Raw genomic sequence first — 69,818 nt, forward strand, 5'->3', positions numbered from 1 at the left:
TGGTATGCAGGCTTTTTATAGTGACTTAAGTTACATTTCTCCAAATTGTGGTGAAATTTTGAAAGTTGCATTTTTTGGGCGATTTTCCCGGTTTTTTTTTGTCCAAAAATCTTCTTTTCTGAAAGCGCTCATCCTCTTGCCTTGAAAACTTGTATGTATGATCCTGGAGTTGGCCTTTGTTCAAATTTGTGGTGAAATTTTCATATTTGTATTTTTGCGGCAATTTTTCCCATTTTTTGTCAAAAAATCATTTTTTCTTAAAGTATTTGTTGGATTGCTGTAAAACATGATAGTCTTGATCCTAGGGTTGTTTTCTGTCAGATATGTCAAAGTGATTATGAGATGGAGCATTTCATATTGCTAGGGTATAAGATTAATTTGAACTTGCAATGGAATTTTCTTAGGAATCAACCTGTAAGAATGCAATGTGTCATGTGTGTACCAGTACTTAGTATCTCTGTAAAATGGGAGGACAGTGTCATCGACACTATTTTTATGGGTTGAGTCAGTAAAAATGATGTGCAGTATCTCTTTTTCAAAGGGTCTTCAAATATTCAAGCCTTTGTTACAATGCAACATGGCACATCTAATGCCTCACTGGTTTTAGCAAACTTTTCAAAATGATGACTTATTAAAAGTGACTAGTTCATATAGGCGAGCGGCAGACTCACCTATTTTTCACACTTAATGTACCCACCTTACATACGGCCACATCATACGTCATTTGAAAGCTTATTATCTCTACTTCAAGAAAATTGACGATGTGGAGCTGCCAGGTAGGGCCATGACCCTCTAATTTGCATAATTCACACGGGTATCCAATTTGCATAAATGTGATATAAAATTAGAAATGTCATTGTTCACTACTCTAAACATACTTTTAAACTATCGAGTGATATATCAAATGAAAGGTATTTGCATGTAGAATACAACATGGATATCCAAAGAGATATTTATATTGATTTCACTGAAATATTTCCATATTTATTGTGAAAAAATTATTTTCACCTTTTGAATAACAATATTTTAAAGATTTTAACACATGCTGCCACATCATACAGCCACATCATACGTCATTTGAAAGCTTATTATCTCTACTTTATGAAAATGGACAATGTTGAGCTGCCAAGTAGGGCCATACCCCTCTAATTTACATAATTTACACTGGTACCCAATTTGCATAAATTCGATGTAAAAGCAGAAATTTACTGTTAACTACTCTAAACATACCTTTAAACTATCGAGTGATATATCAAATGAAAGGTATTTGCATGTAGAATACAACTTTGATATCCAAAGAGATATTTAATTGATTTCACTGAAATATTTTCATATTTATATTGAAAAAATATTTTCCCCTTTTGAATAACAATATTTAAAAAAATTAATACATACAGCCACATCATACAGCCACATCATACGTCATTTGAAAGCTTATTATCTGTACTTCAAGAAAATTGACAATGTTGAGCTGTCAAGTACGGCCGTAGCTCCTAATTTGCATAATTCACATTGGTACGCAAATTACAGAAATGTGATATAAAATTAGGAATTTATTAACTACTCTAAGCATACTTTAAACTATCGAGTGATATATCAAATGAAAGGTATTTGCATGTAGAATACAAAATAGATACCTAAAGAGATATTAAAATGATTTTATTAATTTTTTTCATAATTATATCGAAAAATATATTTTCCCCTTTTGAATAACGATATTTAATAATTTAATTTAACACATGCAACTACATCGTACAGCCGCATTATACGTCACTTGAAAGCCTATTACCTCTGCTTCACGAAAATCGACGATGCAGCTGCAAAATAGAGCCGTTATTCTTTAATTTGCATAATGCACACGGGTACCTAATTTGCATGGTCCGATATAAAATTATAAAATCCATTGTTATGTACTCTTTACTCGCTTTTAAACTATCGAGTGATATATCGAATGAAAGGTATTTGCATATAGAATAGAACTATGAATTCCAAACACGTTTCTAAAATATTCTTATTGAATATTTTTATTTAAATCGCGAATATCTTGACTTATTTTTAATATTAATAAAATTGTTCAGTAAATACGAATAATGCCCACATTATGCAAAATAAGAATAAAATATATACAAAATAAGAATAATTCAGTAACACACAGAACAAATATCGCTCTGACTGAGATTCAGAGACAATGTATGATTTTCATTGGAACCCAACACGAGCTTAATAAATTCATATCAAACATAAAAAATGCATCCTACTCTGAAATTTTCGAAAGCTCTTCTCAAAAAATCACATCTTTATACCTCATTATCTGTGAAGGTCATCGATGCAACAAATTAACATTCTCGACTTACGAACACACACACAAAACCAACAGATACCAGATTCCAGTTCATGTTATCAAACGACAACATTACGATACATTAGAACAATTATGCCACAACAATACGGTACAAAATACAAGATTTTTTCGAGATAAAAGTAATGAAGTAAAAATAAAAATTAAAAGGAATTTTAGATCTTGTTTGATTATTACTAACTTTAGAACAATTGTATGACATTTAATTGTTATTCGATTTTCATTGAATTGCCTTCGAAACCTTGGAATCGCAAAAAGTAAAAGGGAACCAAAATATTTTCAGGTCCCCTTTAGGCAGATCAAAACTTTCAAGTGCTCCTCTACTATCCCTCAAAATTTCGATTCCACCCCGAATTCCTCCGCCCCTCACCACCATTATTTGTGAACGTAGTCTAATCACATACATATGAAACAGAAATATAAGCATTACACATATGCCAAACAAACCTTCAAAAGCTCGATCTCTGACCGATTCACATGAGCATACACAAACACAACCAGACCGAAACGGTAGACATTCTAGCTTCCTTACTTGAACAAACTTAACTTCAGTAGAACAACGTGACCAAGTAGTGCACACTTTTCACCAACCGAAAATGACTTTTAAGCGACTGATGAAGACAACTCTATTCTCGAAAGGTAGCATCAAAGGATCGCAGTGTAGTGTCACAGTAGTCTCTCCACTCCAGTGCGGATTCAGGGCAGGATACGTAGATTAGGGGTACGTCTCGCAAAGGCAAATCAACACTTTACACAAAACACACACAAATTCAAACAACTATAAGATATGAACGATGTGTAGAGTTGCTTTCTTTTATTACATGTCACCAGTTGTGTCTGCTGTCAAATTAATCTTCCATGCACAAGGCAGCTATAACTGTGGCAACCCTTTTACTCATGACAAAACTGTTTAAGAAGAGGATGATGAATTTGTAGAATTACTAGATGTACTGGAAATGCATGACACTGTATCGCCATGAATGACTTGGATCATGAATCATGCCATAACTTTGACTACAGCTGACTCTCACACATTGTTTCGGCTACATAGTTACTTTTCAACAACTACAATATTGTCGTTCATGGGGATCTTTCTTTATGTTTGGACTTAATAGTAATATTATATTATATTATATATATATATATATATATATATATATATATATATATATATATATATTAGTGCTGTTGCCTTGGTTACAACAGTACAAGAAAATGTTGGTATAATACTTGAGTGACATTAAAAGGTTTTCATATGCTGTGAATAGGTATATTATACTCCATACAAAGGGCATGTTTGGAGAAACACTCTCTGACCTATAAAAACAAGACATCGGTATCGGATAATAATGCAGACAAGAAGAGCTATTCATATGTTTTGAAATATACATTAAACAAACAAAATATTCATTTCCAGACCTCATTTCAGCTGCACTTTTTGTTCTCCGTGTTCTAGGCACTTTTTGCACATCATAATGCATGTGGTTGCATTGATACTGCTGTTAAAATTTTTAAAGTACCGTTATTCAAAAGGGGAAAATTACTTTTTTCACTACAAATATGAAAATATTTCAGTAAAACCACTTTGTATATCTCTTTGGATGTCAATTTTATTTTTGACATGCAAATACTTTTCATTTGATACATCACTCGATAGTTTAGAAGTATGTTTAGAATAGTTAATGAATTTTCTAATTTTACATTGCATTTATGCATATTGCTTACCTGTGTAAATTATGCAAATTTAGGGATACGGCCTTACTTGATAGTTCAACATTGTCAATTTTCTTGAATTAGAGATAATAAGCTTTAAAATGACGTATGATATGGCTGTATGATGTGGCTGTATATGATGAAATATTTATAATATTGTTATTCAAAAGGGGCATATATTTTTTCAATATAAATATGAAAATATTTCAGTGACATCAATTTAAATATCTCTTTCGATATCCATTTCGTATTCTACATGCAAATACCTTTCATTTGATATATCATTCGATAGTTTAAAAGTATGTTTAGAGTAGTGAACAATGAATTTGTAATTTTACATTGCATTTATGCAAATTGGTTACCCTTGTAAATTATGCAAATTAGGGGCTATGGCCGTACTTGACAGTTCAACATTGTCAATTTTCTTGTAGTAGAGATAATAAGCTTTCAAATGATGTATGATGTAGCTGTATGTTGTAGCTGTATGTGTTAAAATTTTTTAAATATTGTTATTCAAGAGAGGAAAATATTATTTTCAATATAAATATGAAAATATTTAGTGAAATCAATTTAAATATGTCTTTGGATATCAAAGTTGTATTCTACATGCAAATACCTTTTATTTTATATATCACTCGATAGTTTAAAAGTATGTTTACAAGAGTTAGCAGTGAATTTTATAATTTTATATCGCACTTATCGAAATTGGATACCCGTGTGAATTATGTAAATTAGGGGGTATGGCCCTACTTGGCAGCTCCACATCGTCAATATTCTTAAAGTATAGAGAATAAGCTTTCAAATGACGTATGATGTGGCGTATGTAAGGTGGGTACATTAAACTCCTAAAATAAGGCCCTTTTTGTGGATTCGCCACTCGCCTAATAATACCTGGCTGATTACACTTTGAAATACATGAATAAATGGGATTAATGAGATGACTTACAGATATTCCTTATGATTATGATCTACTACCAGACCCTGATGGTTAAAGCAGGACCGACCTGTGTGTCTTGGTGCAAGTATTCTCAGTTAGCATTGTGCAAGAGCGGCAACTGTGGTTGAAAACCCATTGCAAATGGGATTCTTTTATTTTTTCGTTTGGATCGAACTCTCAAGGCGCATAGTAGCCTACCAAAACATAAGTCAAAACTACCCAGCGAAATTCCAAAACCTACTGTCCTGATATCTTGCAAACACTGCAATTTCTGTTCATGTGATTTCTTGTATATGTAAAGGACTAAAGTGAATTTTGTCTTTCTATTTTTTTACATATCCATATCTGCTATGGTGCATGCCCCTTCCTGGATTGCTGTGAGTGCCTGTGCCTGGCCTGTATTGTGTAGAAGATCTGGAAAGAAGAGCAACAGAAGAACTGGAAACTTCATACAAGTTCAAGTAGCTTACGGTAAAGGTAGGTTAATGCTATTGTCTTGCAAACACTGCAATTTCTGTTTATGTGATTTCTAATATATGTTGCATATATAGTGGGAGGACTGAAGTAAATTTTGTCTTTCTATTTTTTTCATATCCATATCTGTTATGGTGCATGTTCCTTTCTGAATTGCTGTGAGTGCCTGTGATGCCCTGTATTGTGTAGAAGATCTGGAAAGAAGAAAACAGCAGAGGAACTGCAAACATCAAGTAAGTTCAAGTAGCTGCTCAATGAAACAAAGAAATGCACACAAAGCTGTTCTTGTATTGTTGAGCATATTAGAAGGTTGTATCTACTTGGTAGAGTGCCATTATTGTTAGCAGCGTAAGGAATCTGTGCCTAGAATTTTCTCAACCCAATTGTTATTTGGAAATAATTCAATAAGAACAACTGGTTTCAGCCAACCAATTGACAAAAAGCTTCTAAGATGCTGCACATTACCCCAAGCTAGGGTCCATATGATAATGGAAAGTCCTTGCATTTAACACCTTGAATAACCTTAAAAATGTCGAAGAAAGTGCTTAAAAATGAGGTAAAGTCTTGGAAAGTCCTGGAAAATTGAAAAATTACCTATGTTTTCAAATATATAATTGTCATGGATAATACCATGAAAATGACATGTAAAATAACGTAAAAACATGAAAAAATCGTAAAACTGCTACTGCAGACACTTTAATTTAGACCGTAAAGAGTTCTTGATTTCTTAATGACTTTGAGTAGATGTCATTGCTTCTGAAATATGTAAATGAGATCAATAAATGAAGAATTTATCAAAACTGAGTTTAATCTCCAAAATTCCCTCCCCTGTACTTCAAAATTTGTAAAAATAATCTGAGTTGCAATTCTCAATTATTCAAGCCATACCAATTAGATTTCCTCTATGTAAATAAATACAAGTGCTCAAAATCTTAAACTACTTGCTTTAGGTCTCTTAAAATTTGTACAAACCTTTCCTATTTTGTGATGCAGATTTAGGCTGTTCAAAATAAGCTGGTTGTATAACTAATATGCAAATGAGTAAAATACGGCTAGTTCTCAATCGGGTTCGAACCCTCAACATACGGCATCAGTCGCCTAGCGGAGAGGCCACAGAGAGAACCGCTCGGCTAAATCTCCACTCCCAAAAATTATGGTACAAATAGTAAAAATTCCCACCTCAGAAATTACTCTTCATTACTTAAACATTTTCTTAAAATAGTTCTCACAGCATTTGGACATGCATTTATTCAAGTGTAAGTTAAAATAATCCAAAACAAATTAATTCAGTAAGTAATAATGCAAAATAAATAATCAGAACTTAACAATAGATTACATTCTAAACTCAGCAATATTCCTTGTGTGACATCATTAATGGCGTCAGATGTTCCCAATGGATAATTTGTGTGAAGGTAGTTGATGAACTAATATGTAAATAAGTAAACCAGAATTTGGAATATTACAACCTGAAGCCCAACTCACATTTCTGTTTGAATGTTGTAATTGTTAAACTCTCTAAATCATGTAGAGACCAAAGGAAAAGTTTTCCAACTTGATATTTGTTGTATTTTTACAAGTTGCTATAACTGGAATATACATCCATACTGTAGTTGTGTGTTTGTAACCCTGGTACAGCTAAAGAACAGTTTGCTTGACAAAATACCAGTGTTTTTGCTAAGGCGCTGGAATGTTGATAAATGATTTGGGAAACCCAGTACATTCCTGCTATCCCTAAATCCAATTGCATTGATATACCAACGGGAATCCCTGTAAAATGACTTGGGAACCCTGGTAACATTTACTTGGATACCAGCCTTAACAAAAATACTGACTCATTACAGTATAAATATACACCGAGTGTGAGAAAAACAGTATTGGAGCTGTTACTTGTTACTCTATAGCATGTTTGTTACTCACAGTTGAACAGAAAGTCACATAGGACAGTGCAAAATTTAAACCATTAGAAGGAGCAATGAGACACTTCAAAGTGAACTAGTATTTTGGTTTACCTCCCTATGGAAAACACTGCTGCAATAACCATGTAGAAGACTGATTTCTTCAACCAACCTAGACATTTCCGTGTATTGATGACCTGTGACCAAATTCTAATTTTGCCCCCTTTTCTTTGTTAGGGTGTGTGGTTTCATGGAAACGCCGGACTTAGGACAAGACTAATTGGTGTTATCAGAAGATGCGTTGCACAACTTATGGTTAAGTGCTTGTATGAATTGTATGAAAGGCTTGTATAAGAGGCTTGTATGAGTGACTTGTTACAATGGAGAAATGTGGAAAAATAAAATGTTACTTCTCAAAAAAGGGGGTTGTATGTGTCATTCTTCCATGGTATAACCACCATCCGTCTTGTTTATTTGCACGGATAGGGTACATGTGTTGGAGGTTTCCTGACCCCAAAGGTAAGTGGTGTTCATGGTGAGCAATGGCCATATCATTTATACAGTAATTGGTGAGTACTTTCTAGTTATTTGTTAAACCACTAATCAGCAGGTGTGTAGTACTGATAGGGCCAAACCATTCTTAGTTAAAAGGAGTATGTGTTACTAATTTTGGCTTAACCACTTAAGTAGCTATAAACAATTCTTAGTTATAAGGCGGATATGGCATAAAATAATTTTACTTAACCACTCACAATATGTGTGTACTGATAGGGCTAAGCTGTTTTAAAATGTTAGGACTAGTACTTCCCAGATATATACTAATAGGGCTGAACCATTCATAGATGTAAGGGGTGTTCAGTGTAATACTACATAAAGTATAGGTGTGTCAAGTATATTTTGCTAAACCGTTAATCAGCAGGTGTGTAGTACTGATGGGGCCAAACCATTCTCAGTTAAAGGGGGAACAATTTCATTAGGCTTAATTACTGAAAATAGGAGTGTACCAATAGGGTTGAACCATTCTTATAGTTTTAAGGGGAATATGGTATAAAATCTTTTGGCTTTAAATGCAGTGGTTGTCGAGCTGCACAGGCGCGACTTTTTTGTTGACAAACAAATTTATAAACCTATCTTCTCAACTTCATGAGATGGAAGCCATCCCTCACTATGTAAACCCCCTGGTATGACTTGAGATCATGCTACAGTAAAACATTAAGATTCTGGTAGGCTATGAACATTGAGACAATACACTCGGCACATGATGTTGCCGAGTTTACGGCACGCAGTCACGGTGAACAAAAGGGCTTTGTTCATGCGCATGTGCGGTCACGTTGGTTGTACACAAGGCTATCTACAGTACAGCAATATAACATCAGTTAAATGATTAAATTTGAATATATTTAGGCCAGCAATAAGCGCAATGCCTCACACTAAAGTTACACACAAGACCATGATGGACCAGCCAGAGCAGGACACGGGAGATGCTGTTGCATTGATGTTAGGACGGTCACCGCGTTGACGAACACGGATACAAGAAAATCCGGGCCCACAACGTACTGGCCGTGATCCACTGTTGATCACCATTGCAAACTTCTAGTAATACGTGTCAAGGAATGTAGTCACATGACAGAATAAAATAGACAAAACGAGCAGGTTTTTACGCGGCATTTGACAGAAAATCACATGGCTATGCATTATCGAGAGATCCGGTGACAACAACGGTCATCACAATGACGTAGTGTAGACCTACCAGTGCTACGCAAACTTTGTTATTGTACCTCATGATTGCTGGGCAGGTCTGAATCCTCATTGAAATGAGATAATGCCACAAAAAGACCTACGAAAGGTCCTTTGCTTGACTGGATACCTGTACTCTGAATTTTCGTTTGCACCATACCAGGGGGGCAAACTTCGTAGTTGAGTCAAATTTCCGATAGCTGAGACGCGCACACTATATACCCGGTTCTCTTGACATTAAACAGGAACATGCGCTGCACGACAACCACTGCTTATTAACCACTTACAATATGACTTGTGTGTACTGATAGGTCCAATTTCCCATTTTAACATGTTAGGGGTACGCTCAGAGTGTATACTAAAAGGGCTTAACCATTCGTAGATGTGTGTTCAGTGTAATACATAAAGTGTAGGTGTACAAGTATATTTTGCTTATCAACAGGTACGGTATAGGGCTAAACTATTCTTAGTAACAAGGGGTGTACAGTGCCATTTGGTTATATAAAGTGTAGGTGTAGCAGCAACATATTTTGCTAAACAGTAAATCAGCAGGTATGATATAGGGCTAAACCATCTTTAGTTTAAAAAGGGTGTAAATGCCATTTGGCTAAACCACTTAAAATAGGTGTGTACTAATAGGGTGAACCATTCTTATATGTAAGGGGCGTTCCCTGTAATATATAAAGTGTAGGTATACTAGTATATTTTGCTAATCAGCAGTTATGGCATAGGGCTAAACCATTCTTAGTTAAAAGGGGTGTGAAATGCCATTTGGCTAAACCACTTAAAAAAGGCGTGTACTGATAGGGCTGAACCATTCTTGTATGTAAGGGGTGATAGGTATAATACATAGTGTAGGTGTACAAGTGTATTTTGCTAATCCGCAGTTACGGTATAGGGCTAAACTATTCTGAGTTCCAAGGGGTGTACAATGCCATTTGGCTAAACCACTTAAAATAGGTGTGTACTGATAGGGCTAAACTATGCTATATATATAGGGCTAAACAATTCTAGTTAAAAGGGGTTTACAGTGCCATTTGGCTGAACCACTTAAAATAGGTGTGTACTGATAGGGCTAAACTATTGAATGTAAGGGGTGTTCAGTGTAATTCATAAAGTGTAGGTATACCAGTAGTTTTTGCTGAACAGCTAATCGGCAGGTATGGTATAGGGCTAAACTATACATAGTTAAAAGGGGTGTATAATGCCTTTGGCTAAACCACTTAACTGATAGGGCTAAACTATTCTTAGATGTAAGGGGTGTTCAGTTTAATACATAAAGTGTAGATGTACTGGTATATATTGCTAAAGAGATAATCAGCAGTTATGGCATGGGGCTAAACCATTCTTATTAAAAGGGGTGTACAATGTCATTTGGCTAAACCACTTAAAGTAGGTGTGTACTGATAGGGCTGAACCATTCTTGTATGTAAGGGATGATAGGTATAATACATAGTGTAGGTGTACAAGTATATTTTGTTAATCAGTAGTTACGGTAAAGGGCTAAACTATTCTTAGTTACAAGGGGGTTTGAAATGCCATGTGGCTAAACCACTTAAAATAGGTGTGTACTGATAGGGCTAAACTATTAAATGTAAGGGGTGTTGAGTGTAATATATAAAGTGTAGGTATACTAGTAGTTTTTGCTAATCAGCAGGTAGGGTATAGGGCTAAACCATTCATGGTCAAAATGGGTGTACAATGGCTTTTTTATAAACTACTTAAAATAGTGTATACTGATAGGGTTAAACCATTCTTAGATGCAAGGGTGTTCAGTATAATACATAAAAGTGTAGGTGTACAAGTATAATTTGCTAATCAGCAGGTATGGCATAGAGCCAAACCATTCTTAGTTAAAAGGGGTGCACAATGCCATTTGGCTAAACCACTTAAAGTAGGTGTGTACTGATAGGGCTGGACCATTCTTATTTAAAAGGGGTGTACAATGTCATTTGGCTAAACCACTTAAAGTAGGTGTGTACTGATAGGGCTGAACCATTCTTGTATGTAAGGGATGATAGGTATAAAACATAGTGTGGGTATGGTACAAGTATATTTTGTTAATCAGTAGTTACGGTAAAGGGCTAAACTATTAGTTACAAGGGGGTTTGAAATGCCATGTGGCTAAACCACTTAAAATAGGTGTGTACTGATAGGGCTAAACTATTAAATGTAAGGGGTGTTGAGTGTAATATATAAAGTGTAGGTATACTAGTAGTTTTTGCTAATCAGCAGGTAGGGTATAGGGCTAAACCATTCATGGTCAAAATGGGTGTACAATGGCTTTTTTATAAACTACTTAAAATAGTGTATACTGATAGGGTTAAACCATTCTTAGATGCAAGGGTGTTCAGTATAATACATAAAAGTGTAGGTGTACTAGTATATTTTGCTAATCAGCAGGTAGGTGGTATAGGGCTAAACCATTCTAGTTTAAAGGGGTTTATAATACTATTTGGCTAAACCACTTAAAATAGATGTGCAGAAATAGGGCTAAACTATTCCTAGATGTAAGGGGTGTTCAGTGTGGTACATAAAGTGTAGTTGTACTAGTTTATTTTGAAAAAGACATAATCAGCAGGTATGGTATAGGGCTAAACCATTGTTAGTTAAAAGGGGCTACAATACCATTTGGCTAAACCACCAAAAATAGCTGTACAATGCTATTTGGCTATACCATTTAAAATAGGTGTGTACTGATAGGGCTAAACTATTAGATGTAAGGGGTATTCAGTGTAATATATGATGTGTTGGTGTCTAGTAGTTTTTGCTGAACAGCTAAAATCAGGTATGGTATAGGGCTAGACCATTCTAAGTTAAAAGGAATGTACAATGCCGTTTGGCTAAACCACTTAAAAAAGGTGTGTACTGATAGGGCTAAAGCATTCTTGTATGTAAGGGGTGATAGGTATAATACATAGTGTAGGTGTATAAGTATATTTTGCTAATTAGCAGGTACGGTATAGGGCTAAACTATTCTTATTTCCAAGGGGTGCACAATGTCATTTGGTTATATAAAGTTATTTTGCTAAACAGCAAATCAATAGGTATCATACAGGGCTAAGCCATTCTTAATTAAAAGGGTTGTAAAATGCTATTTGGCTCAACCATTAAACATAGGTGTGTACTAATAGGGCTAAACCATTCTTAGATGTAAGGGGTGATCAGTGTAATACATTAAGTGTAGGTGGACTAGTAGTTTTTGCTAAACTGCTAATCAGCAAGTATGGTATAGGGCTAAACCATGATTAGTTAAAAGGGGTGTACAATGCCATTTGGCTGAACCACTTAAAATAGGTGTGTACTGATAGGATGAACCTTCTTATATTTGAGGGGCATTCCTTGTAATACATAAAGTATAGGTATACTAGTATATTTTGCTAATCAGCAGTTATGGTATAGGGCTAACCATTCTGAATTAAAAGGCATCTACCATGCCATTTGGCTAAACCATTTAAAATAGGTGTGCACTGATAGGGCTTAACTATTAGATGTAAGGGGTATTCAGTGTAATACATAAAGTGTAGGTGTACTAGTAGCTTTTGCTGAACAGCTAAACTTATATTAGATATAAGAGGTGTTCAGTTTCATACATAAGATATAGGTGTACTGGTCGTTTTTGCTCATGACTTATCAGCAGGTATTGTATAGGGCTAAACCATGATTAGTTAAAAGGGGTGTACAATGCCATTTGGCTGAACCACTTAAAATAGGTGTGTACTAATAGGATGAACCATTCTTATATTTGAGGGGCATACCTTGTAATACATAAAGTATAGGTATACTAGTATATTTTGCTAATCAGCAGTTATGGTATAGGGCTAAACCATTCTTAATTAAAAGGCATATACAAACGGCGGAACCATTCTTATATGTAAGAGGTGTTCAATGTACTACATAAAGTGTAGGTGAACTAGTATACTTTGCTAATCAGCAGCTATGGTATAGGGCTAAACTATTCTCAGTTAAACGGGATATAATATGCGATTTGGCTTAACCATTTAAATTAGGTGTGTACTGATAGGGCTGAACCAATTTTATATGTAAGGGGCGTTCTTTTAATACATAAAGTGTAGGTGTACAAATATATTTTGCCAATCAGCAGACATGGTATAAGGGCCAAACCATTCTTAGTTAAAAGGGTGACCAATGCAATTTAGTTAAACCACTTTAAATAGGTGTATACTGATAGAGTGAATCATATGTAAGAGGTGTTCAGTGTAATATATAGTGTAGGTGTACCAGTATACTTTGCTCATCATCAGGTATGGTATTAGGCTAAACCATTCTCCGTTGAATGGAATATACAATGCGATTTGCTAAACCACTTAAATTAGGTGTGAACTGATAGGGTTCAACCGTTCTTATATGTAAGGGGTGTCCTTTGTAATACATTAAGTGTAGGTGCACTAATATATTTTGCAAGTCAGCATGTATGGTATAGGGCTAATCCTTTTTAACGTAAGGGGTGTCAATTGCATTTTTTGTAACAACTTAAAATAGGTGTATTCTTATAGGGATGAACCAATCTCAGATGTAAGTGGTGTTCAGCATAATATATAAAGTGTAGGTGTACTAATATAACGTGCTAGTCAGCGGGTATGATATAGGGCAAAACCATTCTTAGTTAAAAGGGGTGACCAATGCTATTTGGTTAAACCACTTAAATAGGTGTGTACTGATAGGGCTGAACTATTCTTAGATGTTAGGGGTGTTCAGTTCAATAATTCAAGTGTAGGTGTACTAGTATATTTTGCCAATCATCAGGTATTGTATAGGGCTAAACCATTCTTAGTAAAAGGGTTTTACAATGGCTTTTTTAAACAACTTAAAATAGGCATATTCAGATAGAGCTGAACCATTCTTACATGTAAAGGATGTTCAGTGTAATACATAAAGTTTAGGTGTACCAGTATAATTTGCTAGTCAGCAGGTATGGTATAGGCCAAACCATTATTAGTTAAAAGGGGTGTACAATGTCATTAAGCTAAACCACTTAAAATAGGTGTGTACTGATAGGGTGAACCATATGTAAGCAGTGATCAGTGTAAGTCAGTCAAGGTGAACTGGTGTATTTTGCAAATCGGTAGGTTTGGTATAGAGCCAAACCATTCTTAGTTAAAAGGGTAAACAATAAACTAGTTAAATTAGGTGTGTACTGATAGGGCTGAACCATTCTTATATATAAGCGGCGTTCTTTGTAATGCTTAAAGTGTAGGTGTACAAGTATATTTTGCTAATCAGCAGGTATAGTAAATGGCTAAACCATTCTTAGATAAAAGCGATATACAATGAGATTTTGCTAAACCACTTAAAATAGGCGTATACTGATAGGGCTGAACCATTCTTAGATGTTAAGGATGTTCAGTGTAATACATAAAGTGTAGGTGTACCAGTAGAATATGCATGTCGGAAGGTATGGTATAGGGCCAAACCATTCTTAGTTAAAAGGGGTGTACAATGTCATTAAGCTAAACCACTTAAATAGGTGTGTACTGATAGGCCTTAACTACACTCAGATGCAACGGGTAGACACCAGATGTATGTTCATGGGGCCGATCCATTCTTAGATGTAAGGGATGTTAAGTGTACTACATTAACTGTAGGTGTACTTGCATCTTTTGCTAATCAGCAGGTTTGGTATAGGGCTAAACCATTCTTTAAAGGGGTGTACAATGCCATTTGGCTAAACCACTCAAAATGGGTGTGTACTGATAGGGTGAACCATATGTAAATTGTGTTCAGTGTAATACATATTTAGGTGTACTAGTATATTTTGCTAATCAGCAGATAAGGTATAGGGCTAAACCATTCTTAGTTAAAAGGGGTGCACAATGCAATTTGGCTAAACTACTTAAAATTGATGTGTAATGATAGGGCTGAACCATTCTTAGATGTAAGGGTTGTTCAGTTTAATTCATAAAGTGTTTGTATACTAGTATACTTTGCTAATCAGCAGGCATGGTATAGGGCTAAACCATTCTTAGTTAAAGGGGCGTACAATGCCATTTTTGCCAAACCACTTTAAATAGGTGTGTAATGATAGGTTTGGTTAGTGTAATACTACATAAAGTGCATGTGTCTCAAGTAGTTTGTTAATCAGGAGTTTAGTACTGATAGGGCCAAACATTTCTTTGTTAAAAGTGGTGTATGATACCATTTGGCTTAACGAATAATAGGGTGTTATAGTTGATAGGGCTGAAAAATCCTTAGCTATAGAGGGGACATGGTGTGAAATCCCTGGCTTAGCCACTTATAATATGAGTGTACTGATAGGTTAAACCATTTTGAGATACAACGGGTACACAAGATGTATATTAACCCTTTGAACCCGGCTCGGACAGAAATGTCCGATGACGTCATAGAGTACCACGGGGCCAGGGTGCAAAGGGTTAATAGGGCTGAACCATTTTTAGATGCAAGGGGTGTTCAGTGTAACACATAAAGTTTAGATATACAGGTAGTTTTTGCTTAACAAATAATCAGCACTTATGATATAGGGCTAAACGATTCTTACTTAAAAGGGGTGTACAATGACCTTTGGCTAAACCACTTAAACTATGTGTGTACTTATAGGGTTGACCAATTCTTATTTTAAGCGTTTTTAGTATAGTACATAGTAAAGGTGTACTAGTATATTTGCTAATCAGTAGGTATGATACAGGGCTAAGCCATTCTTAGTTAAAAGGGGTGTAGAATGCATTAGGCTAAACCACTTAAAAAAGGTGTGTACTGATAAGGCTGAAGCATTCTTATATGTAAGGGGTTGCTAGTGTAATACTACATAAAGTGTAGGTTTGTTTAGTAATTTGCTAAATGGCTAATTATCATGTGTTTAGTACTGATAGGGCCAAACCATTCTTAGTTAAAAGGGGTGTATGATAGCGTTTGGCTTAACCACTTAATAGGAGTGTAGTATTTGATAGGGCTGAACAAATTTTAGATGTGAAGTATTCATATGATCAAACTATTCTTAGATAGCGATGTACAATATCATATTGCTTAAATCACTTGGAATGTGCTTATACTTATAAGGTTTAAGCATTCTTAGATGTAAGAGGTGTCCAGTGTACTACATAAATTGTAGCTGTGTCTAGTATATTTTGCTAAACCGCTAATCAGCAGGTGTGTAGTACTGCTAGGGCCAAACCATTCTCAGTTAAAAGGGGGTGAACGATTCCATTAGGCTTAACCACTTAAAATAGGAGGATACTGATAAGGCTGAACCATTTTTAGTTAAAAGGGGGAGGGTACGCACACGATGAATACTAAAAGGGCTGAACTATTTGTAGATGTAAGGGTTGTTCAGTGTAATACATAAAGTGTTGGTGTATCTCGTAAATATTGCTAAACATCTCATCAGCAGGTATGGTATAGGGCTAAACCATTCTTATTTAAAAGGGTGTACAATGCCGTTTGGCTAAACCACTTAAAATGGGTGTGTACTGATAGGGCTGAACCATTTTAGTTGTTAGGGGTACATACCAGATGTATGCTAATAGGACTGAACCATTCTTAGATGTGAGGGGTGTTCAGTGTAATACAACATAAAAAAATTGGTAGCATTAGACGCTAGCTGTAACAGTAATATTCGATATAAACGTTTGGGTATTGGGTAAGTTTTTGTCGTATTTCATGAAAACTGTACAGGATATTGCATATTACAATATGTCATGTTAATTGTACCTAACAATCAAGGTTACATTCTCAAACAAGCTCAGCAGACGACTTATAGGAAGACAGATTTAACAAAAACGAATGCGAGTCAGGAATACTGAGATTTTGCGGTACCCTTCAAAATATGACTGTTACAGCTACAGAATTCCAATATTTCTTCCGTAAAAATTCCATTTCGTATTCTAGGGACACCAAGGTTTCTGAATAATACAGGTTTGTTACCCTGAGGGTGTACGTAGACCCCCTCTAGCTCACGGCCTAAGTAGACTAACATTGAAGTAAGAATCCCATTATTTGGCACATCGGAGACATTGAGTTCTAGACGTCCTGTTAAGCGAAAGCAGAATTCTAAACTTCCAGGCTGTTAGGTTAAAGCGGGATTCTAAACTTCCAGGCTGTTAGGTTAAAGCGGAATAAATGATCGAACTAGTTTTGTTCTGTCCCACTTCGAAACAGTATCTCTGTACTATGGAAGAGGGGATTGTGACGTTCTATATTTAATTTAAATGGTAAGGCAAAGTCACAGTGAAGTGACTTCACATGAAGCATAATGTCTTTCTTAACGTTCGATTATCACTGACGAGTCAATGTAACTTGGCATAAAGTAGAAATGTTGAAGGACCTTGTAATTTACAATAGATTGTCTGATTTCAAATTAGGTTATGAAAGGACATCACATATGTCAACAATACCTGTACCTGCAGACTTTTATACGGTTCAAAGCTTCATTTCAAATACATCGTCATCAGTGCAACATTTGTCTTTTCAGTTCATTCATAATGCCAATCAAGCAGTACATTTCTCTTTTATTTTATTTTTTTACCGGTGGACTATATTTTCAATGCTACGTCGATTTCAATGCCCCTGAATGGACAATAATAATATCACATTTCTGTTTATACTTTGCCTGCTTGAAGTTTGACACATACGGTTGACACAAGGTTTCAAGCCACAATAGCTGCAAATGTGGAATAAATCGATCTCAAAATATCATCAGATTTCCGAGTTTTCTTTAAATAAGACCCATTAAAGACTGAAAACGTATATAACACTGTCATACGTGTCAAAAGTGGTATGCAACTGTTCAAATTATGATCATCCTGTGCCACAAGGTGTTGGTTAATTTCTGACATCATTGCCGACTCTTCCAGAGAGTTTGTCATTAAATATGCAAACGTGCGTAACGATGGAGTAAAAAGTGTTCATACAGTATGTGTAGCCAAAGTGTTTAAAGTTGATGTATTGAACCAGTTGCATACAGTATGGCAGCATTGGAAGCTGCGGCGGCGAAATTACTGTAGTTACCGTTTTATAAGTTAGAAGCCTTGAACCAATGGCAACTAATGTTTAAGAGACGGCTATCAACGAAAGTACATTATTCATTTCTCCGAGTGTCGTTTACCGTAAAATAGTATTTGTTGGTGTCCTTTGTGAAAAATAACAACAGTAAAATGCAATTTTCGAAATACATTCTTCTCACATTTGTGACAGATTCTAGAAGTGCAGAAACAGAAAAGGTTGACGACACGACAATGCGGCTACAAATAACTACTGCGACGTTTCTGATGTGCAGCGGCTTGGAAGGTTATAGCTGATTGGTGGATTGTAATAATTCTCAAAAACGTAATCTGTAGCTATTGTGTAGCTGATTAGTCTTTTGAAATGATTCATTTACGTCAGCAGACCAGCAAGTTACAAGCCTCCGAGCTATATATTACAAATTACCCATAAAAGCAAGTGTATAACTTAAAAATAAAAGTAGACGAGCTTAAATTCACTGATCAAACAAACATTACTACAATATCCTATTCTCCCAAAATTAGTTCAGATCGTGTCATTTCGGGCCGAACATCTCTGCAATTAACGGTCTGACAGATATTGGTGTACAGTTACTCAGAGAACACTTCATTCTGAATTGTGAAATGATGATGAAATTTGCACATTTAGTTGTGGAGGCCTTTTCTCCTTATTTTATTTCTAATTTAAATATACTGATTGAGTCTGAAGGGCGCGCGCGTGTTCCAACAGGGAAGAACGCGAATCGCAGGGTCTCTGCCAGACTAGGCAGAGCTCTGCGTCCTGCCCGCTCACTCAAACCATACACTCAAGTCGTACCACCGACAAGAAGACACGTTTTGAGCCACGCCTCTCCCCGCGGCGACGCATCGTGTCATCTGGGCTCTGCCAGCACACTGCAACAGTACGCTGTAGTCCCAGCCCCGACTAAGGGAGCGTTCAGTTATTATGGCCGGGGGTGGGCCGGCAAAATCCAGGGGGTGTCACCTCAAATTTGAAAACTGCAAAGGGGGGGGGGTCATGTATTTTTCAAACAGCTCAGGGGGGGGGGGGTCACTTAATTTTCATAAGTATCCGTCCCGTCAAAAAGTAGTTTCAGTGTTTGGAAATATTCTGGGAGATAAAAATGATTCGTTGCATGATTTCATTCTCTGAAGTTATTCACCTGTAAATCTGAACAAAAGTATAATTATCTGTCACATGAACATCTTGACTTGACAACTCTGAGGCTTGTCTTATTGTAAATCAAGCTCACTGAACTGAGGGCGATGAACAATTCCTATTACTTACATATTAGAGATATAGCAAGTTTTGTCAGGGAAATTATTTAACAGTTACCTGTACTGAGACTACTAGTACCATGAAAAGTTCAATAATACTTTTAGGTGAAATTCCAATATCATAATTGTTGTCCACATCTGAACTTTTAAATACCCTATTTGAATCAAGTACATTTGTATCAATTATCAAACACCTATAAAAGCACAAATTAATTTAGTTTAGCATTAAAAAAATATTCTTAGTTTTCTCATAGACTCCAATGTATAGTGAATCAACATTTCGGTGAAATTCCAAAATCCAATTTCTTGCACACATATCAACCTTTAACCATCCTAGGCTAACTAAGTACTTTAAAATGAATTATCAAATGTCTATAAATACACAGATTTTGATAGTTTTGTATTGGAAAAAATTATTCATATTTTCCTTATAGACTCCCATGTACAGTGAATCTACATTTTGGTATAATTCCAAAATCCAATTTCTGGCGAACACATCCATTTGTTACCACCCTAATCTAATCAAGTACATTGATATAAATAACCGAGAGTACATAAATACATGCGTTTACCTATTTTTGTATTGGAAAAAAAATATTCATACTTTCCTCATAGACTCCCATGTATAGTGGATGAACATTTTCAGTAAAATTCCATAATCAGATTTCTTGTACACATAATATGCACCTTTAGCCATCACATTCTAATTAAGTACAATTATGTTAATTATTGAACGTCTGTATATGCACAAGTATACCAAGTTTTTAATTGGAAAAAATTATTCACAATTTTATCATTGACTCCCATGTATAGTGGACGAACATTTTTGGTGAAATTCTAAGGTCAAACTTTTTGTCCACATGCCAGTTGTAACAACCCAATTTCATTTAAGTACATTTATGTAAATTATCAAATATCTATAAATTCATAGTTTTGCATTGGGAAAGTATTACATAGATTCCTCATACATGTATGAGAAAATATATGTATACCATGTATAGTGAATCAACATTATCAACAGCTGATTTTTAATTAACTCCAAATATCAAAATATGTACACACACGCTTGCGCAAAAATATTGCGATCCACCAGTAATTTCTGTCAAACCCCTTTGAGGGGTAATTTCAAAATTATAGCAAGTCAGAATGGGAAATCTGAGCATTAACACCTTTTGAGTTTGTAAGGAAGGTCATTTGAAAAAATCTAAGCTCTTTTTTTGGGGGGGGGATTCTATTGCTCCATACCCCTGAGGTGTTTGTGTGTGCAGCTAATTTACTCAAGCAATGTGCGGGGGGTCATGAAATTTTTGTCATCTTGAAAGGGGGGTCATCAATTTTTTGGTACAATGGGTAGGGGGGTTCACTTATTTTGACTGATGCGCAGGAAGAATTTGCCGGCCCACCCCCAGCCATAATAACTGAACGCTCCCTAAAGGACAAGTAATGAGTTATGGCCCTCCCCGATGCCGCCGTCCATGGTACCGTTGCGCGGCCGGAGCTCACTCGTCTCTCCTGCCGAGCCCACGACGAAAGTCGCTCTCACGGCCAGCCCCGGCCTTCGCCACTTCTTCGAGGTTTCCGTGTCGGACTTTTATTGATTTCGATGGCAGTGTTGCCAGTAACATGCACTTAAAGTTAGGTCGTGCTAAAGCGTCGCAAAGGACGAGAAATCTACTTGCGACTTCAACGCGGCGCCGGTCTCCGCCGACAAACACATACAGGCAACATCGGTCACTATTTTTCAGGGGTCCGACATGGCCGCCTACCGCTGGCGCTCGGCTTTGCCTGGCTTCAGCGTCGAGCTTTCTGCCTCGGACTTTTATTGATTTCCATGGCAGATATGCCGGCAACAAGCTCTAAAAGTTTGGAGGTGGTAGCGTGTGTCAAAGAACGAGAAATCTACTTGCCATTTCAACGCGGCGCCGTTCCCCTCCCACAAACGCGTAGCAACATCGGTCACTATTTATGCTGGCGTTCGGTCTAGCCTTGCTTCAACATCGAGCTTTCTGCGTCGGACTTTTATCGATTTCCATGGCAGTTATGCAGGCAACATGCTCTGAAAGTTTAGAAGTGGTAGCGTGTGGCAAAGAACGAGAAATCTACTTGCGACTTCAACGCGGCGACGGTCCCTGCCAACAAACACAGGCAACATCGGTCACTTATTTTCAAGGATACGACATGGCCGCCTACCGCTGGCGTTCGGCTTTAATAGCCTGGCTTCAGCGTCGAGCTTTCTGCGTCAGCCTCTTAATGATTTCCAAAGCAATCATTCGGACAACATGCTCTGAAAGTTTGGAAGTCCTAGCGTGTCGGCAAGGTTGGAAAGTCTACTTGGACGCCATGCCTGTACCCCCGCCTGTGATAAGGCCGACTTTTGTGTTCAGGGAATCGGGGAACGGCGGTCTGGTCGCATAATTTTCCAAAAATCAGAGTTGCTGTGGACTACTGGGGCCACTGCTCGGTCCAAAACGGGGGAAATTTTCAAATTCGACCCGCTCCGTGCATGCTTAACCGATTTTCTGGGAAGCGGCCCACTGCAAGCGTTACCCAAAGTGGGAGCCAAGACTAGAAGACAAGTTATGAGACTTGCCTTTCCCCGACGCCGCCGTCCAGGGCAACATTGAGCGGCTGGGGTGCCGACGCATCTCCCGGGCAGAGCTCTGCGCCATGCCCGCCCATTGCAACCGTACACTAAATTCGGCCCCCCCGACTAGAAGACAAGGTTTGAACCGTGCCTCTCCCCGACGCCATCGGCCAGGTGTACACCTGGCCAGGCAAAACCGGGGGGGGGGGGGCGCATGAACTGCAAGACCTTGCCACTTTCAAGCAGTTTCCGTTGTCCGCAAATAGCCGTCTGTCAATGAGGGGGAAGCAGTGTGTATATATATATATATATATATATATATATATATATAATATATATATATATATATTATTCGTGGCCCCTTTGAATCGTTTCCCTCTCTCATATCTGTTCGCACCTCTGAGGGGCCACACGAAAAATCACCGGCTTTCCAATGGCCCCTTGGCCCGATACAAGCGCAAAACGACCCAGCTAGGCAAAACAGGGGGGCCGCACCGCAAGAACTGCAAAACTGCGCCACTTTCAAGCAGTGTCCGTGATCCGCAAATAACCGTCCGTCAATGAGGGGGAATATATATATATTATTCGTGGCCCCTTTGAATAGCTCCCTCTCTCATATCTCTTCGCACCTCTTAGGGGGCACACGAAAAAATCACCGGATTTTCCAAGGCCCGTTGGCCCGATACAAGCGTAAAAAAAAGACCCGGTCGGGCAAAACCAGGGGGCTGCATGAACTGCAAGACTGCCCCACTTTCAAGCAGGTTCCGCACACTTCACGTGGACGAGAGGATCAGAATAGTTCGAAAGGCTTTTGCAGAGTGACATGCAAAGGCACAGCCTGCTCTCTCACAACACCTCCCGTCCGCTGCTAGATCAACCGCTGTAGGGGACCGGGCGTGTAAGGGTCAAAGTGTGCCTTGTCGGGCAAAGCGAAGCTAAGACCGCTGAACACTACCAATGACCGTACTTTCCAGCAGCTCCTCTTCAACCCTTTTCGGGAAAGGGGAGTCCCCTATATATAGTCTCGGCGTGAACCACCATGAAGGGTGAAAATATTGCAAGGGTGTACAAAGGAGCAGGGGATGCCAAAATCGGCCCACCGGGACCGATCGCCCCTTCGCTGGCAGAGCCGAGACGGCACCATCTCTTATATATAGCGTCGGCGTAAACCACCATATCGACGGCGAAAACTATGGCCACCCTAACACGGCCACGTCGAGCGCTCGCTGGGCGCCCGCGCATCTCTCCAGCCAAGCCTACGACGAGCACCGCACTCAAGGAAGGCCGCGACCATCTGCTCCCAAAAACGTGCGTTCCCCGTACGGCCCTGCAAGGCAGACCTCCCTCTTAGTCTCGGCGTGAACCAGCATAGAGGACGAAATTTTTCACAACCTTTACACGCCCACGTCGGGCGCTAGCCGGCCGCCCTCGCATCTCTCCCGTCGAGCCTACGACCAGCACCGCACTCGAGGACGGCCCCGACCATCTGCTCCAAAAAAATGAACAAGTTCTTGGCCACGACTCTCCCCAGCAGCCAACCGGGGCCCAACACGCCTCTGCCGCCGAGCAAGTGCGTTCCCCGTACGGCCCTGCAAGCGGACCTCCCGCTTATATATAGTCTCGGCGTGTACTATCATGGAGGGTGAAATTTTTCACCACCCTTACACAACCACGTCGGGCGCTCGCCGGCCACCCACGCATCTCTCTGCACTCGTGGCCGGCCTCGACCATCTGCTCCTAAAAGGGAGCAAGTTGTTGAACAGGACTCTCCCCCAGAAGCCAACGGGGGCCCAGCACGCCTCTGCCGCCGAGCTAGTGCGTTTCCAGTATTATGAACTGAAGACTTTATATCCCTAGTCAACTGCGTAACAGCGTTCAAAAATTACGGTGTATCCGTTCATTCAGGTGACTTCATCGTGATTAGTGAAAATGAACATTTAATTTGCACTTTTTAGGCATTCCCCTTTATTTAAGCTAAATGTACCCCCTCCCGGCCCATTATATACGAAAGCGTCCATTACGGACCAGAAGGAGTACATTATTGCTATTATTTCATAGTTTTGGCAATGTCAGTGTATTTGGAACTGTAGCAAACAATACTGGATAATCGGATACATTATCGGTAACAATCTGGGATGACGTCACAAATTCAACTGGTATTGACCAGTGCATGATATAATTCTCATTAATAACAAAGTTGCACAAATTACGATGAAGAGAAATAGACATCATATGTCACAGCTGAGTAAGTTAGGGTCCTGCTGGTAAAGGGTGTACTGATAGTTAAACCTTGCAGGTAATGCCAGGTGTAAGAATCTTGAAATATACATGCATCGAACGCATTATGTTAATACACCTCTTTACTATAAAGCATAGATCTGGTCTTAGGTTCTGATGTAATAGATGAATTCAAAGTAATTGAAATTATAAATTCATTATACTTTTTTTCAAAATATTGCAATGATAGTCTTAGTCGCAGCTTATTGTCCCTTGTCTGTATATCACTTTGCAATCTATTAATTCTTATTATCATTTTCGTCGTCAAAGGGTCTAGATGATGATACTGCCGCAGCGGAGAATAATTATTCTTACAACTCTTTACTCTTTTTATAAATTCAATCATTTATTTTTAATTATTCCCCGTTAGAACATTTTATATGTCAAATACGTCACGTATAAAAGTAAATAAACAAACATCAAATACAATAACTAGCTTTTCGGACAAATATGACGTCACCGCTCATGTCTATGAAGTACCATTGATTCATTGTATCAGGCCAGTAACGATTCTCAACGAAATGTTCATAGAGTTCAAAGTTAAGCTTTACTGGATGCAATGTCCTGTGGTTAATTTCTTCTTCCAAACATTGTAAAACCAGTGCATCATCATTGATGTGAAACTTATTGGCAAAAAGCTGTGGACGACTCTGAAGCCAAAGTAGATCTTTCCAGGAAAATACACAAACGTTTCTCACATATTTACCATGGCATGGCAGACCAAGCGGTTTCCAATTCTTTGCTCTTGAAACGAGTGCTAATATTTTCCTTGGACCAGGTCCACCTGGTGCTTCGCGGAGATAGGAAAGGCTCTGATAAAACGTTTCATCTGGTATTCTTGTGTCGCGTACCCAATCATAGAATTTTATGGCGAGCTCGTCTGAATGCAGATATGCGATGAAGTCTCGTGTGAGGGCGCTATGCAATTCACCTCTGTGAAGGCTTATGTTGCCAGGAATGGGTTCTGTTTTGAAAAGTGGCGTCATCACCATGTAATCAAATAAGACGCGGTGTTTAAACTTGACCCTGAAGAAGAATGGTTCACCACCAGTAGCGATATCATTTTGTCCATTGAATGTTTTCAAAATTTGCACAATTTCCAGATTCGTTTTCAGTGGGAATTCTTGGCCAGTTAAGTTGATGAAATATTTCCATTTTTTATTTCTCTCCAGGGCATCTTCGTGACAATGCATTTCTGCCTGTACTATACTCATTGATCCCCACACAACTCTTTCTGATTTGGAAGCTATGAACACATTATCAAAGCAGGAACTGATCGCTTGCATAGCTTTGTGAAGTTCTCCTGACGATTTGCTATCAACATGAATGCAGTAAATATTGTGTGGTCTGTAAATTGTTCGAAGTAACTGTTCAACTTGTTGGGCTGATTTATACATAATAATACCAAACGCTAGAGGAAAATCTTCTTCTTCCTTGGTGACTTGTTTATTTGTATATCCACCTTCGTTTGCAAATTGTGTACAATTTTGTGTCAAGTGTACAAACGCTGTATCTGGAAGTAAGTGTTTTTGTAACTCGGCCATAGCGAGTTGCACATTTTTCTGGGACGAGATATGACCTTTTGTTAGGTCACGACAGGTAGTGTTGTCGCTTGAAAGGAAAGCCTTCAAGGATTGCCGGCGCGAATCTTCTACATCTTCATGGCTCCCATATGCAGCTACTCCATCGATGTTCTTTTGTTTCATCAACATGAACAGAAGAACCATGACGCTTAGGGACAGTACTGCCACATATCCTCCACGTATCTGCCTAACGCGGCAACTCATTATGTTCCCGTAGAGTGTCCGATTCATCCTATATTGGTGTGAAGTTCACTTTATCACCATTTACAACATGGAGGTAGTAGGAGCTCCATGCTGGTACTAACAGACAATTGTGGACTTCACCGGTGGCGATGACGCCCACGTAGTGATTAATTTGACCTGTGTGAGGGCTAGCGTTGTGTCTTATCGTCGTCGGTGATGATGACGCTCTGAAAGTATTGATTCGGCTTGTTGATTGTTGTCCTTCTTTGCTGTATTCGAAAGCCAATAGATCAAGGTTATGAATAGTTATAGCTTGTGTCAAGTATTGGATATAATACAACTGCTATATGTAAGGTTAGTCTTTGTCGCAATCAAGTCAAGATATGGAGTTAAATTGAGTGTTAGCAAAACTCTAGAGCTATTCTACTCATGGTTCTATGTCCACATCTGACTCTACACAAAGAGATAAAAATAATATTAATCTCAAACCAAACATGTTATGCTTTTGGATCAGAAATCAACACTCTTTTCACACAGAGTGGACTTTGCCCAGTAATGGTCGGCCATATTGATTTCTAGTATTGCATTCAACTCACCTGTTAGAGGTTTAATCCTCGTACCCTGAATGCTGATACTGTAAAGGGAGCACTACTTCGATTGCAGTGTCGGACTTCCTTCGTGATTTTTAACGTCCTGTTTATGAAATCACAACAGAACCAACATAAACACAGACGTATATGCACACCACCTTACTCCGGCAGACTCCCACTGTACATCACACGATGCTGGTACGACTGACTGACGGAGTGTCTGTGTGTAGAAGCCGATACGTGAATTATTGTCGGTAGTATAAATCAGACGTTTCCGTTTGGCCCATCGGTATTCAAATACTCACGGATCGCTCCACTCAGTGTTGATCTTAAAGAATTCCTCTCGGTGCGGTATTCGCCGGCTGAGTCTCCTTGACTATTCTCCCAGCAACGGAAACCGATCATCAAAAACAGACACCGCTGGTTGCCTTTGAGCACAGGCAGCCCAGACGTATTGAGTTTTTTCTCACTATTTTTTTCCTATCAGTTCCTCTCCTTTTCTTCATGCTCTGATTGATCGGAGTAAATGAAATAAATGTTTACATAACCTAACCTAGCCTCTTGACTCTTTTTTTTTCATTTTACACCCTATTACAAGGACGTTTATCTATCATATACACATCTTATAATTAATTAATTGACACAACTAATTATATCCGTGGATTTATCAGGGATTTTATGGGTTGGTCAACATTGCGAAAGATAGAGATGTAAATAAAAAAGGAAGTAATTTTTCCTATCTTCGTAGCAGTTGTTTCTGCTGACCGGATAAGTAAAGATGTTCACTGCGTAATACTACAGACTAGGCAACGAACTTGTACTTTTTTTGCTGTTTGTTTTTTGTTTAAAAAAGATAAATTTATTCAAACAAATGACAAGTAAAACAAATCTACATAACTGTGAATATGTTTTCGAATTAACTTGTTTGTTATGTTAATATTCTTCTGAACAGCGCCACCACGTCTTTTTACCGCAGCGGCGCTGACACTTACAGCTGAAATCCCTCAGTATTTGTTTTACACAAAGATTCCTGACTATACATTTCAATAAGAAGAATATGCCGAATAGGTAGTCTACGATTAGATCAAGCTGAAAAGAATAGGAAGGGTGCTAGCAATGATATGACTCAAACGAAGACCGAGATTTTGGATTTCGATAATACTTGATTAACATAACCTTTTTTTCAAGGTAAGCAATACAATTTCAAACGCTTAGTTTCCTCATGCTTATTTTGAGTGAATTGCTAAAACCTGTCATTTCAAAATCTATACCAATCCAAAGACGTACAAGCTGTAAAAGTAAGCCTTTCGGAAGGGAAATGTCATCGTAGACGCCATGAGCAGTGCATTACAATACATTTAAAAATAGAATAGCTCTGTTATTGTTGGAAGTTTTATGAGGCGATCAGAACATGTTTTTATTGATTACATTTGCTGAATGTTTTGGATTAATCTTGTCCTGGTTTCGCACCATGTATTGCTAAACAGAATTCCGAATTTAGAATTCAAACTATCAGAGAGAACTCAATTTACTATTTGAATTCTCTCAAGCTTGATTTGACATTCAACTGTACAGCCAAAGCTAAATTGCATTCGCTGTGTAATCCTATCGTCTGCCTTATTTGGGTTTTGTTTGCAAATATCTCTACAACTTCTAAATGTTTATCTCACTGTATTGAAAATGTGACAGTACGGTGACGAGGCATTACCGAGATCTAAACCCGGATCGCTGCAGGGGTTCAATGTCCAGATATACGATGGACCATTGTGAAGCTGGCTAGAAAGTGACCAAGTTGGCAAGAAAGCAAGCACAAGAGAAACAACACAGAATCCAGATCTCTAAATGTTGCATATCCTTTTCAGTTGAAGTACGTGAGGCCTATCAGCATTATGAAAGAATAACAGTTTGCCAGATTGATGACTCACGCCGTAAGTATTCTATATCACTATAGGGAAAAATTGCGAGACTAGCGAGAAAATGACGCTTTCTCGCAGTCAGTGAGAATCTGTTCTTATTCTCACCGCTGTCGGTGAGAAAATTTTAATCTCCACTGGAGATTGGTGAGAAATGCACTCCTTGGCGAGAATCAAGTGTGAGCACCGGTGAGAATGGAATTCTCACCAAGTACAGTGAGAATTGAAATTCACTGGCGAGAATCACCAAGACTCGCCATTCATTCTGATTCATTCTGATTCTCGCCTATGAATGCGGAGTCTTGATGATTCTCGCCAATGAACGGCGAGTCTTGATGATTCTGTACTTGGTGAGAATTTCCATTCTCACCGGTGAGACTTTGTTCTCACACTTGATTCTCGCCAAGGAGTGCATTTCTCACCAATTCCAGTGGAGATTTAAATTTTCTCACCGACAGCGGTGAGAATAAGAACAGATTCTCACTGATTGCGAGAAAGCGTCGTTTTCCCGCTCTAGTCTCGCAATTTTCCCCTATAGTGTATGTCGACAATGTGATGTGAAACCATTAACACAATGCTCAGTCACGTGGATCTTTGTGATGACCTCTTTACTTGAAGTAGTAGAAAGCCATTTGAAGAAGGCGAGAACGCATCGATTTATGCACCCTTCAGTCGTTTCTTCTCCTCTGTTATGCATTTTGTGAAGATTTTTCACTACTTTGGTGTATCGTGTAAAAGTATGGACAGCAATGTGTCCTCTACAGCCGATAATTATCAAAGTCCACTGGGATAGCCTTCCTCAGTATGAGAAACTTGTGTGTTCGCAAAGTTTATGATATCACTGACCTGGATCTAAGCTAATATCAAAGTTGCAGAGGCGAAAGTAAATGTAAAACTATGAAACACATGGAAATGATAAACAATTATTAAGTTTCACTCCACTTACTACGTCAATTGTAAACAGTATTTTGATTTTACTGCAATTGTGATTCCTACAAGACAAACAATGTTGATGTTCGTCATAAAAACCAATCTACTGAAAGTTGAGATAATGAACCTAATTGGCACATTTAATTCAAAACTAGTGTTTTTGAGAGTAACATAAAACGAACTATTGATATCGTTGTTGTCTTGTATAATCACTTCCCATACGCGCGTGACATTATCTACCCGTTGGCTGCCATCGGATACAACTCACTCGCCCCCACAGGTGTTCGCAGCCTTGCCTAGTAGATAGTTGATCGAAGGCAGGAGGTGTGAGGCCCAAGGCCGATCTTCGGTAGTGGTAGCTAAGAGAACCACCAATGTTTGACCTTTGGCCTCACACTCCAGGCGTTTGACCTTCGATCGACCATCCATAGGCAACGGGTGCGAGCACCACATGTAGATGCCCCTACCTGGAAAGTTTTGAGTTCAACTTTCAGATAAGGCAAGAGTAAATAAATTCTTTGTTTTACATCTGCTCAATTCCGGAAGGTAGCATGTAAGCGGTTGAAATTGCAAAAACGTTTAACATCAAATCAAAATGCCATTTTTGACAGTTTTCTCACATAGTTAGCTCATTCCTGTAATATGCTTCGAGAGAATACAATTTTCACTTCATATAGTTCCATGATTGTGTGACGTCTGCTCTAACAGTGCAAGGACGTATTTTGCAACAATGTGAAAGTCATGGTTTTGTTTTGTGAAAGAATACCGTCAGCAATGGAAAGATCAGCATGATCGTGTTTTTCCCGAGAAACTAAGAAAATCTACGCTCGCGGGAACGCAAAGCAAACAATTTATTAATACGCAGGCCGAGGTTTGATAGTTCAAAAACACGATATTCGGTTGAAGGGAAAGCAATTTAGACTAACAAAATACTATCAACACGATATTCGGTTGAAGGGAAAGTTTAGACCAACAAAATACTATCAACACGATTGGATGGTGAAATAATGTCAATAACCTGCAAATGTAAGCCACTGTACTGATCTACTTTTTTTTCTGAGTGATTTGTAATATTGCGACATTCAACTATAGGGCACTTTTGAGAAATTTGAAAAATATGAAAATCCAATTCTCCGAAATTAGTTCCGATGGTGTGAATCAATTCAGAATAACAAAATACTAAAATTATAGACAATAGACTGGCGAAACGAATGTAACGAGACAACATATCATGCAACGAGACAACGTAAATTGATTGAAATCTTTGTCCGTCGATATCGCGACAGTGTAGAAATAGGTATGAAACTTAGATCAGAAATCAAGTGTATAAGCAACCTGTTTTGCGCTGTGGTTATGAAACCTAGTGAGAAGGCGGTTCTTAAAAGCCTTATGCATAATCCATACATAGGCCTTATCTTTTACTGAATATCCATGGTGCTTTTCGACTGTGAGCATTTATTTTTACATTACACTCCGACTACGCAACGTAGGTCTGGTCTAGCATTGCCGTAAAAGATTTAATGTTCTTTACGATGACGACAAGGAGATGTTTTCCTTTATCTCATATTAAAACTTTCTCCAATTTATTTTGTCGTGAAAAGTAGATGTACAAATATGGAGTTATATAAACATTTAGTTCACTGTATATTTTGTGATAAATTTTGCAAAACACTAGTACCAATAGGGAATTCTATAGGGAATTGTTACACACGCCAAATGTCAAATGAAAAGATTTGGCGTGGCATCAGTCTTGAAACGATAAATATACCTGTGTGAAGTCAGGTATGACGGAAGCTGATTCCACACCGACAAAAACTTCCCTCATTAAGATAAAAGTGTAGCGTCCATGTATCTGGACAGGTCCCACCGAGATTTGAACTCGGATCGCTGGATTCAAAGTCCAGAGTGCTAACCATTACACCATGGGACCCAGGCTGCACGAGTGGGAATGGCCAATTGACAAAATATTTTTTTTAGCTGTCGTAAATTTAGCTCTTGCCATAATTTCACTTAAGACCTTGATTATTTCGTTGTTTACAAAACATTTAAGTCATAGTAATATTACACAGAGCACGAAATTTCGTCCGAAGTAAAACTACCGTAAAACCTACATCACGAGGTTTCATTTTCACTCAGCAATATTATCCCATCGAGTTCGTTTGCTCTCACCACTCAGTGATAACGCTATACTGTTTCTTTCCCAAATCATTCAGTCACAATGTTATATCTGTCGGTATATTTTGTACACGGATTAGAGAACTTAACACCTAATGATTAGATCTTGCTGCTAAGTTCGGTCACGCCAGTCACGCACATTACGCAGTTACAATTGAGTCACGTGACATGCCACACTTCGTCATTGCGACGCGGAAAATCATCGGTACAAACCATGGACAACACGGGGAATTTGGTAATCATTGGCCCTCCTTTTTCAGTTCTACGGACTTTCACGATGCGGCACACAATGACGTATGCCAATCGAGGTCATTTCAAGATTCATCCGATAGACAGCAAGTAAAGGAAATGCCGCTTTATCTTTTGTATGATTTTCATTATTTGTTCTTCGGAACAAATATATTTTCTTACTCTGGTACAGTTATTTTTGTAAAAATGCAAAAAACCCAGCTTTTCTAGCACAAGACATTGTGTACAATATATATTGTTATTGTAGGTTAGTTAAGTCTGCTTATGACCATTCTAATATTATATTATATTATATTATATTATATTATATTATATTATATTATATTATATTATATTATATTATATTATATTATATTATATTATATTATATACTTTATTTCTGACTCGTTGTCCATTATTCACTATTGTCAATAATTAAACACACAGGTAGTGTTGACAAGTACATGTTGGCGCGTTCTGGAGTGATTTTGGACAAAACTAAACTTGCTCCCGGTCTGAGGGTTTCTGAATTTATAACAGAGTAAATAATAGGAATAACTTCATCAATTTCTGTCGCGTTGATTGTAGGGTGACCGAGAAACTACTTTGGCGGACTAGTAACTAACGCATGGACACAAAATCAAAGCTCAACGAGTGCAATTTGGGTCGTTTTGGTCAAAACGAGAAACCAGTTTCAAACCCATGTATAAGAAATGTTACCGCAAATGAAGCTTGAATATTAACAAATACTGAGATCTTCATGATATGTTTACGCACCTGAATTATTTTAGTAACCTTGTTACTTCCCTGCTTGAGACTTTTTGCCGGGGCATAACAAAAAAAAACTTCGGGAATTGTGTTCGTAAGCGAATTTATTTCAGGCAGGCTATTAACGTGCGATCCGGCGTTTTACACCACCAGTACAGAGCTGGACGATTTTATTATTACGCCAAGTGAGGTTGGCGGGAAGTGTGATTTGTTGTTTTGGTTTTGCGGGGGTGGATGGGGAGGGGGTTCGAGGAAAGCATATGGCAGAGAGAGAGAGAGAGAGAGAGAGAGAGAGAGAGAGGGGGGATAGGCGCCTCTTTGTAGTTGGGAAACAGAGGCGGTTATTGGGAGGTCTCTTAAAGGGGGAGGGGTAGACTAAAAGATTAATTGGCAGTCGTGTAAATATGGGTGCTCCCCATCTCCAACCCTATTGGATTGGAGACAGCAAGGTATCCATACACAATTGAATCTTACATATAGGGAGGAAAATGTGAGGGGCAGTCGTCAAATGGTATAGTATATACAAATTGTAAGTCGCCGTGGGGAGGCAGTTGCGAACATCTTTCCCTTCAACTTTTACAATTCTGGAAATTTTATTTTAACCATTCAAAATACATAAGAAGGGGCTATTTACATTTTAAACACGTCTGCTTGCCATTTTAAAAAAACCGCCAATACAAGCTGGCTATCTTTGTCATAGTATTGTGCACATAATGACATATTGCTTAATCTTTCTGAACTCTAAATATTACAAAAGCAGCATTAACCTGTTGCATCCGTAGCTGAGAGCATTATTCTTCCGGCTTGGTTACACTTTAAAAGGAAGCTTTCCTTATATTTTTGTACTTCCCCATGGATTCTCGACGTGCATCCTCGATATATGACGATTGCGTATTGTTTACCTCGATATGACTCACCGGTCAGCGAATTTTCTAAAAGGGAAATTATTACACATGACAATGTCTGGTTGAAATACCACGTGCGAGGGCGAAGTTTACGTAGTGGTCCGATCACGTCCGGTCAGCCTAATTTTACAAACATCCGGTGTTTGTGACGATGGGATTTGGGTGTAAAAGTGCTGCATTGTATCGTCAAGTGGTGACTATGTCATTCACAGCTGGGTGGCACTAGACATGATATACCACCAAAGAAATGTAAATCATGGACTTTACCCCTGGAGGACACGAAATCACCGCCGACTTTCTCAACCCAGCGTGGGCGATTTCAGAACGTGTTGACGCACTTCAAACACACGGTATTTTACATTGCGCTGACAACAAGGACCGGGACAAGTACTTCTGTAGAGTTTTCACCGCCGCTCAAACACCGAACAGATTGAACAAAGAGAAGCAAATCAAAGGTATTCGTTCCTTCATACAGGTTACCTTGGAATCTGGCCGTTTGCTTGGTAGCTCTCGTCTTACAGTCACGCAGTCGACATACTCAGTAAGCGCGTCTGGAGAGCCTTGATATTTGAGGTATGTTCACGGGAGACGTCCGTTAGAAAAGTCGGTGAAAAATTCCAACCTATCGTGATCCGATCGGTCAATATGACGTGTAAATACCTATTATCGCTGGTTTTGTTGTCTGTATGAGTTTGTTATAGGTTTACTTGTGCATGGAGGGACTATGCTTGGAGCTTGCATAGGCAGTAGAAGCGAGAGAATGGTTTGTACATAACTCGACGCAATCTCAGGGGACGGGCAGTGAGTCACCGTCCACCATGGGACTGTATGCCATATGGCGATATCACAATAATATAGGTGTTGATGTATTGACAAGTAGTAAGCGAGAGGATTTACGTCCCTAAAAGAATTTGTGAGATGGCTATTTAACGACGAAGCCAACGGCTTGTCCTCTGCTTTAGGTCGTGCAGTCCATCAGACGTCACATCGTTAATGGAAAATTATAGACCAATTAATCGATGTTTCAGTCGAGTACAAATTCGTCTCGCTTTGCTGGTGAAACAGATAGAGCGCAACAGGCTTTCCGACGCACTCATTAACCTGATTAACAATCTGTTTCATCTCACCGCACTACCACAATAGACTACGCAGTGTCAAATAATTGCTAGTCATGCTGCTGCGCAGACGACACAGGCATCGGCACTTTCATCCACTAACTTGCCGACAGGGCACTTAAAATGTCTTAAAATTACGAAATTTGAGAGGGTATGTTCGTTTTGATCGGCAAGACCATTGGACGATGAAGAAACTGACAGTTTGGCAGGAATGGGGCGAAATTATCGAAACATGAAAGCATGAATGAGTCAACTGTTTCTTTGTGCGTGTGTGTCGAGAGAGAGAGTGTGTGTGCATTTAGTAAGCAGGTTAGATTACTTTGTTACTGGGATATGTTATTGTGAACATTCTCGACTGCTCTACACAAGTGTTTCATTGAGTGGAGAAGTTTAAATTGCCTGTGAAAAGGCGACGTCTGCACCCACTCCACACTCAGACAGGTTGTCTCAACTTAAATTCACAGTTTCCCGTTGAATGCTTTGATCATTGCCGTGCAAAATTCACAGAGCCGACAGGTAAGCGGTCATTGCTCCGCTGACCCTGTTCTTTCGTCTTTTACACTAGGGGGCGTTGACGCAGCCAAGGTGTTCCCTTGACGAAATCAAGTACATAATAGGAAGATCCATTCTGGGAATGCTGAGGTAAGAAATCATGACTCAAAACATCAGAGAACAAAGCTGTTTAAGAGAATAATTGTCACTCATGGGCTGCAGACCTTCAAGTGTTTGTCAGTGTACACATAGAAATCTGTTTTCCACAGGGAGACATGAAGCGTAGCTCACATGATATGAAGACAATTATAAGGCCATTGTTTGCTCTGTCTAACGACTTTATATCAAGACGATACTGTAGACGTATGATGATGGTAAAGATGGTGTTGACAATAAAGACGATGGCAATGACATTGTTTTTGTTGATATTATGATAACTAGTTGTTTTTGGTACTATTTTATTGCTCATTGCTGTTATGTACATTGTCACACTTCATCTCAGGTCAGGAATACAGGGAGTTGACTTGTAAATCTAAGATGCACTCTTCAATGTGGTACACATATAAATGTGACAAGTGTAACCATATCAGCCGTAAAGAGATTGTGAACAGCTGCTGTGTATGTTGAACCCGGTCGCCTACGAATCGGTATGCCCTGGGTTCGCCCTCCCTCGGTGTCGTGGGAATCACAGGCCGGTGTATACATAGTCACAGACGACTTAAACACTGTACACAACGGCCATGATGGAGACCGTTGCCGCTTTCGCTGCGATGTTACATATTCCGATTTTAATTCCACACTTTGACAGTGTCGACTTTTGTGCCAAGACCAATTTCTTCCACAGAAATGATATAGCTCTATGAAAATGACTTTGTGTCTCACAAAGTGCAGAAAGGGGGAAATATGAGCTTTATTTGAAGATGTGACAGAAAATGTGATGGATTCGGTTATTTGAAATATACTATTCATTTCTTCTGAAGGGAAATTAATCAGTAGCGCATAAAATTCCGCAATAGCCGCGAGACAGCAATAGGTATTCAAAGGAAGAAGGGCCGAGAGATAACAAAGAGCATGTAAGACAACACAATACAAAAAATATCAACGTAAAAACATATAACTTGGAAATCGCCATACTGAAGGTGTGTACTACCATGGATGTACTAGAAACTTTGTGTGTATACAGTTCTTCATCATCGTTAAATCTGTGAGAAATATTAAAGTTTAACTCGTATGGGAATTGATTTGTTCCAGATAATTCAAGATAAATATATGTACCACAGTTAGCAATTTCTTGTTCCGTGTCGTGCAAATAATGCCTTTTCATCTTAAATAACGCCAAAATATGTAGTGCCCCTATTTCTGCGTTCATATTGCGGATATGTTTTTATTACATTCATTGAGAAATTCGTCAGAATGTCATCGTTCGAATTCGATGCAGACAAACAGAATCTCTCTTCGTTGTTTCCGCCATGGTGATAAATGTAGTTTCCGTTCAGATTACCATGGTTACAACATCAAAACGCTGACTTTTCAGCAACAGTCACAATTTGAGATTACTCTTACGTGAAGTTGCATTCACAACACGGTTAATCCGTTGTCCTGAACGCTCCTTCAATGTACAAACATCATTTGAAATTACTCAGTGAACTGTGAAAGCCCTTAGTTTCTGGCTTTAAAAGGGAAGACTTGAGCAAAGACCAATCATGGAACTGCAGCTAACCAAACACTTTTCTTTACATTACTGTAGTTCATTTTAGGGTCGTTATACAGCGCTGTACAACAGTAACACCCTATTGATGCCAACCTTTTGAACTCATATACGTTCCTTCTGTTGGTATAATGAGACGACCATTTTTGTTCACTTCGATCTTTACTGATAGACACACCCTCACTTGAGTTGATTTCTTCGTTCTACTGATTGTTGTTCATTGTATGTGCTGAATAAGTGGACGGTTTTACGTGACCTCCGCACCGTGACATCTTGGGTAATAAGACAGATGTTCGTACAAAACAAATGACTTGTTTTGATCGAGGTGACCATTCGCCAAAAACGACTGTGTTTACAGAAACGAAACCACAACATATTATGTGCGAACAAACAAATAGGTATCTAGGGACCGACTTTCTGTACTTTCTGACGTCACATCTAGGATTCCAGTTGCAGTGGTTATTTTAACTCGGCATTGCCTGATCGGGTAAAATTCTTTGTCGATTGTTTGTAATTGCTGTTCTCAATGGTGTGTCTTTAACAGTCAATGGTGCTCAGTTAAACAAGTTTATGAAACTTTTAAATCGCTCAGCGCAGTCTTTGTGATGTGTACAGTAGATGTCAACCAATGATAGACAGCAATTGTTTCAAATGTTATTGTTACAATGTGCAAGCCCTCCAGGGACAATTTCCAAGTCAATGCACACAATGGTGAAAGCGTAATGTTTGGCATGTGGAGGTTTAGTATCTGTTGACTAATTGTTTGTCCACACGTACAATAGGGTTTTTAATTATCTCAAATTAAATGCGTCACGAAAAAAATCGCTTTGTAATGTTCGGATGTCGTGACATATACCGTAAACGTATACGTAATAGACTTTCGAAACAAGTTATGAATAGAGACACAATCATGGCTCTAGTCTTACTTTCCAAACCTCTCACTTCACTGCTGACACAATTTGATAATCGATGTAAGGCGCACTTTATTATGATTATTAATATGCCTGATATGCGTAAGCGAAATGACAAGCCGGAAAGCGAGACTCTACCAGCACGAACACGAGGTCAACTAATCCCTTCCTTCATTGTAAAACTAACAATATCACTGTGTTCAGAATGAATCATCATCGGACAGAGTTAACATAATTTCCGGCTGAAACAAAGACCTTCAAAATTTATCAAAATATGAAAATTAATGGAGTGGAACGTTCCTTTGATGGGATCAAGCATTTCGTGTGCATCGTGTGTGTGTCCATTCTCTGTATACGTGCGTTAAACTCGTGAAAACTGTAATCAACAACGCTTGACAAATGAGTTGAGGGACTTCCTTCCTAATACATCTACGTTATGTAAAGCCATATATTCAATAGTCTGCATATGGATTGAAACTCAAACCATCGGCACATTATGATATTGCTTAAATTTTGCGTGTTCAAAATGCTCCAATGTTCCAAGCTATGTTATGTACAGTACCACGCACAATAGTAGATAGGATTACGTCGACCAGTGAGTGGCTGCACGGAGGTAGCGATCGTCAGGGTGTCTGGGGTGTACATCTCAAACTATCCAGGCACATTTATTTATGGCTAGGTCGCTTGATGTATGTCATTCAATCGATCTGCCGACAGAATGATTTGACAAAGTGAAACTACCAGTTCTACAAATTCCTAATAACACATGAGATAACCTATCAGCTTCATTGATAGAAAACTAAGATTAACCTACATCAGTTTCACATTTGTTGTTGTCAATAACATATGTGACATATTTGCCCTTCTATCGCCATCAACGTCGACTAATGCTAATCAGACACCAACGATCGAAAACTATCGCTAATTTGCTCCGATTTGCCTGGAACATAGCATCAGGAAAGGAATATGGACTGTTTCATTTCCCCTCTGACATCTACAGAGTTCTCTGAGGTTTCGTATATACCGAACATACCGTTTTGTTAGCGGAATGTCCACCAGGCAAACGCCTACAGTTACCATGACAGTACACCAAAACATATCAAACTGCACACCCATTCAGTTTTTAATTCGCTGTAGAAGTGTGAAGCCAATCAAGTCTACTATCCGGGTCCTACTTTGAGTTAAGCAATTACCGATGAATTATTTTGAAGGTTTTCTTCTCAATTTGAGGATATTTTCTGCGTGCAAAGGCACAGGTTATTTCAATTAGCCAGCAGTATGTATGTAATTATTTTCTCGTTTTCATATATCTGTCTTATCGCTTCGCTATTCATTTCTCAAATTTACTAACAGGAACTTCAAAAACATGATTTGTGTATGTGTGCCATGTATATCCATGGAAGTACACACTATCGCCATGGTATATCTAAGCTTAGTCGATTTTATGGCTGTTTGTCAATTTCACGCGAGCTGACCGATTGAATTCAACTCTTTAACTATTCCCTCCTGTAACAAAACACATCTGTACCTTTATTAATTAATGTTTAACGCCCTCCAAACTTTAGACCAGCATTGCACAGATAGGGAACAAATACAAACGTCCACATTCCTAATAGTACACGAGCCAATATGAGCTCAGTAATTATGCTGTTTTAAACTATCAGACACGGAAGTGCCTTTAAACGTTTGTGATACGCTGGTTGAAATTGTTGATTTACTTGCTGGTGAATTTCGTCAACAATACATAAACAATACATCAACAATACATCTGTATGACTTGATAACTTATACAAGCCGACTTTTGGAACTGGAAACATTTCAATATAGAGCACTATCGCTGCCACCGAAGATACAATGTTGGAGTGTGCGCGTCTAAAAGAATATTTGCCATGCCTACAGTTGACGTCCACGTGATTCCAAGCTGAAAGCTGACATTGCAATCTGATAATCAGCGTGTTGATCACCAACATAACTTTATAAATTTCAAAGACTGACTGCATCAGTAGATGAACATCAAAATATTGTGTTAGAATCGGTGTATCGGATCAACACTTTACTCGCCCTTAAGAAACTCAACGTGACTGAAATCAAAATAATATTATGCGCAGACCTTCCTCGTTTACTTGAAATACAGTGTCATGTAGCTTTAACCTGCTCATAAATTCCATACCAGCCTAGTTACATTAGTGGAACATATCAGGGGTCAAAGTTCAATGTAGGGGCAAGCGCTCCGCTGTAAGGGACCGTGTATAATTCAAACATGGGTACGCAAACGAAATTCACCAAGTTTGCATGGTGTACATATGACATACAGTTGATGCGCATTTGCACAAGATAGTCGAAATGGTCAAACTCTTTCCCCGAAATACAGTATGTCTATAATGCTGTTTTTTGACTTTGTATGATGAACAAGTCAAATGTTCTTTTCTGAAGCAGTAGAGTCTGCGAATCTTAGAGATTCAACACAATGGTGAGAGTGTTTGGCCACCCTAAGATAAACAGATGTTTGAGCATAAAGGAGACTGGACGTACCAGGACATGTGCAAAAGCTCTTCATAAATGATTTCTTGGCAGGCGGGTGGGCAAAATTTTCCATATCAGTGGGCGGACCTGGGAAGGGTAGGCGGACAGTTTTGCCCTAATAGCTCGCGGGAAAGGTTTATTCTAATATTACAGAGGCAACTTTCAAGAATCCCTTTTGGCCAGTGGGGGTGTGGTTCAGCTTTGTTGATGCAGTGGGAGTGTATGTAGTAGGGAGGAGGGAACGGCGACATTTCCTGGCTGAGATTGTGGTGGAAACATGATCATATCCAGCATCCAGCATGTTACATATTTAAATGCATGTGATTACAGTTTCTCGAGACCGGCTGTATAGCTGCCCCTTATTTACTGAATGGCTGGCTGCCCCTTAGTTATGTCAAAGTTGAAAAGTCAAATAGAACAGACAAGCATTGAAGTTGTCGCACTTTTTCTTCAAAGTGTAGATAGGCCTAATAATTACTGCATTAAATACTCAAACACTGATACGAAAATTATGCCACGATATGTAAATCGTGAACGTGGTGAAGTCCATCCCATATTGTTCAATTTTCTGTAGCCTAGGGTCACTCAATCAGGCTTCGTGTGAATGCGGCTTTCAAAGGAGATTTATTACATTAGGCTATGTGAATAGTAAACTGATAGTTTGCTTGCGCTACTGGTGCTGTGCTAGTCTGTCACTGTATACAGAATCCATCATCAAGTCTGGCAGGACTCCAGCTTCACTGGCAGGACCTAACCCTGGCCTGCTTTGTCTCCAGAGAACGATATTAAGATAAGATGCTACTATTTTGATAAGATTTTAAGAGTTTGCGTGGATGAGAGATGTCGGCCGGTCACTGAATTGGTTGGTTCGAGTTATGCCCGGACGCGATCTGGAGGCGTTTATGGAGGTGAGTGGTCTGTCGAAGGAACTCGGCTAGCCGTCTTTGCATGGCCTCGTCTACGTCCAGGCCCTTGGTTTGGAGTCAGCGCCGGTGTATGTTTTATGTTTAATGTTAGAAGTTTGTGTTTTAAGCATGATATGACATTGCCGTCATGTATCAGACAGCCGTGTGTGATTGGACAATGATTGGTGTTTCATGCAACGCGATGTAGTTAAACAGTAAACAGATTTCAATGTGGTAGTGGTGTAGTCACAGGAACGACACTCGTCAGAATACATCAAACATTACTTCTAGTCGCCCGAGTCCCTCACTTTATAAAGTTGCGTTTTGTTATGTGGTGGTCTCACACTCTTGTGTTTATCGATCAGAGCTTTACCAGCAGGTATGTAATTTCTAATATTACGGTCGAATCAGTTAAGGTTTTTTTAAAGATTTTTTTTGTCATTCATCATGGCTTAACGGCCACAGTTGGACTTTGATTCATTGTTAGTTAACTGTGTTTGAGTTGAGGGTGTTAAGTGACTCTGTTCAAAGCTATACAGCCGAACACCTTTGCGCCAGGTGGCGATTAATTGTCGCTCACCTGACCTAGACCGCTAAACGAAGAACAAATTCTTGCATTTATGAATTTTTGGTCTTTCTGCTATTCCAGCACCAAAGTATTCGTAAATGTGTTCCGTTCTTCCTTAATGTTTTTCTAGATTGAAACTATAGACCTTGCAAACTTTCAAGTTGCTGCCGGACTGTTTAAACGGCCTGTCATGGAAGCTGCTAGACTTGGTTCAAGTCGGTGAATTTCTAGGCAGCTGCCTGCACGGAACTAAAATAAATAGCAAATTCATCGAATTACGTTTCCATTCACTGCTGATACAGAACACAGTAATAAGTGCCTCTATAGACAGTAGAGACACTATCTATGGTACTTCGAGTTGACAATAATGAGCTTTTGAAGATGACATTTGTTGACTTTCGTAAAGTATTGGCATTATCTGTCTTGAAGGCTGTCCATTGTATTGACAGTGATATTAGGAATCAATGAAGGTCAGCGTTATCATCCTAGCGTGCTGGAACTTCGTCATGAGTGGCATTTAACATATCGTGCATCTGTTTGGGGTTGAATATTATCGCCTCAGACCAATTAATTAAATCTAACTTTACACAGATAAGAGCGGTACACACTACGAGAACAGTCGACACTGTTGATATAAGTTCATTGATCTGTTATGTGTATTTACGGAGGGCATGCATTTACCATTTGTCACGTTGCAACGATTGTATTTTATAAGCACGGAAAAACTTGCTTTGATTTCTATCTTTCCACACAGTTATGTGAACAATGCAGCATATATTGGACTCGTAAAATTTCAACTTCCTAGTTTAGTAATTTGTCGCAATGACTGTGTGGACACATTTTCAATTTTTCACAAATGAACGATTCATGTGTGAGCAAATCTGACGTTGGCTTAGCCACTGAACTTGTCCGCTGGAACAATAGAATATTGCAATAAAAGAATAGTGTTCTCCAGAATTAATAGCATAGCACGGATTTGACAGCATCATTGAACGTTTAACATGAACACAGGTCTCCAGGGTGTGTTATATACTTCAAGTGCGGTCAAGGCCCAAAAGAATTTTAAAGAAGTATTCTTCGCTAAACTCGTCTGAAATAGCCTTGATAAATGCCAAACGATTAAGTGATTGAATGTATACCAACAAATTAATGGCGTTTAGGTTTCTCTCATGGCATAGAAATAACAATTCAGACCTTTGTCCTGTACACTGCAGGCTGTGATAGAAACCAGTAATGATTTCTCTCTTGAAGTCTTTACTCTAGTGTTTAATGGAGTTGAGTTTATCCTCCGGATAAAGTGTGTTTTTGATTGTAATGGAATTAGAGGACCGTGCTGTACTCTTGTTTTCTTTTTAAACTTTAGCCACAGTCACTCCAACCACTATGCTTTGAAATTTAGCCACAGTCACTATGCTTTAAAATTTGCGAAACACTGTGACGATGCTTCAATGAGATGCTAACACACGCTCAGGTAACGTAGGCAAAATATTCAAAGAGTAAATTTTGCAAATGATTTAGATGTACGGCTGTTGAAGAAGTTATTCGACAAGTAACGATCCAGAATTCATCTTACATTTAACAATGTGGTGGGCAGCCATTTTCCTACGTGTATACAGTAGTCAGTGTTGAGCTCGTCCTAAAGAAGTCAGTCACACTGACTCAGTTCCCGTTATTATGAGGGCATGTTCTCGTCATCAAGTTCAATTCCAAAGTCAAAATGCTTGTCAATGCAAAAATGAAATTCGACACTTTCTGATGGATTGTGTTGCACCTTAAGTTCTTCTAATTCTATAGACGTCCTGCGGCGTCAAGGCCAACTTTTGGAATCAATATTTACATTAGGGTCGTCAAATTCCCATGTCAATAGCATACAGAAGCGGGTCAAGGTTGCGAGTCAAGCATTTCATACTCTGTAAGAGGACACAGCCTTAAATACTATAATCATCCGAAATAAGGGAGTGAGAGTTATTTTTTTAATATTTCAGACAACAAGTTGTCTATATGACAGTTTAGGCCGCGTTCAAAAAAAGTGGTGGGGGGGGGCTGGAGGAATTCAGGGGGGATTCGAAAATTTTTGGGGTAGTCGAGGGGGGGGGACTTGAAAGTTTTGCTCTGCCTATAGGGGGGGACCTGAAAATATTTTGACTCCCAACATTTTGAAGTCGTCCAATGGTTCTAATGTTAGTAATAATTAAACAAAATCTAGAACCGTTTTGTTGTATTTTATGTCTTTAATCTCAAAAAAGTCTAAAAATGTATGAATGCCATTAAATTTTCGTAGAACAAGTTGGCCTTGTAATGGGGCAGGAGCTACAACTGTTGATAATTTTTCAATATTTCTATGCAATGTATCAAACACAGTTTCTTGGTGTCTCTCTACAGCATGCTGAAAAACACAATATTCAGTTTGTCAACAAAGCCTGTTTGTCTAAATATGACTCTGATGTAGTTTAAGAAGAGTTTCAGTCATAGGACACTCAATTGACAGTGAAACATACATCTACTTGTACACAAGATCCAGCCAGAGAGCAACACATAGAAGACTAGGGACTAACAGTTACCATGGATTTTTGAATTCTGGCATATGAGAACAATCAAATATTAGAGAAAAAAGATGGGGTCACCATAATTGATCTTATACAAATGTACGATGAAAAGTCAGTTTTTCTAAAATCACTTAAAATCAATATATAAAACAATTCATTTCAAGTTCATGCAGTGAATGAAATTTTCACATCTCATTGTACCAATAACACAAAAGTAAAACTTTGAACAGTAAAGACTCTAATTTAAATGGAAAAATGTGTGACTAAATGGAATCTTTTATTTTTATCAAATTTGCCATTATTACACCCAAAATTTCTGAGATTAAAACATTATTTTCATGGAATATTTTAACCTTCCAGTATTGTCAATTTTGTAAAACATTTTATAAGTGGCATCTAAGTTGTATATGTCTTGTACTTTTGAAAAAAAAATTTTGGTAGGTCACTGTGCTCATTTTTTCACAATTTGGTTAAACGTAGCTAGGAATACACAATTTTCATACTCTCTCATGATTGTCATTTTGTGTGCTTTTCAGCTGGTGCCATTGAACTGGCCAGAGTTGGATAAACTTAAGTCGGCTTAGACTGAGAAATCCAAAAAGTTCACTGATGCATTTAAAAATGATTCAATTTAAGAACTTGCCCTGGGTATATGGCTCTACAACCTGCTGATATAAAGAGATAGTGTTGAACATTTGCATGCAGAACGACACATTACATGTTTTTTTTACTCTGCGTGCATTCCTAATAAATATGCGGCTATATGGTAATTTGGGGGGGGGGACTTGAAAATTTTTGAGTGTATTGAGGGGGGGACTTGAAAAATTTTGAGGGTATTGAGGGGGGATCTGAAAAAAAAATAAGATTTCAATCGCGATTCCTCCAGCCCCCCCCCCCCTCACCAATTTTTTTGAACGCGGCCTTAAATCCCGAGAAAGAATTTGATTTACACAGGATTGTAGCATTATTTCGCACTCACAGACAATTTCTGATACAGAGTCGGTTTCAAATACGTCATCACGTGTTGTCATTATCTGGTTACACAGCGAAGAACAAAGCAACGTCTTTTTAAAAACAACTTTGAATCTGAACACTGGGCTTCAATCTGTCGATTTCAGCCAAACTCACCCCTGCATGTCCTCCTATACTCGTCTGCTCAGGCATAGAAATCTCAACAACAATGACGATTTTGTTTATAATGTTATACAATACGGCAAAGCTTTACACTTCGAAGTTTGTGAGGTCAATTCTGAAATACATTATGCGAAAATTTTCAAAAGAGACAGAAGATATTATAATTGCACCGATCCTTAGGTTTTCAAAGACGAATTGTGATCACTAAGTTTGCCTGGCTTCTTCAAAAACAACGTGTTTACAGGACTAAATCCTAACAGTTTCTCGCCACCTGAAAGCAATCAGCACGATTGGAACTAATTTTGGATAATTGGATGGTGAAGTAAGATCGTTTTAACCTACAAATGTAAGCTCATCTGCTTTTCTCTTTAAGTTACACACTTGTTTTCATGTCTAATTTGTAATATTGCAACATTCAACTATATGGCACCTCACATTTTAGAGAAATTGAAAAATATGAAGATCCAATCATCCCAAATTCGTTCCAATCGTGTTAATTCTGCAATTAAGCGTTGAACCATAAGTTTAGCACGATTTCAAGGTCGCTTTAAAAATGAAAGATCTCAGCCCTAGGAAAGTTGAGTAGGCCAACGGTCGGAAGAACGCATCGCCAACCGAGTAAGAATCCAAAGAGACCCTCTTTGTATGTTATTTGTAAGGTAGATATTAACATCATTTTGAAATCGCCAAAGATGGCTGACGGACCAGTTTTCACCACGTATGCCAACCATCAGGTTTACTCAAAAATTCATGAGATATTTAAGCAGTTTTTCTTAAACAAAATTTGGACATGCATTTTCACAGATGTCCTAACATGTAACAATCTGTGCTAGGTTGTATTCAGATTACTTGTAGAAACTTGAATTTCTCAGTAGCTCCGTTCTGTCATAATACTTTTAGTGACCCTCTCCAGGTCTTTCTGAATCGATGACGTCACAAGCCTTCATTTAGACTTGTCGAAGTGTTCCTATTAAACTGTTATGAACATGATAATGTTTCCGTCTTTTGTGAGAATCGGTATGAATTAGTTATTTAACATTCTTAAAGAGGAAGCCAGCTCATTCATATTCCGGTGCCGTCTCTGCAGAAACCCCCGAGGATAGAATTTTGTGACCGACAAGTGTGTTTTATAGACGTGTTTCAGATATATGGGATACTTCGAACATTACTCAGATCAAATGATTTTCACGTCGGATACTTTTAACATTACACATTTCCCTCATTTCTATCCATTACTCTATTTAGTGCATACAGTGGTGGCTGATTTGCCGCAAGTCCTGGCAGAGGTCATCTCGGGTCAAATTGATGGTACAGCTTTGGAACATCTGTTAGCTCTGTTTGTGGGTGTTTGGTCTCCCTTGATGCGCTTACATTCCTGTGTGAGCGTGATCGTTTCACAAACAGTGTTCGCCCGATTTACATTTATCACAACCTATCAAAATAGATTTTAGCCCTTAACTGAACTCCAGGAAGCATAAAAACTGTGTACCCTGTACATACCTGTTGTCCGGTGTCGAAATCGAAAACCACTAAGGAAGATAGAAACTATTTTTACGCTGTCGATGGTAAGACGATCCACAACGTTTATTTCTCGTATCAGGCACGCTAACTTCATACTTTTCTTCACTGAACAATTTTTAAGCGTTGAATAAACCAATGAAACTGTTGTTATAGGTTTGATTTCGTGGTAGTTGTTATGGAATCCTGATCCTACACTCTATTACACTTGTACCCTTTGATTCAATTCCCACAACATGCCCAGTGATATTGGTCACTCTTAATTTAAGTGTGTATTCTTTCTGGGATTCTAAATAACTGAAGTGAAGAAATAGCAAAATAATTTGTAAAGTTCTGGCTGCTTCATTGTAGGTATAAAGCGTACAGCATCTTGTAATTGCAGTTCTATGCAAACAACACACACAGCAGCCTCTCTGTTGACCTCTCCAAACGTTTACACATACTAAAGCGTGCAAGTAAAGTAGTGTGCCTCGAAAGTGAAAAAACTTAGACTTTTGCTCAAACTTTCCACAATGAAACCTTCAACCATTCACTTACAAACTCAAGAATGAAAAACCGGTTGTTACCATGCAAATTAGGTACTAGAGAAACAAATTGCTAAATATTTACCGATATTTGAAATTCAAAATGGCCGCCATCCGTGTGTTAAAGCGCAGTGGTCGTCGCGCTGCGCATCCTCCTGAGGGGGGTCCCCCTCTGTTGTAAACAAATCCAAGAACGCCGCACATGTTACGGGTTGATTGTAATGTTTGCGATATTGCCGCTTGTTAAAATGGCGGCTGATCTGTCACAAGTATACCAACTAACCAAATGTAACACGCGATAAAAGGTCAATTAATCTAAGTTAAATATCTGCTGAATATTGAACAATAATTGCACGCTGGATTGAGATCACATTTGCTCATGATTTTCTTGAATCAGTTGAATGGGGCTCGGCTACTGTTATCGCTCGAGCCATAGAGCTAGACGTACGCATGTATACGCCAACAGACTATCAACGACCGGGCTCTAGTTTTCGACATCGCTAGCAAGGACGAGAGCTTTCGTTTCAAGAGGCCCGACAGGAGTACAAACTACAGAAATCTACAGCTCACAGAGCAATGCCCGCTGCAGCAAGAAGCATCTCTGCATCTGTTCCGTTCCGAGCTCTGTATGAACGTCCGTGTCAAACTGGGTATATGGCGCGCTTCACTCGGCTGTGGAGAATCCAACTCAACTACAAAGTTTACCCCGTTTGGGGGTGCAAACGAGAATTCCGAGTACAGTTATCAAGTCAGGCGAAGGACCTTTCATAGGTCTTCTTGTTATGTGGGGGTTATCTCACTTGAAAGACGATTCAGACCTACCCGGCAATCAGGAGGTACAACAACGACGTTTGCCCATCACCGGTAGGCCTACACCAGCTAGCGGTTGGATCACTGCCATGACCGTGCACAGGACCGGGGCACAGGATCTCTCGATACGTCTATGCACGGTGTAGCCGTGCAATTTTCCTGTCAAATGCCGCGAAAACCCGCTCGTTTTGTCTTTGTTTCCTGTCATTTTACTATTTCTTACCACGTAATACTAGGAGAAGTAAGACATGGTGATCAACAGTTGGTTGTGGGCCACGTCGTCGCGGGCCGGTACGTTGTGGGACCGGATTCTCTATATCCGTGTACGTCAACGCGGTGACCGTCTCCCAACAACATCTCTCGTGTCCTGCTGTGGCTTGCCGATCATGGTCTTGAGTGTAATTTTTGTGTTAGGCATTGTGCTTGTTGCTGGTCTACATATATAGGCAATGTTGATCATTTTAGTTATGTATTTTCACTGTACTGTACATAGCATCGTGTACAACCAACGTGATCGCGCGCGATCAAAGCTTTTTGTTCACTGTGTCTGCGTGCAGTAAACTCAGCGACATAATGTGCTGAGTGTAGTGTCCCAATGTTCGTAGCTCTACACGAGTTTATAGATAGAAATACACCACTGAAGTTCGTTTCCGATCTTAATATTTTACTATTGCATGATGTTGAGTCTTACAAAGGCCTTAACAAAGTGGGGGACTGCTCCCATCTCACTCCTATTGAAGTTGAGAAGACTTATGTTTACAAAAATTTATGTTTATCAACAAAAAAATCACGCACGCGCAGCGCGACGACCACTGCGCTTTAACTCTAGTAGTCTATATGGGAAAAATTTAATTAATTTTCGATTTCGAAAAACTAAGGCGGTGAAGACATTTCCTACTCAAGGAGTTTTAAAATGAGCTTCACAAGAGGTAGATTAGAAAAAATTTGTACAAAACTGAAATTCCGATATCTGCCCTCTAGACGCATTCTACCTTAACCTACACACAAACAAATTTGTTTAGTACAATTGTACTTTTTAATCGCCAAATGGCTAGCAGTTTTGACCTTACAGGAAATGTCCCACAGCCTCGTTTTCAGTAAGTGGGGAATACTAGGAGTTCACAATTGAGAGAAAATGTGTAGTAACTTCCCCTGGAGAGTTTTACACGACATACAATCATGAAAGATACGTGTAACTATGCATAATTGCTGTAAACAAAGTACACAGTCCGTTTTCTCTCCCTCTATTATAAAGCGAGATATATATATATATATATATATATATATATATATATATATATATATATATATAACCTTTCTCTGTCCATGCCCTTTACCTTATTTATAGTATGTACTGTCAGTGACCTTATTCATTTCAATGGCATAAATAATGATATTTAATTCCCCATCAACATTTACGTGGCAAGGAAATGAGTACGTCGATATATCAACACATAAATGTACCAAATACCCCGTAGCCAAGCACGTCAAGTTAATGTTTTGTATTGCCTTGAAGTTTTAACTTTCAAAAATGGAAAATATATGTTTTACACGCGTCTTTACTTTTATGATGTACTCGACATGATCTGTATGGACATCCCTTCTAATCTATGCAGAACGCTTCATAGTCACACAATACACACATTGCCCAACGAAAATGAATGCTATCCATCGAATTTCTCTTGACTGACGGCTGTCGCTGTCTCGGCTAATTGGCTGACATTGAGCAATCGACCAGAACTTTTATAATATTTCTAAAAAGGCCACAGCTGTTAGTCATCAAAGAAAGAATTTCAACCATTTTCTGGTTTCGCGGCCTCATGCTTTCCCTCAAGACAGCTCAACACAAACTTTCAATAAACTCATATACTATATTTAGATGTAAACCATAACTTAGCGACATCAAATGCATGTACTTTTACTCCTTGCGACATTTTAAGGCATTTTGACATAATATAAGCTGCGCAGAACGTCGGTGCATTTCATCAATTTCATTAATCGTAGGGAAGCAAAATGAGGTTTTGATCGAGGGACATTGATGTGGCTATTCCTATGTCAGTGTGCATTCCTTATTCTGCATCACCAGACAGACTGATGCATAAAAACGTAGAACGGAGACAGGCAGATAGTTAGATCTCAGGTAGGTCTGAGAATAGAGAGAGTAATGTACAGACAGACAAGCACGGACAGAGATTAGCAGACATGCAGATAGATGGATGGATGGGAATGAATGAATGAATGAATGAATGGATGGATGGATAGATAGATATATATGTTGATAGATGACAGTACAAAGAGACGGATATATTACCATACAGAATAAAACAGTAAGACAGAGAGACAAACACACAGAGGAAGAAACAGATGTTGGCGTGTTTCTTCCAACTGTGTCCTCGCACTCTAAAATTACACAGTGTTACATTCCATGAGAGTGGTGTCAATACTCTGCTGGGCTGGCATTCCGATGTGCCTACGTTCACTGCTATCATTGCCAAACGTGCTTGCCGTGTCAACTTTCCCAAGAATTACACGAAAGTCTCTTGATTTGATGGTGCAGACACCCAGACAACATAATGTGTTGAACTCGTCTTGTCATGATGACACGATTCAGCAAAGATGTTAACGTGTGTGATATTAAGTCGTTGTCTTTTTCATCCGGATTGTCCTGAAACATTGTTAGTGTTTAACTCGTGACGTATAGCTCACAATTAAATATGTCTAGAACACTTCTTCTTTTGAATGCAATCCACATGTGCAATGCAGCAGTTTGCCTTGAAAATTAACTTTATGTGGAAGCTACATGTAGTTGACCTTGCGCTATGTTGAATCACTGATACACTCATATACTACAATTACTCAAATGTGAAAAGAACATACTGTCTTGTTTCTTTGGAGACATTTGCTTGCTCAGATTTCACTACTGGTCTCAACACGGTCAAAATATAACAAAAGTTTATGTCTTTACATACAACAAGATTGGAACTAATTTGGGATAATTGGATCTTCACAATTTTCAAATTTATCGAAAGTGTTAGATGCCCTATAATTGAATGATGCAATTTTACAAATTACTCGTAAAATAAGTGTAAAACTTAAAAAAACAGATGAGATAACATTTGCAGATTCAATCGACAATACTTCACCATCCGATTATCCCAAATTAGTTCAAATCGTGTTATACAGGGATATTGACTCTACATAGCCTACAAGCTGCTAAAATTCTGAACGGATAAATTAACCCGTTCTCATTTTTACTTGTTTCCAAAATTTTTCCAAAAATCACTTCCAGTTAAAATTGTCGGAAAGTCTTTGGAACGTTACTTTCTCCTCTATTCATCCGTACGTTGGCAAGTTTATCCGTTGATATCGGATCATGTTTCTGCTGACTTGTGTTAATTAATCCAATCAATTAAGAAATTGATTGCCAAACCAAATCGTTTATCGGTAGATAATTTGATTATTTGTGTTTCGTTTCCCTCTTTTGCAGACTACCATGGTTTTGAGGAGTCGTTTTGCCGCATTGCTGACATGCGCACTGATATGACACACCGAGGAACGGACGGTTTGCACGAGTGACGTCATAACGACCTAAATCTACTGATTCCAAGAAAACCCACATCATCAAGATGAATTCTGTTTGATAAGAAAACTTAACGTCATATTCATGGAGGCTGTGTCTTTTTCCTGAACAAGAAAGATTTTTTATAAAGTGCATACATAACATACAATTGCTGAACGCAATTGATATGAAGTAAACACTCAACCTGTATATGGTCAACACAGCCTTCGCTAAATTTGAATCATACTGCCAGGACTGCAAGGAAATTTGTGGGACCACTGTACTTTGTCTACTAACAGGCCTCGTTTTCGGGACGTGGCGGGACTGATACTGTTTTCTGTCAATCTTTCTGTCAAACGTGGAATTTAATTACTATCATTGGCAGTCTTGTCTCCCGTGACGTGTAGACTACAAAGCAATTGAAAATACTTGTTTCATCAAAGCGTCCTAAAATCGTCCGTTTTCAGCACCATTTTAACATCGTACGCAAAATGTCCGTATTCACAACAGACGACGAAGAGAGTCAAGACAGACCCACTATGGCTGTAACGCCACTTACAGATGAAGACATACATCAAGTTGAAAGTTTCTTTCGTAGTCGTCGAACTCAAGTTTACGTCTGTCCAGGTCTTGTGAACTTGTACTTCGGAGGCGCCGAGAGCTTCTCAAACTTGATGGGTTGGGAGTTGCATACTACAGGAATACCGACACTATTGTGGGATCCGAATAACTTCGACACGTCGAAATCTCAACTACTTATTTGCATCGCCGAGAGAGGGACGGGTTTCACTCTATGGCAAGACCGTATCGATTACCACAGTAACTACCAGGCGTCCGACAAAACCTTCCATACACTCAAAACTTCTAAAGACAGAAGAACCCTGGCTGGGCTAAGCTTCGACGATGAACGAGCCGCGGCTGATTTACTGCGCACAGTGATGTCGATGACCTCGGCATTGGATTTGAACACACCAAAGGGCAAGAAGAATAAAAAGAAGAGACGGATTCCTAAACCACCTAAACCTCCAATGAAGACCGATATTTCCTTGCCATGTTGTTTTGAACACATTACTAGACTTGAAAAGAGCGATAGGGATCACATCATCACTTTACGTACCCTCGTTCCAGACGGAAAAAGCAGAGAAAAGGAATACCGAACATTTAGACGATAAACATACCATCACTAATAAAGGCTAGAAGACGCAGTACATATTAAAATTGTGTTTCTAAATATTTCAGAGTCCTGATCATTTTTGCCATCGACAAATTCCGCGCTTACATTTTGAGAACGTTTGTTGAAATGGTAATTTATCACAACAATAGACAATTGCGCAGTCGTAAAGGCTTTATTTACAGTCAGAATGCAAAGTTTGTTTCTTTGCTGTCAATGATTTGTCGCCTAAAATCATGTAATGAATATTCAGTCGTTTGTTGACAGAAATAACGATTATCTGAAACTCACTTCATGAAGTATACTGCATTTGTTGATTGTAAACTATTGACATTTTGACACATGAAGATTCCAACTGAATCAAAATCTTCTCGTCAGCATGGTACGATGGCATCGAAATCGTTGTGGCTGAGTATGTTCTTTAAAGTGATTATATTCGATTCGATGAATGACCGCGATTGAATAAAAGCTGTACACAGCTTGCATGAAAGCGTCGTGTTGGGGGGGGGGGGGGGCGTAACCGTTCCGTCCGACGTTCGAATTCGGATCTTGTCAAGGTTGAAAAACAGCCGCATCTCAATCCACCCGTCACACTGAAAGTCACGTGACTGTATCGCATGTGTCAAGTCGAGAACATCTGAATGGATACTACATATGACGTGAAAACGTCAACGTCGGTAGTACCAGACTTATCTTTGAAATCATTTGGATGGATATCAACAAATGAACACAAAAACAATATGCTGTTGAGTATATTTCAAGCTACGTGAACAAGTCACGTGCACTGGCAAGCCAGTGATAAATAGTGTTAGTTTCCTTAGAGTTTTACAGTGACTTTACTTCAGCACACATGCCCGTGCAGGTCTGGGCACTGCTTTAAAATACAATCTTTTTGTCGGTAATTCTACCGAGTCACTCTTTTGTAACAAGTGTTTGATATAACTTTTACTTAACTGCATTTGTATTTTAACATCGTTCAACAATTATTAGCGGAAACCTTAGAGCTTTACCCTTAGCGTTTGATAGCATTTGATTTGACCGATGTTTTTAAAAGTAAAAATTCACTAAAGGCCACTGAAAGAAATAGTTAAGATTGGGTTTTGTCAGACCAGCCTGTCAATGATATAAATAGTTTCAACTTAAAAACATGACACTATTGTTATGTACTTTTGGCAAGCACTTAGTTTGCAAGACGGCCAATATAATACTTTGTATTTTCATATAAAATGGAGACGTTGCCGCAAACGGAGAAAATACTGAGAATGCATTTTTCTTACAGACCAAGAACATCGATGAAAGTTAAGAAAATGAAAATACACTACAATATCATTGCATTGTAAATGATGCGAATCAGAGATAGAATGCTAAATAAATTTATTGACGCAATTACCGTGTAGTAGATGGTCTTGTTGCTCTCGGTTATCTATTGTATAGGTAGATAGATAGATAGATAGATAGATAGATGGATAGATAGATAGATAGATAGATAGAGAAAGAGAGAGATAGATAGATAGAGAGATAGAGAGAGATAGATAGATAGAAAATAGATAGATACATAGACAGACAGACAGATAGATAGATAGATAGATAGATAGATAGATAGATAGATAGATAGACAGATAGATAGATAGATAGACAGATAGATAGATAGATAGAACACGCATACATTCATACTATAGATAGAACACGCATACATTCATACTTAAGGTAGAATGCGCTCCAGGGATAGATATTTGGACTCTCTAATTTTCACAAGACACTTCTGGTCTACGGCTTTGTAGAGTCCTTTTGGGAAGTTCCAGAAGTACTCCAACATCAGAGTTTTGTGAAAATCGAAAATGTAACTTTTCTTCGTAGGGTTCACGCAGGGAGAGCGGCCATTTTGAATTTCAAACACCGGGTATCAACATTTGCACGGTGACCCCTTTCATTCATTCGTAATTTCGAAAGAATGCTTTTACATTTCTTCGAGGAAAGTGAGAGAAAATATGGTCTTTCAGTTTGGAGACGAATACTCTCTTAAAATACGCACATACAAAAGTACATGAATCATAGCGCTTTTTTCGAGTGGCTTTGTATGAGACAGCACGAATGCATGCATACATACATACATGCATACATGCATTCATTCATTCATTCATTCATTTATTCATTCATCCATTCATCCAATCATTTATTCATTCATTCATGCACGCATGCATTAATAAGATAGTTACATTATGCACTCAGTCGTAGATTAGTGCAAATACATAAATAATACATTCACACATATTTACGTAAATAACATACAGACAGATCGACATATGTACAACATACATGCAGGCATTTATACCTGCATGCATATCTACGTAAACAATCATTACGTCATATTGACATTTATATAAGATGCAGGAACATATACACTCAGAGCAGAAGAAGCAATGTAACATTATACTAGACTGCACTGTTCACGTAACGTTGTCGACGTTGACGCATACATGTACAGTCACTTGTAAATAGAGGAAAATCTCAGAGATTGTGTTTAAGAATCACGTTTTACTGTTACATAAGTGAAAGCTTGTTTACTTCAAAATAACACAAACACAAAATACACAAAACAAAACAATCCTTATGGATCTCACGTTGCAAATTTTTGTAACATCTATGGTGTATATTCTGTTCACATTCACAAAGACTACTAATGAATCCAAATTATTATATGTTACACGGTTAAGGAAAATATTAAAATGTCGGACAACAATTTTAACATCTCCATCATCCTAAGTCTTTCGTTGCAGTGACAAACTGTTCAACGTACGAATTTCCAAATTCTGTCCCATTCACTGACAGACGAAGAATTCATTGTGACAATAGGTACCACCCCCCCCCCCCAAAAAAAATGCGCTTTAGTCATGTTAAAATGCCATCTCTCGTTATTTGAAGAATATCGACGCTATTCCGTTCACGATTGAAATGCTTACATCACAGCAACATAACTAGAACTAAGCCACTGGTATAAAAGTAGTTCATTAAGATAACTAAGCCACCTAAGTTAAAGGTATAAAAGCGATTCATCAAGATCATATCTATCTCCTAACATTACAATGAGCGACATCTTGTGGTGTTTTGATTCTGCTAAATCAATTCCAATTTCTTTTTCAGCAAAATGTCTGGAAACAAACTTTGAAATATTTTGTAGGTAATGTTGTATTATAAAACACCTTTTCGAAGGTTTGTGCTTAACTTCTTCCAAGAATATTAGTCCATTTCTTCTATATTTTAACTAGTTTTGCAGGTAACTATAAGAATACATTATACTAAAATCAAGTGCACACAATTCTTGTGATGAATAAACCATCCAGATCGATTTTTAACATATACTATAAATAAATTATCAAAGCATACTACAAACTGTGAATATTTCAATACAGACGCTGTCGGTAAAATCAAGATTCAAAATTTTCCTGATTTTCTCCGTGATCAAGAATTAGGAGAATGTCTGCTTACATCTTTCGTTGAAAAATATTTTGACATTTGTTTCCCATTATTTCAGGATGCAATGTGTATCCATATTTTGAAAAAAGTTTTAATGTCAGACGGTTACTCATGTTACAAATAAAAATGTGTTATGATTGATTAGGTATTTAAAATATATAACACACTTATAATAAAACATGAGGGGTCGACACTAAAACATTTTTGCCGTATAATGTAATTTAATCTGTCAGCTTTAATTCTCTGAAATCCGAGACAACAGCCATCCTTAAATTGTACAAAGAATGGACATTGCCCGCCAATAGGCCTTTTCCCCGTTATCCCGCAATACAGTGTTGTGGCCGTTTGAAACTCTGTAAAGCAGTTGAAACAAAATATGCTTTATGATTGTACACATATTGTATCACATTGTCCAGAATGCCAGAGCACTGTGTGATATGACAAATTATATGCCAATTTCTCGACTTTTTCATCGTCAACAGATGGAGCGAATCTCCGTCAGTAATGCAGGTTGAATACTGTACAACTGTTCTGTTAGTTGAATACATAAACATAAAATACACAGCAAATAATTCACAAAGATGACAGAGACAAACAGCCAAAAAATCGATCAACAAAAAACAAGTATACCGTGGACGAGATACTAACTAATAGAATACATCCAACACGGGATATATTTCCAGAATAAATCTATACCCAGGACAACAATGTAAAATACATCAAAGCAATGGCGTTGTTCACTATCCCACAACATTGTCACATAAACAATACCACACATTGCCTTTACATACGCAGATGAATGCGATTAACGTCAAATTCGAATTCTGAATTTTGCAAGTCTTTTTTCCGCTTAAGTTTCAGCTTTTATTGCCAAAGTTTCAGATCGATTTAACTTCACAATGGCCCCTTAAAATATTTAAAAATAAACTATTACAGACAGATTGCTATCTAAATTCGTAACTTGTCATCTGTATTCGAAGACCTTATTTTTGCGTTGTTTCTTGTGCAAAATTTAATTTTAATGGATTGCTCGAGGTCGAGCAACAAGTTGTCAGAGACCGTAATCCTTTCTTCAGTCATCGTGATCTATCGGAAGGAGCTATATAAGACGATTTGTGTCTCTGCTTGAGTTATCCTCCAAGCTGGGTCTACGACTTAACCTCGGATCTCTACTCTGTGATGGCGAAGATTCAGAAGGATCATCGGGCCGATTTTCATCACAATTTTCGGCGTTTCCCGAGCTTCTTGTCTCTGAAGTATTATCTGAAGCACTTCTTTGATCTGTGTTCTTGGCGTAGATATCCCAGGGATCTCGCAAAAATCTGACTCTATGTTCATATTTTATGTCCTTTAGACTTAGAATTGCCATGTCAGCGAAGAAGCTGGCAAAGTCAAGTCTGAAGAAGATGAGACAGGTTTAAATGAAATGTCAGCGGAAGACAGAATTTAACGGAAGTTTCTGTTAGTAGTTGGTTACTAAAACTAAATTATGGCGGAAAATGCTGTCTGAAAATTGCCGTGTCATTGTAACGAGCAGCTACGGTGTGGTCGGTCAACCTAGAATTCCGAATGTGTACCTGGTAAGATCTGGTAAGATGAGTGATGGCTGTTTTGTTCGTATGTTTGCTGTTTGTTTTAGGTTTGTAGGCCAACCTATCAGTATCCAGGAGACTGCTGACTATACTACATGCGGGTATGATCTCGTTGATCACCAAAATTTTGAATCGCACTACAAAGAAGAGCAAGTATAACTTGAATATTAAACACTGCAGAAAACACCTGAACCGTCTAGTCCTCTGAGGACCTCTGAATGTTATTAAAGGTAGAATGCGCTTCGGGGACAGATATGCCGACTCTCAAATACAGCTTTCACAATTGTTTTCTGCTCTACCTCTTGTGAGGGCTTGGTTTAAACCTCTTGGTGTAAGAAAAAAAATTCATCGTCTTAATTTTTGCGAAAAATCGAAAATTTTATTTTTCTCCGTAGAGTTAACACGGGGATGGCGGACATTTTGAATTTTAAATCTCTGTAACTCTTAGGTAATCTGTTTTCCTAGTTCCAACTTTGCACGGTGACCCCTGATTTTCATTCTTGGATTTGAAAGACAATGGTTTGAAGATTTTTTGAGGAAAACTTGAGAAAAAGTTGAATTCTTTCACTTTCGAGTTGCCTACTACCTTAAAAGAAAACTGAACGAGATGAATGACACTCCCCCGCAACTAAACAACTCTCCACAGCTATTAAGGTTATCTTCAGCACACGTGGTGGAGGGGATGTAACAGAAACTGACGAATATGTTGCTTCTCAGATTCTTACTTCAAGCTACAGCTGCTGTGACTATAAACCAGAGAATTTGCTTAGGATGATAATATTTCTTCTATTTTGTCATTACTTCGCCTATTTTCAGACACTTTATATTATTACAATTGTAGGCACTGTATAATTTTTCACTCACTGAGGGAACGAGCAATTATTACGACCAGGCTCCAGTCAGGGGACGGCAAAATCCGGCGGGCTGGAGGGGAGGGGTCTGAAATTTAAAAACTGCGAGGATGGGTAAGGATGAGTGCCATGTGTGACATTCACTTGTAGTTCGGAACAGCCCAAGACAAGTGTCATTTGACTTGCGTATCTGGATGTTTACCGTGCAGTATCACGACTAATATGTTACGGTAACTGTTATTAGGATAGAGTGATATTAGAGTGGGTATTATGATGCATAGTGCAAATACAGACAGTGGTCACAAAGTAAATGCCGAGTAGTTCAATATGCTTCAGTTGGAAAAGGAAATGCTATGATACAGAACCGACAAAAGTGCTGAAAAGTGTATAGTATATCATTTGATATTGTCATTTAAACTTTCCTGGGGTAGGGTATATTTCTTTAGCCTTTTCTCTTTATCTTTGACTTTACGTTTTGACCTCTTCACCAGTTCACGGCATATTTTACACAACAGTCAGACAATACTGTACTGTTATCTCAGTGATTTGTATACTGACAATTAAGACACTTTCCACACTTTAATAGAAATAGTATGCTTCAAATAAAACAGCTGCACTGTATTAAGTCGTATCCATTCGACCCATGGAGGTCACAGTTTGTGGTACATAAAACTGTTATGGGATCATAGACTGTAGAATACTGTCATAGAATTGATGAATGCTCGGAAAGAGGCAAAATAATAGTGCCTAAAATAAAACGATAGAGAGCAATGCTGAAATGTTTGCTGCAAGCTTACGATATTTCCAAAACTTGTCCTAAATCGGCAAAAATAAAAGTGACGATTCGGAGAAACAGGTTATTCGTTTGCTTTGCCTGAAGCATATGTAATGTGTTGCAGGAAGAAGTGATAAGAGAAAGCCCCTAAAATAAGGATCTTAAAATTTGGACATGGCTGGAATATTGTGTCCGTATCAAAAACTCTATGGTATTTTCATTTCTTCCTTCAAGTGGCAATAGTTATGATTCTAAGGCCTGTGTAATCAGCAATTTTCATGACCTCGTCGTAGTAATACATTATAGTAATTTTCGCAGTATTATTCAAATTGTAGTTTGGTCCTCAGGAAGATTAATCACATGAAAATGTAAATTTTCGCCGACAAATAATCGCTTTTGTCAATTGAGTATAGAATTCAGTGAATACGGTCGGAATATTAGACCAAAGGGAACTCGGAAGAAATACTTCAAGCAATTACATGTGCATGTATACAATGTACTGAGGTATGAACGAAAATATAGAAGACAGAGAGAAAACGTTTGTCTGAGAAAGCAATGACATTCACCGTGAGTGACAGATCAGAGTCAGAGATGTATTAGGCCTACCTAAAGAAAATGATTCTACCATAATGAAAACACTGACAGCGGCAGCCCAAGTATAACGAAGAACTTTTCAAATGCCCAGAACACATCATTTCACTGTCAGATTTTGAAGAAGAGCAGAGACCTTGAAAGGGGAGGGGCTCTGTTTCGCAAATATAATTATCAACACAAATCCATTTTCATGTGCCGACAGTGGTCATTCATAAAAATTTAGTATAATTTGGAACTTTACACAAACAGATGTCAAGACAAATATTGTACTGCCCATTCCCACGTATATGTAAACAGCACAATAACAAAATACTGGTAATTCATTTAAATTTACCCTTGCAATAGCTACACGAACAACTGGATTCATGAAAGTGTGACCATTTCAAAGAAGAGCAATAAACAGCACAATAACAAAATACTGGTAATTCATTTAAATTTACCCTTGCAATAGCTACACGAACAACTGGATTCATGAAAGTGTGACCATTTCAAAGAAGAGCAATAAACAGCACAATAACAAAATACTGGTAATTCATTTAAATTTACCCTTGCAATAGCTACACGAACAACTGGATTCATGAAAGTGTGACCATTTCAAAGAAGAGCAATAAACAGCACAATAACAAAATACTGGTAATTCATTTAAATTTACCCTTGCAATAGCTACACGAACAACTGGATTCATGAAAGTGTGACCATTTCAAAGAAGAGCAATAAACAGCACAATAACAAAATACTGGTAATTCATTTAAATTTACCCTTGCAATAGCTACACGAACAACTGGATTCATGAAAGTGTGACCATTTCAAAGAAGAGCAATAAACTTTCGTCACTATGTGGTTCAATGATTTTGACAGAGGCTGGAATAGAATTTGCCGGTCTAGCCACCGGCCACAGCATGTGAACGCTCCCTAATATAGTGCAGGCTTAACATAGCTTTGTCAACAATCGACAATGGTTAGTCATAGTTGCGTTGGTACACCGTGTAATGATTTATAATAGCACATCTATTCAATGATTAGCGGTTGTCAAGCTAAAATAACAATAGATTATTTTCTGTCGAGACATGTTCAAAAAGGTCGAAAAAGGTGGCAACAGTTTTGTCCTCATTTATATTCAGCCTTAAAGAATCTCGTGTAACAATCAGCAGAGCTGTTATAAAGTCTGGTTACCTGTAGCAAGACAGTAATATATACAATTGTTTATTGTGGAATATCTTTTTCGTTTATTGCACTTTCGATGTATGCTTCTCTGTGAAAAGTGCCTTTGTCTTTCCGGAGGACATAATTTTTGCGATCAGGATCTAAAAATTCCTTTATAGTAGTTTTCTAGTTACTCACCTCAAAGCGATTATCACAGTCATTCCCAGGAAGTCTAAGGCATTCAGAACACGTTTGTGTTCTGTGGGAACATTCATCGTTGTTATCGTCTTCGTGATGTAGACAGTGAACACCATAAATTCCAGTAGATTGGTCAGGCAAGCGAACAGAAAAAGTGTAAACGACAAAGCTTCCACAGAAAGCTTCGTAATTTTTTCCCTCGTTGACAGTTCTGACGTCTGACGATCTTGAGTCTTCTTCCATACACATGACAATGAACCATATTCATTCGATAGCGTGAGGAGCAAAAACCACGCAGCAATTCCAAATATCAATGATATGTAGCGATATGGACCTGTGTCAAATGACACTAGATTTCCCGTATAGACAAGTGCAAAGTAAACAATTGCCATCATCGTTGGTAAGAATCTTTTCATACACCAGTTCTCTAGGAGCACATTGTAAGGCTCCCTGTTACCATTTATGCTAGTTCCATCCCCAGGCGAGTAACATAGAAAGTAGAACAAGAATACCTCTATTACCAACACTGCCGACAAAATTGGTTCCAATATTCCTACAGCCGTGGCGTAGTTTCGATTTGTGTAAGTACAATTGACGTCAGGTAGGTCCAAGTCCAAACATTCCACCTCAAGTATAACTTGCCATACAGAGAAGACGATTGAACAGAGCAACGTTAAGAACAGCAGCACTTTAACCAGCGGCACGAACGATCGCTTCTCCATTTCGTATTTGACAGGAGTAGTTTGTTTATTATCTGAACCAGTGTTCCTGCGTTCACGTGTTGTCGATGTCTTCGGTAAGACTGCCATGACAACGGTCAAAGGTTGCATATGTCGCCAAGAGGGAATGTTTATTCATTTGAAATATTTTTGATGACAAACAGGAGATGTCGGGCGTCATATTGATCTGTTACGAATGATGCGCACCTAAGATTACGCAGTAAAACAAAGTCCTATCTTAAATTTTGACCATTGGTAACTTACAAGGCGTCGTTGAGAGGTACTGATTGCATCGCCTTTGAAATTTTACCCGAAAGCCCTGAAATCTATGCCGCACTAAACCAATACTACCTGAATTTCCAATCTAACATCTGCACATATATACATGTGAGGGGAATAGCAGTTACCTGTACAAACTGAGAAACGATTATCATTTCCTGCAGTTTGTACCTAGACAGCATATACGTAGATAACTTTTGACAGTGTTGTACCAGGGTCACACTCCATGTGAGATCATAGAAGGAATTAACAAAACATATTTCTGAGTGTCGTTTTGAAATTGGTCAAGACCCTCCTGATCAAGTGAACCAGTGACACATTTCAAATATAGTTTTTGGAAGTCATAACTGTACTTCATATTTAAAGGGACATAAGCTGTAACTTGTGGCAAGTTTTTTAGTATTCTGCTTCTGTATATCAACAACTGTGTCTCACCCTAATCCGTCTGTCATGCTGAAATTTCGAGTATCGTTTTTGTCAACACAGCTTATATGTGTGTATAGTGATCATTTTTTATAACTGTTTATAAATTAATTCTAGTCCGGACTTAAATACAATTTTCAACAAAAACAATGAGGATTATACTCTTATAGGTTGTGTTGATATGCTAAAAACTTGGCATTGAATTACAGTTTAGGGACTCAATGCAGAAAGTGTAGGGAAACCACAAACAAAAGTTCTGAAAAAACAGCCAAAAGATACACCTTATGGAGCTTTAATGATGTGAGCAATAAATGTCTCAAGGACCTGATCGTGTTTTACCTTGTATGGATATGATTATTGGACCAGTTTTGATGTCACAGTGCTCTGCTATCTACACTCTTAGAAAATATTTGATTCTCTGAAAATGGATTGTCTTTGTTTTCACCGATACACAATGATTTCAAATCAGTAGGTGTTTCAGTAACAGATTCAAAGCATGGTTAAGTTTATGCCTTTTAACGCCAGTGAAGCTATATTGTAACAAATATCACCAATGAGCTTGAGATAACAAAACGTGTAACGATCCAAGAATATTTTGCGCTGAGCAGTTGTTGGTGACATGTCAGAAATAATACTACCATAAACTGATTATTTTGTGCATTAACGAGTACGCAAGTAATCGGGACTGTCGTCACAGGGCCAGAGAGATTTGTCTTGTCGTCACAGCGCCAGAGAGTTTTATCCTGTCGTCACAGCGCCACAGAGTTTTGTCTTGTCGTCACAGGGCCAGAGAATTTTGTCCTGTCGTCACAGGGCCAGAGAGTTTTGTCTTGTCGGTAGTTGTGACGTCATCAGTTTGTGGCTGTAAGACTTTGTGACATTTTCCCAGTCGTTCAGTACCGATAAATGTTCCATACTTTGTGTGTTTATTAACCCACTGGTATTTTGATATTTCGGGATATTATCATTTTCAAAATCATTCAATTAGTCAAGCATCTGATACTCTGTACACAATATCATTGATAATTCGAATAATGATATAAATAAGACATTTGTTATCGAATGACGTGCCTTCATCAATGAACATCGCTGCTTTTTTGTAATTTTCGGCTTCAAATGTAAAGCGTAGCCTAACAGGCTGATGTCGTGGGTAAATCTCTTTGGTTGACCCTCAGAGGTAGTGTGTGATAACTTCATACTTCACTACTTCGCCATGTTCACATTGTGAGTTCGTTCTCGTCATCTGATCAACCATATTTGAATTTGCTATAGTGCACTAACTAATTCTTATTCTACCGGTGTTAGAAATTCAGATGTCACCCGCTTTCTGTTTCTTTATGCTGTGTTGATTGGTAGGTGATTGGTGATGTATACATCCAAAGGTATCCAATTCGGTCTCACTCAGTGAAAAGTTCTGATACTCAGACATTTTGATTTGTTGTAAAAGTTCAAACTACCGATAGTACTATTACTTTTGTCAATTACTCCGAGCTCTTACCCAATTTGAATACCACTACTTACTTTTAGTGGTTAAGGATAGTTCAACTTAATGTTGTAAATATTAATTGGTCTGGTAATGTTTAACCTTGACTAATTATTAGATCAGTTTTGTCATATTGCGATGTTTTGACCATAGCAAGTTATAGCATTTTTGCCCACATAAACCAATTTCAAAGTGATATTATTCAGACCAGGTTTGAGAACAATGTTTAGTGGTTGGGGAGAGTATAGTTAACCAGTACACTGTATACATAGTATTATACAGCAACACAAGTCCTAAAAAGTGTTATAGAATAGCTGAATGTTGTAATATTACAAATTACTCATAAAAACAAGTTTATAACTTAAAAAGGAAAGCAGATGAGCTTACATTTGCAGATCACACCGACATTACTCCACCATCGAATTATCCCACATATATATATATATATATATATATATATATATATATATATATATATATATATATATATATATATATATATATATATATATATATATTGATTATCTTGGGTCATGTCATACATAAATATATATATATATATATATATATATATATATATATATATATATATATATATATATATATATATATATATACAATCTTGGTTCTCTTGCTATTGCAAACGAGTCGCAAGTCAAGTTCAAACCTCTCTCTGATTAAAATCAGATAAAGAGATGGCCACGTGTCCACCGGTGCTTTTTTTCTGTTGCTCCTGTTAACTGATCGCCTCACTACAGTTAAACAACTGCTATATAAGGGAGGCCACTACAAGCTTACGAAACGACGCCATCTGTCTACATCTGATTTGAATCCAACCCTCACAATGCTTGAGTTCACAATGTCGATGTATTTAAGAATAATGACACAGACAGTCAAATATTCATGACTGTGATCATGTTAAGTAAACATATACAAGCACAGCAAAAGGAATATCTGAGAAGTAACCATTTAACATGGAAGATGAGAAAAGAAATACCGATAAAATAATATCATTAAACTATGTGTTCAAGGCGCATTGTTTACTTTAATGTCTCACAAGGCTTGAAAACTTTGTCACAAAATCATCGCCTTTGTCTATTGTCTTGTAAATAAAGTACAAAGCATTCACCCATGAAATGGGTGATCTGCAAATCGTATGGGATCCATACTACCAACTTAACACTACATCCAATGCACGTTGGCGATTGAGGAAAATTAAAACACATATTTATTATAACGTACATCTTAAAATTTAAATGTTGCAGCTCTGTTGACGTGATACATCTATACATCATGACCGAAATACATTGTTTGTAAACAAGGAAGTGATCCCCTTTTAAGTTACATAACATAGGATTGAAGGGTAACCTTTTATCCCATCTAGAGTAACTGAATCTCCTATTTCTAAATCAGTTATTTCACAATCTGGTGTTAGTGTCTTATCATTGTCAATTTCTGCGATTGCTAATCTGTTTTTATTGTTGTTATAAGAAAGATATACTTGTCAATTTTTTCATATATTACATTCAATAAGATTGGTAAAAGACTTAATCTTGGCCTAAAGATGACATATCCTATCACTTAAATGAAATAGTTTGGCTACGCTTCCGGTGATTCACGACATGACTACTATGCGCCATCAACGTCGACTCTGAATTTTCTTGCTTATTTCGTACTTCACTAACACTAGTGTCCTGACTGTTCTTCGTCAAAGTTCCAAAATCGAAATAAATTCCTATCCGATTAACTTCCCGTCCAATGCATATGGAAACCTTTCAAATCCAAATTGAAGAAAACAGCAATGCAACTACAATTCAGAATCTGATTATAGAAGACGAAGCTGGGCCATGTCTTCGACCAAAATGAAAACAGCTTTGCTGTCAAAGGAGTAACAAATGAAGACCTGGCCTCTAGGTTTTGTTTCTCGAGTTAATATTTCACGAGTCAAATGACGTTTGAGTTTATCGAATAATTTCCTTGAGGTCCTTTCCCAAGTAATGGTGATTTTTCGGAAGGAGTATCATAATCCTGATCTGTGTTTCTCGCCGTGTTATCCTCTAGAGCGTAGTTAACTCTCCGATCTCTTCTCTGTGATGGCCCGGAAGATCCATCGGGCCGAATTTCGTCACCCTCTTCGGAACTTCCCAAACGTCTCCTCCCAGAATCAATATCAGAAATATCGATGTGATCTTTGTTATTGCCGTAGTCATCCCAGGGATCTTGTAAAAACCTGCCTCGACGTCCGTATTTCACGTCTTTAAGGCTTAGAATTGCCATGTCACCGAAGAAGCTGGCAAAGTCAAGCCTGAAGAAGACGAGACAAGAAAGTCACGAATTATGGTGGAAAAAATTAAAGTACCGCACAGCTTTCTTTATTGATATATTTTCATTCAGAAAATATTGGTAAATATTATCGAGAAAATTGCCGAGGAAGATGTCCGATTATGCGCGGGGGATAGACTGTGTGTCCAAGTCTTCAGATAGCTGTTATGTTTGTATGGCGGCGCAGGTCTTGTGTCTCGGGCTATTTTTCAACAATCTAAGCGTTAACTTGTTGTGAGAGACAACTACTGCAGGGTTTACGACCTCGTTTGATCACCGGTATTTACAGTGGCATCGCAAGAAAATCAATCACTCTATTGATTGATTCAGTTATTATGATAATGATAAATAAAAAGTAAATATACAGCGGCGGAAAATGTAAGCCTAAACTGTGCGTCCCCTTCCTACCACCGTATGGATGGTTCCTAGACATCATCCCATATCTGTTAAATACCTGCCCTAACCGGTACCTTTTTCATGAAATGCTTGTACGAGGACCAAATACTCGTACTACAACGTATTTATGCTGCAAGTTTGGCGAGTTTTGGGTATCAAAAAAAAACCCGACTTACTAGACAAGGCTGTATTGGTTATGGAAACAACATAACTCTTTTTATTATGAACAATGCAAACTCACACGGAAAAATGAAAACCAATACAGCTGGATACATCATGATTCGTTTATTCAGGAATAAACATAAACAAATTACTGATTGGACTGTAGACGTGCTATAAAGTGTGAGATTAGGTACTTCTACCTATTCATATTTCCAGGTTCAACTAAATCAAGCACAAGTCGTAGTCCGATATTTCAAAGCTTTGACATTAGGCCAACTTGCGACACTTTTTGTACTCATGGGCACTTTCAATGTGTCGGGTAAACAGCATTCCACTGAAATTCATAAATATTTAAATTTTCTCTGTTGTTTTGTTTATCGAAGCTGCGGACTGTATTTGTTAACCAACTGTAGACATTTTCTTCGCCTAGAACAGAAATGACAACCACTTATCCGAACACTTATTTTGTTTTGCAGTGTACTGATAACTGTAATGCATGATCAATTAGAGATTTTTTCCGGTAAAAAGTTTCTTACTAACCTCAAGGCGATTATCACAGTCATTCCAAGGAAGTCAGCGGCATTCAGGACACGTTCATGTTTTGTTGGAACATGCAGTGGCGTTATGGTCTTTGTGATGTAGACAGTAAACACCATGAATTCTAGTAGGTTGGTCAGGCAGGCAAACAGAAACAATAAGAAAGACAGTGCTCTCACGGCAAACATTTCAATTTTCTCCCTCGCTGACCCTTGCGAACTCTGACGACCTTTGACCTCCTTACATACACATGACAATGAACCAGTTTGATTTGATACTGTGAGTAGCAAAAACCACGAAGTAATTCCAAATATCAATGATATGTAACGGTATGGACCCGTGTCAAATGATACTAGATTTCCCGCATATACAAGTGCAAAGTAAACGATTGCAAACACGGTGGGTAAAAATCGCTTCATGCACCAGTTTTCTTTGAGCACGTTGTACCAATAGGTACAATTACGTATACACCAGATCCGACGAGCGCCATTCACGGTTTCAGACAGACGACTCACAAAGTAGAACAAAAATACCTCTACCACCAACACGGCTGACAAAATTGGTTCGATTATTCCTACAGCTGTGGTGTAGTTACGATTTGTGTAGGTACAGTTAACGTTAGACAGGTCCAAATCCAAACATTTGGCCTCAAGAATGACTTGCCATACAGAGAATGCAATGGAACAGAGTAGCGTTAAAAACAACAACACTCCAACCATCAACAGAGACGATTCCTTCTTCATTTCGTATTTGACACAGTCAGTTTGTCCAGTATCTGTTCCAGTGTTACTGCAGTAGTCAATGGAAGTATCTGGATCTGGCCTTGCAGGTAAAACTGATTCAACAATAGTAATGGCACGTAGTCCGCGTATGTATGTCGCGAAAGGGGGAGTTGTAAGGCATGTCAGGGGTCATATTGACCCAATCTGATTGTGAACATCTCGTATTTAAATTTCAATGGTCTACTCTAGCGGAGTGCGTGTAATTGACCACAATCCTTAATTAAGTCAAGGGTTTGTTGAACTTCTGGAGTCGCTGTCGGAATCCGCTTTCTGATCATCTCGTAATTATTCCTAAATTTTAGTACGTCGTCGGTAATCACAAATGACATGATCGTTGGCTTTACAAGGTCCACTGAGTATTGAAAATTGTTGCTGTGTATCGGATTGCTTCGTCTCAGTATTCCAGTCAATGATTTTAAGAGAGTTATTTTACGTGTCTATTTTTGACATTTATGGCGAACATTTTTCTGTATTTGTCTTCATGTGATGAAACCACAGGCACTCCTTAGCTTGGTAGCTTGCTAAGTAGATCGATTTTCGGATCGTTCTATCGATCTACGTAGCAGACTTCACAACTAAAGGAGCGCCTGTGGATAAAACCAGGGTATTGATCTCGAAGGCCTCAATACAACTATTAAAGTCTGAATGGATCTACATGTACGTCACGCATTGCAACTGAGCGTCAGTTTACAGTGAACGCATTCATTTTCTTAAGTAAACACGAAGCAGTCACGAGACCTTTCTGGTCAAAAACAAGTTGACCTTGGGGCGTGGATAATTAAAACGCGCACAGTAAACGCAACTTCTGTGTGTAAAGGGGAGGGGGTTTGGCAGTATTTCTATCACCGTGCGCAAAAATCGCACTACAAGTTTTCCTTTCGCAACATCTCGCCCCACGTTTTTCTGTATATCAAAATATCGCGCTACATTGTTTAGCGTGTACCAAGCCAGTACGGCACCAATCAGGTGCAGCCAACGGAGCTGTTCATCGAAAAAGCTGTTCCAGGAGCAATTTCTGAGGGCAGGGGAAATTTTAATTTTGCTCGGGCAGGGGACATGTTTTTAGGTGGCAGGGGAGCAAATTTTAGGGTTTTTTTTGT

The 69,818-nt window shown here is 38.3% G+C and overlaps 2 protein-coding genes, 1 long non-coding RNA gene and 1 other non-coding gene across 5 annotated transcripts; 1 reads left to right on the forward strand and 3 right to left on the reverse strand.

Annotated features, from left to right (window-relative positions):
• Positions 1 to 24,555: 24,555 nt before the first annotated feature.
• LOC139151370 (N-acetyllactosaminide beta-1,6-N-acetylglucosaminyl-transferase-like) lies at positions 24,556 to 26,798 on the reverse strand. The gene is made up of 2 exons (XM_070724104.1): positions 26,592 to 26,798; positions 24,556 to 26,264 (listed from the first exon to the last, which is right to left on the reverse strand). Exon 2 carries the CDS (start codon positions 26,041 to 26,043, stop codon positions 24,649 to 24,651), a length of 1,395 nt encoding a protein of 464 aa, XP_070580205.1. The 5' UTR covers positions 26,044 to 26,264; positions 26,592 to 26,798; the 3' UTR covers positions 24,556 to 24,648.
• A 4,488-nt stretch (positions 26,799 to 31,286) lies between these two features.
• Positions 31,287 to 31,358, reverse strand: Trnaq-uug (transfer RNA glutamine (anticodon UUG)). Its single transcript has one exon. It is a non-coding gene; the product is annotated as a tRNA-Gln (tRNA).
• A 2,231-nt stretch (positions 31,359 to 33,589) lies between these two features.
• LOC139151371 (uncharacterized) lies at positions 33,590 to 54,374 on the forward strand. Of its 2 annotated transcripts, XR_011556413.1 has the most exons (3): positions 33,590 to 34,077; positions 35,185 to 35,261; positions 51,746 to 54,374. It is a non-coding gene; the product is annotated as an uncharacterized lncRNA (long non-coding RNA). The 2 variants fall into 2 exon arrangements; XR_011556414.1 differs by lacking the exons at positions 33,590 to 34,077; positions 35,185 to 35,261 and adding an exon at positions 40,878 to 41,161.
• Positions 54,375 to 65,724: 11,350 nt separating this feature from the next.
• Positions 65,725 to 68,863, reverse strand: LOC139151388 (uncharacterized). Its single transcript, XM_070724163.1, has 2 exons — positions 67,940 to 68,863; positions 65,725 to 66,824 (listed from the first exon to the last, which is right to left on the reverse strand). The coding sequence occupies exons 1-2, from the start codon at positions 68,677 to 68,679 to the stop codon at positions 66,464 to 66,466; spliced, it is 1,101 nt and encodes a 366-aa protein (XP_070580264.1). The 5' UTR covers positions 68,680 to 68,863; the 3' UTR covers positions 65,725 to 66,463.
• Between the last annotated feature and the right edge of the window lie 955 nt (positions 68,864 to 69,818).

Source organism: Ptychodera flava, chromosome 2, assembly GCF_041260155.1.
Source record: "Ptychodera flava strain L36383 chromosome 2, AS_Pfla_20210202, whole genome shotgun sequence".
Taxonomy (NCBI): domain Eukaryota; kingdom Metazoa; phylum Hemichordata; class Enteropneusta; family Ptychoderidae; genus Ptychodera; species Ptychodera flava.

Coding starts and splice junctions, on each gene's coding strand:
- LOC139151388 (XM_070724163.1), bottom strand. CDS start 68,679: ATGAAGAAGGAATCGTCTCTGTTGATGGTTGGAGTGTTGTTGTTTTTA. Junction 66,825..67,939: donor ACTGTGATAATCGCCTTGAG/GTTAGTAAGAAA, acceptor CGTCTTCTTCAG/GCTTGACTTTGCCAGCTTCT.
- LOC139151370 (XM_070724104.1), bottom strand. CDS start 26,043: ATGAATCGGACACTCTACGGGAACATAATGAGTTGCCGCGTTAGGCAG.